The 72,089-nt window shown below is 39.1% G+C and overlaps 1 protein-coding gene and 1 non-coding gene across 2 annotated transcripts; one reads left to right on the plus strand and one right to left on the minus strand.

Moving 5' to 3' along the window:
* Positions 1-898: 898 nt before the first annotated feature.
* On the minus strand, positions 899-60,413 carry LOC116869109 (cytochrome P450 20A1). The gene is made up of 13 exons (XM_032860041.1): positions 60,259-60,413; positions 52,598-52,647; positions 51,704-51,870; positions 48,173-48,315; positions 30,126-30,293; positions 23,713-23,791; positions 19,096-19,211; positions 18,299-18,353; positions 15,164-15,284; positions 10,816-10,927; positions 8,678-8,742; positions 1,458-1,547; positions 899-1,302 (listed from the first exon to the last, which is right to left on the minus strand). The coding sequence occupies exons 1-13, from the start codon at positions 60,328-60,330 to the stop codon at positions 1,152-1,154; spliced, it is 1,389 nt and encodes a 462-aa protein (XP_032715932.1). The 5' UTR covers positions 60,331-60,413; the 3' UTR covers positions 899-1,151.
* A 4,540-nt stretch (positions 60,414-64,953) lies between these two features.
* LOC116869254 lies at positions 64,954-65,060 on the plus strand. The gene has a single exon (XR_004382998.1). It is a non-coding gene; the product is annotated as a U6 spliceosomal RNA (small nuclear RNA).
* The last annotated feature ends 7,029 nt before the right edge of the window (positions 65,061-72,089 follow it).

Below are 72,089 nucleotides of genomic sequence, written 5' to 3' on the forward strand. Positions count from 1 at the left end.
GTAACAAAAAAAAGTGGACTCAACTATAGTGCTATCAATATAAAAGTATTAAACATAAAACTTATCAGTACTTAGTATAAATTTCCAAGATACTTAAAAATATTTTTTTAAATAGTTCTAATATTTCTTTGCTTACTAGTGAGGCTGACCCTTTTTTCTGAAAGTTGAATAGCTATTTCCTCCTCTAAAAGATGTTTATTCATGTCCTTGACCATTTATCTATTATGTTTTCTTACCAATTTATATAAGCTATTTATATATCATATGGATATTATCCCTATCATATGTTTTGCAATGTTTGTTTTCTTTTTTTTTTTTTTTTATTTGGGTTTTGGTTTTTGGTAAGTGCTTTCTTGTTTCTTAATCATTCAGTTCATTATGTGACATAATATGATATGATAGTAACATATCAGGAATTCAGTTTTTCCCACAAATGAGAATTGGTGAAGTAATACAGTGCTACTAAAGTTTCCAGCAAAACAGAAGGAAAGACAAGCCTCAGAAGGAGCACTTCAAAATACATTCAGTCATTTCCAAATGACTCAGAAGCATTCAAAATGAGGAGCCTTGTATAGGTAAAGAAATGAACAGTATTACCTGGGAGGCATAAAAGTAAGCAAATACTAGGTAGGTTATTCAACCTAATAACAATGATTAAATATAAGCTAATTTATATTTAGAAAATAAAAATATTAATCCAAGAAACAAAATTATGGGAAGTCTTTGTTTTCTCCCTTTAAAGTGATTTAAAGTACGAAGAGAAGTTAGGATTATGTTTCCCTTTTAAGAATATTCAGAAAACATGATTCCCCAAAGTGTGCAAAATAACGTCTCTTTTCAAGAATACTACAGATCAAACTAAGAAAAATAATATAGAGATATCATAGAAAGTGATAGAACAAAACAAAACAAAAAAGTGACAAAACAAAAATTAAAACAGAGAGCTTCCCATTAAAATTACCATTATATTGAGGCAATAAAGTATAAATGTCTATCATGCATTAAGAAAATCTGATATGCAAAAGTCCAAATTTACATAATGAAGTACCAGTAGGTATTTATATTCCATAGTATAACTTGATTTATAAAAGGATTCAATACAGATTTTTGAAACCATCATTCTCCTCAAGAAAAGTTAAATGTATAAAATTTTAATATCTCTTTGAGACAGTGATCCAAGCTTCTTCCTTGGATGATGTTACCAGTTCATACTTAGTTTCAATAAGTTGACCCTCCACGGAAAGCAGGTGCAGCCTCCTCACCAGTACACTCAAGAGTACTGTGGTCACCATGTATGCAAACCTAGTCAATAGTCAAGGAGAGAGTCGACTGGTTACTAACGATTAACAATTACACTTTAATTATATAGACTGCTCATTCTCATCAGCAGTCATCACCAAAACTCTGAGTATGAAGTCTGGCATCTTTCCTTTCACTTCCCTTTCTCTATCACTTACCTCAATTCTGGGCATTCCTGCGTGCCTGAGAATCCAAGCAAGGAGAAAGTTTTCATCATCAATTCATCATCAAACCGGTCTGGATCAAATCTAAAAAGAAGGTTTGGGACAAATGACAACAGAGCTCCAATGGCACTTTACATGTTTGTACTAGAAAAATACAGGTATCTAATAAAGTCTGAAAAGTACTGAAAGTAAGAACTGCTGTCACAATTGTATTTAAATTTCACCTGTTAGGGGCAGCTCAGTTGGTTCTGAGTGCCTGACTCTTGATTTTGACTCAGACTGCGATCTCAGGATCACCGGATTAAGCCCTGCCCCAGGCTCTGTGCTGAGCAGTTCTCCGCGTGAGATTCTCTCCCTCCCTTCCCTCTGTCCCTCCTCCCCTTGCCCCATGCACCTGCACACTCACCCTCAATCTCTCTCGAAAATAAATAAATAAAAATCTTTAGTAAGTTTTACCTATTATATTCTCAAACTAGTAAACATATATATTTTTTCTATTACTTTTTTTAAAAAAGACTTTATTTATTTGACAGAGAGAGAGACAGCGAGAGAGGGAACACAAGCAGGGATAGTGGGAGAGGGAGAACAGGCTTCCTACGGAGCAGGGAGCCCGATGCGGGGCTAGATCCCAGGATCCTGGGATCATAACCTGAGCCAAAGGGAGACGCTTAATGACTGAGCCACCCAGGCGCCCCTAATTTATTACTTCTAAACAACAGATACAGAATACATTTCTCTGGAACCAGCAAGGAGTGAAACTGTAACATAGGTGTGCATCATATTATGAGATATAAGGATAAATCATACAAAAGCACATAATGAATATTTAAATTTAAGATGTTCAAAACAGGGCACCTGGTTGGCTCAATCATTAAGCATCTGCCTTCTGCTCAGGTCATGATCCCAGGGTCCTGGTATCGAGCCCCACATCGGGCTCCCTGATCCTTGGGAAGCCTGTTCTCCCTCTCCCACTCCCCCTGCTTGTGTTCCCTCTCTCGCTGTGCCTCTCTCCATCAAATAAATAAAAATTTTTAAGAAAAAAAAAGTGTTCAAATTATCTATTACATGAGACCCATCTCATCAATATGCAAAGCATTTACACTGCCTCTTCAATTAAAATGTATTTCCTGAAACTGGATACACCAGACTTAAAATTATATTCATCAATTATATTACATCCAGACTTATTAGTAAGTGACGGAAATGAAAAGGCTAAGAAGGGCTTTTTTATTGTACAGAATTTCATTTTGTAAAAAGTCACTGGTGAAATGGCATACACAGAAACAACCAAAAACTCATCCAGTACGGAACATAAAAAGTCCTCTCAAAAACAAATGTTAGGGATACCTGGGTAGCTCAGTCAGTTAAGCATCTCCCTCTGGCCCAGGTCATGATCCCAAGGTCCTAGGATTGGGTCCCGCATTGGGCTCCTTGCTCAATGGGGAGTCTGCTTCTCCCTCCCTTTTCCCTCCTGCTCAGCCCCTCTCCCCCTCTCTCTCTGACAATTAAATAAAATCTTTAAAAAAAAAAAAAAGACAAATGTTAAAAGACTTAAACTGTGCTATGAGAAAAAAAAGAATTCTACTTTATTTTCTTTTTTAAAAAGTGTAAATTACCTTCCACTAATGGAATATACTAGACTCACATTATAGTTGACATAAAAATTATATAAAATAATTTTCCTTTTAACTATTTATTTATTTATTTTTAAAATATTTTATTTATTTATTTGACAGATAGAGATCACAAGCAGGCAGAGAGGCAGGCAGAGAAAGAGGAGGAAGCAGTCTCCCCGGTAAGCAGAGAGGCCGATGCGGGGCTCAATCCCAGGACCCCGGGATCATGACCTGAGCTAAAGGCAGAGGCTTCAACCTACTGAGCCACCCAGACGCCCCTTTATTTAATTATTTAAGTAATCTCTGGGGCACCTGGCTGGCTCAGCTGGTGAAGCATAAGACTCCTGATCTCCTGATCTCAAGGTCATGAGTTCAAGCCCTATATTATAAGTAGAGCGTACTTAAAGTAAGATTTTTAAGAATTAAGTAATCTTCGGACTCCTGGATGGCTCAGCTGGTTGAGCATCCAACTCTTGGTTTCGGCTCAGGTCATGGTCTCAAGGTTCCTGGGATCAGGCCCTCAATCAGGATCCACACTCAGTGGGGAGTCTGTTTGGGAGTCTCTCTCTCCCTCTGCCACTCCCCCTGGTCTCTCGCTTTCTCTCTAAAATAAATACATAAATCTTTAAAAAATTAAGTAATTTCTATACCCAAAGTGGGGCTTAAACTCACAAGCCTAAGATCAAGAGTTGCATGCTCTTCCAACTGGGTTTCCCAATCAGCTTTTCCTTTTATCAACTATCTTGAAAACTGAGACCCTAAATTTTACCTGCAGATATCTATGTATTTTTAGATTTAAAAAGAATCAAACTTGGGGGCACATGGGTGGCACAGTCGGATTAAGCATCTGCCTTCAGCTCAGATCCCAGGACCCTGGGATCAAGCCCTGCATCAGCCTCCTTGCTCAGGGGGTAGCCTACATCTCCCTCCCCATCTGCCTGCTGCTCTCCCCGCTTGTGCGCTCTCTCTTTCAAATAAATCAATAAAATCTTTAAAAAAAATCAAACAATTTCCCAATTATTTTATATAACACCTCACAACTGGGGTACCTGGGTGGCTCAGTCAGTTAAGTGTCTGAATCTGGGTTTCAACTCAGGTCATGATCTCCCCATCATAGGACTGAGCTCCATGTTGGGCTCTGTGCTGAGTGCAGGGTCTGCTTCAGATTCTCCCCCACTCCCAGTCAGCCCTTCCCCCACCTCGACTAATAAATAAGGTCTTTTTTAAAAAAGATTTTCCTTATTTGAGAGAGAGAGAGCGAGCACACATGAGTAGGGGGAGGAGCAGAGGGAGAAGCAGACTCCCTACCAAGCAGGGAGCCCCACATTGGGCTGGATCCCAGGACCCTGGGATTAAGACCTAAGCCAAAGTTCATCAGATAATCATTTGATGATTTTGTGTATGTGTATGTGCATAAGAGATAATATATGTATGTGTATATAGATATACACAGACATATAGTGGAATATCCACTTCTTTATCCATTTAACATGTGTTGGGACGTCTATTACCAAAAAAGATAAGAGATGACAAATGCTGGCAAGGATACGGATAAAAGGGAACTCTTGTACACTGTTGGTGTGAATGTAAATTGGTATAGCCATAAGGGTAAAGAGTATGGAGAGTCCTCAAGAAATTTAAAACAAAACTACCATATGATCCAACAATGCCACTTCTGCATATATATTCAAAGGAAACAGTGTCATTATCTCGAAGAGGTGTCTGTACTCACATGTTTATTGCAGTATTATTGGGCCACAAGAAAGAAGGAAATCTTGATATTTGCACAACATGGATGAACCTAAGCCAAAACCAAGAGTCTACCACTTAACCAACTGAGCAACCCAGGCTCCCTGGTTTACCCTTCTATTTACGGGTATTACCTTCAATTTCTTTCATCAATGTCTTACGGTTTTCAGAGTACGGGTCCTTCACTTGGTTAAATTTATTCCTAGGTATTGCGGGTCTCTTGTGTAATTTTAAATGGGATTGTTGTCTTAATTTCTCTTTCCTCTAGTTTGTTATTAGTATGTAGAAATGCTACAGATTTCTGCATATTAATTTTGTGTCCTGAAACTTTACCAAATTTGTTTATTAGTTCCAATAGTTCTTTGATGGAGTGTTTAGGGTTTTCTACGTATAATATGATGTCATGTGTAAATAGTGACAATTTTACTTCTTCCTTACCAATTTAGATGCCTTTTATTTATTTTTCTTGTCTGATTGCTGGGGCTAGGACTTTTATTACTATATTGAAAAAAAGTGATGAACTGAACATCCGTCTTGTTCTTGATCTTAGAGGGAAAGCTTCCAGCTCTTCACCACTCAGGAAGATGTTGGTTGTGGGTTTGTCATATATGGCCTTTACTATGTTGAGCTATATTCTTTGGCCTTTCGAGGTTTTTAATCATTTCATACAAACCTTAGGATTATTTGTTCTAGTTCTGTGTGAAATACTATTGGCATTTTGATAGGGACTGCACTTTGTTAATGTGGAAGGAGTCAAATCCCTTCCTGAGAAAAGACTGGAAGATGGGCATTTGCCTGCCCCCTTTAGATTGAACCTTGGGGGCTAGCCACAGTAAACACCTGCATGCCTATTAACAAGTACTTTTGTTTGCTATTTTCCTTTGGTACTTATGGATATAAGACCCCCTGGCTATCAGAGTTAGGTAATTTGGGGCATGTCCCTCAGACAGCAGCTATAAAGTTGGGGCACTAGATGTGTACAGGATGACTTGGTTTTATTGTGGAGTGAACTCGGTTGGGGTTGTGCCCACTGGCTCCCCCAGGCTTCAAGGAGGATCACGGCCATTACACAGAGATGTGCGCTAACCAGAAGCTGGACCCGCAGGCAGCAGCTTCTAAAATACGCAGTTAACCTCCTTCTAGGAAAAGAGTTTTTGCCTTGCCTGCCCCCTCTTTGCTGAACCCCGGAGGAAAAGCCACAGGAAATGTCTGTGTTCCTATCATGCATTAAGAACTGCTTCTTCATTTTTTACAAGCCTGTGGGACTCATGAACACAAGCCCTGGTGGCTTTCAGAACTAAGTGTTTTAGAAACCCGTATCTCAGGTAGGAGTCTTCAATTTAGGGCAGTAGCCGTGCAGTCCAAACCCTTCGATTCTCAGGGAGAAGCTGGCAGTTGAGGGTTCCCTTCAGATTATATGGCACTGTGCTGGGTGTGGGTTTATGGTAAGAGTGTGTCTTAGCCTTTTACACATTTCAGTATGGGTATTTTCTCGTTTTCCCAATGTGTGTAAGTCACTCAGCTGGTTTCTGGATTTCTCGCAGAGGGAGCTGCTCCATGAATGGCAACACTGAGTGTGCCCGTGAGAGGAGGGAAATTCAGGAGCCTGCTCTATCACTATCTTGGTCCCAGTCCATATGGAGATATTTGGTACTTGCCTTCATTCTTTTCAGCTGAGAATTTTGTATTAGTCTTGTTTTTTTTAAGTTGATAATATTTCATAGTTTAGAGTAATATTTACATTATTATATACTGAAATCATAGAATTTGACCCAGGTTTTCTTGCTCTGAAACATGCCAATATGGTAATAGTAATAATGTATTTCTATCATTTCTTTTTTTTAAAGATTTATTTATCTCAGAGAGAGAGAGAGTGTGTGGGCAGGTGGAGGGGCAACAGGAGAGGGAGAGAATATCACGCAGACAACCCACTGAGTGTGCAGCCTGAAGCAGGGCTCGAACTCATGACCCTGAGATCCTAACTTGAACCAGTATCAAGAGCCGGCTCGACGGAGCCACCCAGGCGCCCCTCTGTCATTTCTGTATATAAATAAATCATACCCAGACATTTTTTTTCTATAGGAGAATACGTTAATGTCAGTTACTCAAAAGGACAACTTTTAAATGCATAATGAAACACCACCTCACATCTAAAATAGAAGCAGCGACAGCGGCCAGCGCCGCCGCAGCTGCAGAGGCGAATCTCTCAAACGCTGCTGCTGAGAATCTCTGAAAAACAGCCTGGCAGTTTCCTGCAAAACTAAACACGCACTAACCATATGACCCCAGCAACTGCACCGTTGGGCATTTACCCCAAAGAAATAAATCCTATGTTCACACAAAACCCCTTACATAACTGTTCTTTGCAGCTTCATTGTTACCAAAACAATCCAAATGTTCTCCGGTGGGTGAAAGGCTGTGCAGCCAAAAAATGGTATGAAACATACTACGTTGACCTCAAGAGCATTAAGTTTATGAAAAAAGTTAATCTCTTTATCCCTGTCTGTGTGACAATTACATTAAACAGTAATCAACGGTCTCGACAAGGTCTATCTCAGTCTATGTACATTTTTGTTAGTGCGAGTTGTCTCTCAAGAGGGAGGTGCCCAATTTCAGAAAGCTTTTCATTAGTATGCAACATTATTACTAACATTTCCTAAATCTGATTCTATTTGATACATCAAAATGAGTTCCACATTTTAGCATACATATTTTTTAATATTTTCAATTTGTAACCTAGATCATCTGTTTTGAGGGAAGAAGTAGTGTCAAAAGTTACAGCAAATTTCTTATATTTTTCATATTACATTTCAAATTTATTTATCAAAAACTTGGCAAAAAAAGCCCCACAAAACAACAACAACAATTTGGCATTTTCCAAATTTTTTTAACAATTTAAAAACTGGAAATATTAGTTTTCTAAATCATAAGCATAAATATTCTACTATATAGATCTTCGATTTTGTTGTAAGTCATTTAGAATATAAAATATATTTTTTACTCATAGCAAATTTTGGAGGACTGCTATTTCATTTGTTAATAGATTTCTTTTAATATCATTATAATATTAAAAACTGAAATAGTAAGAACACTTAATAAACCCATCATTATCCTCCAGAGATAGGTATGAGTACTTCAACCATGCCACCAACTCTGTCCTACTACACTTCACACAGCTGTATTTTTTTTTTTTTTTAAGATTTTATTTTTACGTCAACTCAGTTTCCGATGTGGGGCTCAAACCTACAACCCTAAGATCAAAAGTTGGATGTTCCAATGACTAAGCCAGCCAGGCGCCCCCACACATCTGTCGAACCCCAATCAACTCAATCTATAACCTTTTACCAGGGCAATAAATCTTAACCCATTTCTTTAAGGTGGATTTTACTTGATGCCTATCCAGAAGGCAAACAGTAGCAGCTTTGCTCTTTGCTTTTTCCTTCCCCTGCCATTCTCACATACAACACACATAGAGACAACATCTACTTTTTGAATTTGACTAAAGAGATTAATAATTGAGACCAAGAGCAGGAAAACAAAGAAGCTACGTAAGAACACCCGTACTTATCAACAAAAGAATTCCGAATTTCCATTGAAATTAAAAGACAGTTGTAGAGATTAAATAGATCTTAGGCTAGAAGTGATAATAGGAGAGACAAAGAGTAGCAAGCAGACAGCAGATTCATGAAAGGAATAGTGAACAGAAGATACCAAAGAGAAGGCAGTGGCTTGCTTATGTTATATCATTGTCACATACTGAATTTTCTCCTCAAAACTTAGAAAAGAAATGAAAAACACACAAACACATAAAAATCAATAATCACAAAGATAAACACAGATATTTCATACTTGTGTGGGGACGGCCAAGTACTGGGATCCTGCAGTACCACTCCAAGAGCATAAAGAACAAGGGTCTGCAAAAAAATTATTCTAGTTAGTCAAGGCCTTACAGAGACAAAATGACTGTCAGAGAGCCAATTCCTCCTGAATGCTCTTTTAATATAGATAATAAGTACAAAATAAAAACAGAAAATGATCAAAGAAAATACAGGCCATTATTTTGATGACTTAACAGTGGAGAAGGCCTCCCTAAGCATGTCAAAATCTGACAGTCATAAAGGAATAAAAGACTTTACTACGAATATTTAAAACCTGCATCCAGTAAAAACAAAACACACTAAAATCACCAGTGAAAGATAAATAATAGGAAAAATATATTTTCCATATAATTAACAGTTAGCATGTGCAATATAAAAAAATATATATAAGCTCACTAGAAAGAAATGAGTTATAAGCACATAATTCACAAAAGAAGAAATACAAACTGATAAATATGTATGAAAAGCTGCTCAATCTCTCCAATAATCAGGGAAAAGCAAATTAAAATAATGAGACAGTATTTCATATAAGAAATATGTTGGTGGGAATGCAAGTTGGTGCAGCCACTTTGGAAAAGTTTGGAGATTCCTTAAGAAATTAAAAACAGAGGGGCGCCTGGGTGGCTCAGTGGGTTAAAGCCTCTGCCTTCAGCTCAGGTCATGATCCCAGGTCCTGGGATCGAGCCCTGCATTAGGCTCTCTGCTCAGCAGAGAGTCTGTTTCCTCCTATCTCTCTCTGCCTGCTTCTCTGCCTAGAGAGTCTGTTTCCTCCTATCTCTCTCTGCCTGCTTCTCTGCCTACTTGTGATCTCTGTCTGTCAAATAAATAAATAAAATCTTAAAAAAAAAAAAAAAAGAAAAAGAAATTAACAACAGAGCTTCCCTATGACCCTGCAATTGCACTACTGGGTATTTACCCCAAAGATACAGATGTAGTGAAAAGAAGGGCCATCTGTACCCCAATATTCATAACAGCAATGGCCACAGTTGCCAAACTGTGGAAAGAACCAAGATGCCCTTCAACGGATGAATGGATAAAGAAGATATGGTCCATATATACAATGGACTATTACGCCTCCATCAGAAAGGATGAATACCCAACTTTTGTATCAACATGGATGGGACTAGAAGAGATTATACTGAGTGAAATAAGTCAAGCAGAGAGAGTCAATTATCATATGGTTTCACTTATTTGTGGAGCATAAGGAATAACATGGAGGACATGGGGAGATGGGAGAGAAGTGAGATGGGGAAAACCGGAGGGGGAGACGAACCATGAGGGACTGTGGACTCTGAGAAACAAACTGAGGGTTTTGGAGGGGAGAAGGGTGGGGGGTTGGGTGAGTCTGGTGGGTATTATGGAGGGCACATATTGCATGGAGCACTGGGAGTGGCGCATAAACAATGAATTCTGAAACACTGAAAAGAAATTTTAAAAATGTAGAAAATCAATAAATCTAGAAGTAGTAAGGATATGGAGAGAAATAGCATTCTCATACATTGTTGCTAAAAATAGAAATTGCATCTTACAGGGCAATTTAAATTTAACATAAATAACACTCTGACCCCAAAACTCAATTTCTAGGGCTCTACTCAATATCTATACAAGTATATAATTTGTAATAACAAAAAAATTGATGTAATCTAAATTTCCATCAATGGGGACTGCTTAAATAAACTGTTAACACACTCATGCGATGGGATACTATGCATCCATTAAAAATAAGCTGGATCTGTATCAAGTCCCAGTTGTACTCATAACCACACTACACCTAAAGAAGCAAATTAATGAATGATGCATGAAAAGCAACTTTTCACATATAAGTTCAGTTTTTAAAATACATATATGTGTATATACACATACAGAGTAACATATATACACAAAGACCTACAAAAATACACGCCAAAGTATTAACAACAGTACATGTGAGGAAAGGAGCCTTTTATATTGTTTATACCCTAAAACAACATATATTATTGTCATTTAAAGTAACTATGTCTTTGATTTAATAATAGGTATTTATTAGACGTATTAAGACAATATAATTCAAAAACACACACTAAAAGAGTTGAAAAGAGTAAGTGAATAAGTATACCAAATGTTTCTTACCTCTCTAGGAATAATAAATTTGTCAACCTTTCCTTCAATATCTTGAAGCCGGGCAGAAACTGGGGTCAGTTTGGCAGCCCGAACAGTTTCACAAAGTACTTGCCGACAATACCTGTTTTAAAAAAGTTTTTTTTACAGTTCTTACCTCTGGGAAAGGCAGTTTGAAATGCAGGTGCATTTTGTAACAACTTTAAAAATCTTCCTAATTGGAAATAGGCACATCATAATTCTAATTTGCTTGAAAATTAAGTTATATATTAGAGGTATATAAAGTCCAGGTAGGTTAAATTTAAACAAATAAAAACAACTTCAAAAGTACCAGAAGAAAACTCGAAACATTATTTATATAATTCTTAAATAGAAAAGTCCCTTTTTTTTTTTTTAAAGATTTTATTTACTTATTTGACAGACAGAGATCACAAGTAGGCAGAGAAGCAGGCAGAGAGAGAGGAGGAAGCAAGCTCCCTGCTGAGCAGAGAGCCCGATGCGGGGCTCGATCCCAGGACCCTGGGATCATGACCTGAGCCGAAGGCAGAGGCTTTAACCCAATGAGCCACCCAGGCACCCCGAAAAGTCCCTTATTTTTATTTTTATTTTTTTTAAGATTTTATTTATTTATTCATGAGAGACAGAGAGAGAGGCGGGGGGCAGGGGGGAGAAGCAGGCTCCCCGATGAGCAGGGAGCCTGATGCGGGGCTCAATCCCAGGACCCTGGGATCATGACCTGAGCTGAAGGCAGTCACTTAACCAAGTGAGCCACCCAGGCGCCCTTCTATTAAATAGTTTCTTTGTAGTATCTTATTTAATCCTTACAAGAACCTCAGGGGTGCTATTATTATTCTAATTTTATAGATTTTTAAAATTAGGCAATTGCTTAAGATCACGTAGCGGGGAGATGGTGTCAGCAGGATTCAAACCCAGGTCTGCCTTACTCCATAGCCCCTAATCATAAATACCAAACTACTGTATGTATCCTTCAATAACAATCCCACTTCAAGGACTTTATTAATAGCAACAACTGGAAATATAAAAAAAAAAAATAACAAGCATAGGAATGCTGATTGTTTATAATACTTAAAAGCAACAAAAAACAAAAAAGGAAAACATCCTTCCTTTTCTCTTTGAACAACTATTTACTGGGACTATTTATTGAACAACTACTTATTGTTTCATTAGAAACACCATGTTAGACACTGAACTACAACAGTAAGACAGAAACCCACAAAGGGATCCAAGGTTTAGTTGGCAGAGAAAGTGAGAGAGGTAGGGACAGCAAGGATAACAATTTAAAAAGCACAGTAACTATTATGATAAAGGCAGTTCAGGATTTTGGAGAACACATGGCAGGAGCACATAACTAAAGAAAGGACTTGCAGAGAAATAAGCACTTGAGGCGGAGACCTGCAGAAAAAACTGCAGTTTGCTAGTAGAGAAAGGAAGAGAGAATCTAGACAAAAGAGTAGTCTGCAAAAGCCAGGAGATGAGAAAGAATACTACAGCTGTGAAGAAACAAAAGAATTTCAGTATTGCTAAATCCAAGGTAGGAAGAGGCACAAATAATGAGAGATAAGGTGGGAAGGGAATAAGCAGCCCAGCTCTTGAAATGCCTCCTAGGCCATGCTGGTGAGTTTAAATTCTATCTTAAGGGCAACCAGAGGTCACTGAAAGATTTTAAATTGGGGATTCATCTGCCCAGATGTTGACTCCTCAGGTACAGAAATATAACTAGCACAGTGATGCTCAACATTAGAATTAGAACAAATCGGAATCATCTAAGAAGCTTTTGAAAACTTCTGATGCCCAGAGACTGCTGATTTGGCATTGGTCCTAGGTTATCTGTATGGTTAAAGCACCCACAGTGTTTACTGTGTACAGTCATGGGCTCCAGTAGCAATTTGGAGACTGGATTAGTGGGGAGCAAGATCCAACGCTGTTGAAATATCCCAGGCAAGTTGATGGTGATCTGAATAGTGAGGACAATGAAAAGAACCAAAATTCAACTTCCAGGCACACCTGGGTGGCTCAGTCAGTTAAGCGTCTGCCTTCACTCGCCTCAGGTCATGATTCCAGAGTCCTGGGATTGAGTCCCTCCCTCTGCCTGCCACTCTTCCTGCTTGTGTGCTCGCTCTCTTTTTCTCTATCTCTCTCTGATGAATAAATAAATAAAATAAAATAAAAAAACAAACTTCCAACTAAAAGTTGTTTGAAAGTCAAATCAACAGAACTTAATCTCTGACTGGGCATAGTAGAGTTATATATATAAGAATATTGTCCACAAAATATTTAGAGAAAAGATGGAATTTACAGAAGAATTATATTTTTACATTTTAAAACATCTTGAAGTTTATTTTGAATATATATGCATATATATGCATACATATGCATATATGTATATACGCATAGAAAAATTTATATAAATATAATTTATGTATATATAATAATAAAAATTTATATATATATGTATATATGCATAGAAAAACCTGGAAAAAGAGTAAAGATAGTTAACAATTGTTATCTCCTAGGGATATAGTTACAAAAAACCTTTACCTTCTACTTCATACACTTCTGTATTATAAAAACTTCGAAGGACAAGTATTACTTTTAAAATGAAAAATAGTTATATTCAAGGTAATTAATATAACTTCCAAATTTTGAAGAATTTGTAACATAAGTCTCCTTATCTTCTTTTCTATAGTTAAAAGAGGCTCCAAGGTAGGGTTGGTTGCCTGACTTCCAACACCCTAAGCATTCATAATTGCTATTTTTAAAAAAATCTTTTTAGAATGCCTGGGTGGCTCAGTCTAAGCATTTGCCTCAAGTCACAATCCCAGGGTCCTGGGATCAAGTCCTGCATCATCAAATAAATCAGTAAAATCTTTAAAAAATATAAAGAGAAAAAAATCTTTTTTTTTTTTTGGTAAAGATTTTATTTATTTGACAGACAGAGACCACAAGTAGGCAGAGAGGCAGGCAGAGAGAGAGGAGGAAGCAGGCTCCCACTGAGCAGAGAGCCCGATGTGGGGCTCGATCCCAGGACTCTGAGATCATGACCTGAGCCGAAGGCAGAGGCTTTAACCCACTGAGCCACCCAGGCGCCCTGAGAAAAAAATCTTTTTAACTAAGGTATTATCTACATATAAAAATTCATCTATTTTACCTATACAATGTGATGAAACTTAGTAATTGTGTATAATTGTGTTACCACAACCACCGTCAAGATATAGAACAGTTCCCCCTAAAAACTCTTATTCTCCCTGCTAGTTGATCCCCCCCCCCATTCATGGCCCCAGACAACCACTGATCTCCTTTCCATTACAATAGTTTTGCCTCTTCTCAAATTTCACCTTAAGGAAATTATATTGTATGCAGTCTTTGAATTTGACTTCTTTCACTTAACATAATGACATTTAACCACACTGTTGTATATATTGATATTATATTACTTTTAACCACTTGGTAATATTCCAAGGTACAGATATAACACAATTTGTTTATTTACTCACCAGCCAACGAACATCTGGACTATTTCCAGCTTTTTGCTATCATGAATAATACTGCTATGAACATGTGCATAAAGGTCTTTGTGTATATATTTTTTTCATTTCTCTTGGATAAATGCACTGGACAATTTCTGGGTTGTATGGTAAGTGTATGTTTAGCTGCCACACTGTTTTCTGACAGGTCTATACCATTTTGCATTTCCATCAACAAGATGTGAATGCTCCACTTACCTGAACATCACTGATACTATTTTACATAAATCTAATGTAAAGGTTTCCCAAAACTATCTTGTGATTTTATTTATTTGACAGAGAGAGCACAAGCAGGGGAAGAGGCAGAGAAAGAGGGAGAAGCAGGTTCCCAACTGAGCAAGGAGCCTGATGAGGGGCTCAATCCCAACACCCTGGGATCATGACCTGAGCTGAAGACAGTCACTTAACCAACTGAGACACCCAGGCACCCCCAAAACTACCTTATGATTTTAAAGAGCAAATTAAGTTATCTAATAAAATCTGTATTTACTTTTTTTAAAAGATTTTATTTATTTATTTGAGAGTGAGAGAGAGAGAGCATGAGAAGGGGGAGGGTCAGAAGGAGAAGCAGACTCCCCGTGGAGCAGAGAGCCTGATGCGGGGACTCCATCCCGGGACTCCAAGATCATGACCTGAGCTGAAGGCAGTTACTTAACCAACTGAGCCACCCAGACACCCCTAAAATCTGTATTTAAACATTTTAAGTCCTGTAAAGATATATACCTTTCCTAGATATTATCATTAGCTTTAAATAAGACAGTTAAACCAACTCAAATTTACCTGCTAATGATCTCCTCTTTTTATTATATTCTTACCTGAGCTGCTCAATTTTCTCTGGAGTAATAGGATCCTTCCCAAAAACTTGGTCTATCTCTTCATAAAGTTTTCTCTGAACCTCTTCAGAGGTGGTTAAAAAACAGATTGCCCAGGTACACACTAAATAAAAATTTATATTAATAACAATGAAAATAGCTAATTCATAGTTTGGATGCAGAGTAAGATAGAACATACTATTACTTTTTTCTTGTATTTTCCCTTTTTCCTGATATGGAAGACAAAGAAATGCTACCAAAAAATACGACGACTGTTCACAGGAATTTTTTTTCCAAAGATTTTATTTATTTATTTGACAGAGATCACAAGTAGGCAGAGAGGCAGGCAGAGAGAGAGAGAGGAAGGGAAGCAGGCTCTCCGCTGAGCAGAGAGCCCGATGCGGGGCTCGATCCCAGGACCCTGGGATCATGACCTGAGCTGAAGGCAGAGGCTTTAACCCAGTGAGCCACCCAGGCACCCCTGTTCACAGGATTTGTACTTCATTGAACAGAACATGACAACTCCTAAGGAGATCTGCAATTGCTTTCTTAAAACTGGCAAGTAATTGAAGCCAAAAATGCATTTTTACCTTCAGTAAAATAGTAATGATAATAAATAAACCTCATTATCTGGAGGAGTGTTAAATGTTGGTTAACTGTAATGGATTGTCTGGTTGACCCAACCTTGTTTAATAAAATACAGATTTATTAGTTCTTTCAGGAGACCTAATGAAATGATTCATACAAATCAAAGTAGCAGGAGATTTACTTATAAATCAGTGTTCTAAATTTTTACTTGTAATGGTAGATAAACTGGTTCAAGAATTGGTATTGGTTATTGCTTAGGACAACGGTTCTCTAAAATCACCCAGGAATTGACTGATGGCACAATTCCACATTCACAGATTCTGACTCAAACGATTTAAGTGAAGTCCAGGTATCTGTACTTCCAACAAATACCGTATTTATTTTGATGAACAACAAGACTAGAAGATGACTAAGTTTACAGGCTTACTTTTGCTTAAAATGGCCTATGTATTATATGCACCGAGGAAATGAAAAGGTAAGAAAATCACATGATGAACATGAAACAGAAAATACGAAAAGTTCTATTTCCTTTAGAAATCCACTGGGGGGAGCCTGGGTGGCTCAGTGGGTTAAGCCTCTGCCTTCCACTCAGGTCGTGATCCCGGGGTCCTGGGATCGAGCCCCGCATCGGGCTCTCTGCTCAGCGGGGAGTTTGTTTCCCTTCCTCTCTCTCTCTGTCTGCCTCTCTGCCTACTTGTGATCTCTGTCAAATAGATAAATGAAAATCTTAAAAAAAAAAAAAAAAAGAAAAGAAAAGAAATCCACTGGGATTACAATTACTCAAAGAATGGAACTATCCAGATACCATCCAGATACCAGCACCTCTTACCCTAGATGTTGCTTGAGAAGACTCTATCTTACTTTTTGAGTCAAACACTTTTAAAAATGTATTTAAGTAATTTCTACTTCTACATATTAATTATCGCCTTCTTGAGCTAAGCGTGAACTTAAATTTGTCTCAAAGTTACTTTTTATTTTAATATTTGCCTAATTCACATATCCAAATCTTATGCCTGGAAAGGACACAACTCACTTTCTGTACTAAATGTTGTTATGAATAAAATTAATAGCTGCTTGGTACTCAACTCTTTTTATAATTTACTCACATTCAGAGTTTATAAAAAGGCACATGAGTAACTGCCTGTATTTAACTTTTTCCTACATGTACTTCTTTATTAGGGCTTTTGAAGGAACTATAGAATTTCTGCTTCACAAGTGATAATGGAAACTTGTGCAGTGTACAATATGTACATGTTTGTAATTTTACAGCATACAGTCATATACAATATTGAAAGATTTAGTACAAGGATGTGTACACAGTGAGGACTCTTATACCCTGCTTTACCATATTATCACTTAAAGTTACCATAACTGTATGGTTTAATAATCTCAAAAATTGGTTCTTTGGTAGAACTCTAAAGTATGACTGGGCATAGCTTAAAAATAAGATTTTAAGTCATGAACGTTCTTTAAACATGATACTGAACCAAAGACACAATTACAGACTTGAGAATACCTTGGAGGTCAACTAGAGCTAAACTGTTATTTGAGAGAAAAAAAAAATGCAGAGCCAAATATCTTGCTCAAGGCCAATAAGTAGCAGAAGATTAAAGTTTCCTGCCTATTTTGACTCTCAAAAAATTCAGAGGTATCTTAAAAAAATAACCAACCCACATGCAAAGAAACAGTGATAATCTGAAATCCCCCCTAAAAACTGTGATAAGATTAAAATATTAACCCAACTTTGGAAATGGTCACTTTTTTTGCTCTGTTGTTGTACTCCAGATTTTTTGAAGGTCTTTAGCAAAGATATAATTTAATGTAGTAAATTTTTTAAAAAACAAGTTAAGCACTTTTTAAAGAAGTTCCATATATTATTTTTGACACATGCACAAATTCCATTTAATCTATAATATCTGGACATCTCTAGATGTCAAAAATTTTATAAAGAAGAAATTATGGGCAGTTTACATCTTTAATTATTATTTTTCAACAGAAAGAGTTGTAAATGAAATCCTTCAATGAGTATCGATTTTTTCTATTTCAAACTGAAGTTCTGATACTTCCTTTACCATTTTAGCATATTTTTATAAGCGTACACAAATTTCACACATTTTAGAACTTTAAATAAAAATCACCTTCAATTCCACCAAGAGAGGAGTTCTTTTAAACTGTGATTTCTGTGGCCTATATCCTCTGTTGGTAGACCTTAATAATAGCAAACTGGACTTGAGTCAAAGTGAAAACCACAGCAGGAAATTGAAAAGCTCACTGCTCTGCTTGGAAAGGTGTCAATAGCAGTTCATTTTAAAGGCACTAACTAGAATTCACAATCCATAAACTGTGTCAAGAAATTTATGGCAATGTTCAGAGGTGGCATAGAGCACCTGGGGGTTTCAAAAAAAAAAAAAGGTAGCTGTGTGAATCAAGCCTTTCAAACAAAAATAAAAGAGAAGGGAAATTATAAAGAGGTCTTGCAAACAATGTTTCCTTTATTTTACCCATGTGTATTTTATAATCTATCTCAAGAAGAAATCAATTTATACTCACATTTTGCAGTTATGACACAACTGGCCAGAGAAAATATCATACTGTCTTCAAGGATCTAGGAGAGAAAAACTAAGTTTAGAAAGTGTAAAATGTAAGGTGGCCTGTATTAGACCCTACCAAAATAACCTATAGTATAGAATTAAGGTCAAGGAAAGGAAAACATGTATATTATTTCTTTACAATGTTTTCACCTAAAAAAACTAATGTAAAAATCAACCTAAATAGGGCATTGCCTTTTTGATGCAATAAACATTTACTGGTAGTTATCACCGGCTGGTGCTATGTTTTTGCAAACAAACTGCCTCAGGGCTGTCTTTCTGGCTTAGGCTGGTGCAGCAACAAAGCCTCAGAACAGTGAAGAGGCTGCCACTACCCTTGAAGCCTTATTCGATCCTGCACCTGTACAGACCCAGAAAACCATTCTGTCTCTGAAGACTCACACGTGTAGACTGGGCATTCATTATTCCTACAGGGAACAGGCATGGCAATAATGGCTCCACTTTTGTCCTTTGCCTGACAACCCCGCAAACACAGCGGCGTGCTGGGGTAACAGAGGCATTCTGAGAACAAGTCAAGCTGCCAACCTAGTCATTAAGTCTCCTCTTTTATGATCGGAGAATTTTATTCAACATTTGCTTACCCAATATTAAATAATATAGAGCGGCTTCAAAGAGCTAAATAAGAAGACACTAAATACTTGTACTATTTGTGGACAATGTGCTAGAAAAGTAAAGTGAGAACAAAGCACTATACATGGGTGATTATTATTTACTTAATAAACTTAACAATTATACCACCTGTTGGTCATTAAGGTTGCCTTGTACTAAGGAGTCAATGAAAATATGTTGACTGAAGTTCCCTCCTTTTCGTTCTTTTATGATTTTCTTTAAAATAGATTCCAGTTGCCTAAGAGCTTAGAGAAGAAATACAAAAAAAAGATTTTACAATATAAGCATTTGTAAAGATTGAATATCTTTTAATATTTCTGTACAATGTTGCTATGTGCAGAATAAAACTTTTAAGAAAAAGAGCTGTAACCAAAAATTTTTACAAAGCTAATTTATGTTAAAATTCATCAATTTTCTTTTCCTTCTTTTTGCTAAATTTTACATACAAAAAGCTGCAAATGCCATGTATGTACAATTTAAGGAATAATTATAAAGCAAACACCCATAATATCAACAACCAGGTCAAGAGCTAGAACTAACACCAGCTTCTTGGAGGCCTCCACACACATAAACCTCTCCCTTGATACTTCCCTTCTAAATTTTTTTTTTTTAAGATTTTATTATTTGAGAGAGAGAGAGAGAGAGAGAGAATGCGAGAGAGCACAAGCAGTGGAGAGGGAGAAGCAGGCTTCCCAATGAGCAGGGAGCCTAATGTGGGCCTTGATCCCAGGACCCTGATCAAATACTCTCTAGGGTTAAGATTCTCATTTGGATCTTGGGATTCCATGCTCTACTGGACCCTATACTTCCCCCTACTTTGCTGCCTGCTCATTCTCAGTCTCCTTTCAATGATTCCTTCTCATCTCTTGAATTTCTTAATGATGGAATGTTCAAGGTCAGGATTCAGTTTTCGAACCTCTTTTCTTTTTCTACTTACATTCATTACCTTGATGGTCACTAGTCTCAAGGCCTTAAATACAATCTATGGACTAAACATTCCCAAATTTATATTTCCAGGCCGGACCTCTTTCCCCTGAATTCCAGATTTCTATGTCTAACAACCAATTTAGCATCTCCACTTAGATGTCTGAAGCCTATTAAACATACCATATCCACAAATGAACTCTACATCTTTCCCCACCAAAACTGGATCTTCCCAAATCTGCCCCATCTCCCCAAAAACTTCATTTTCCAAACACTCAGGCCTAAAACCTCAGTGTCTCCTTCCATCTTATACCGTACAACTTAAGCTGTCAGCTAATGTTGGTGTTCTAATTTCAAAGTACAGAATTATTCTTCCTTACTTTTTTTTTTTTAAAGATTTTATTTATTTATTTGACAGAGAGAGATCACAAGTAGATGGAGAGGCAGGCAGAGAGAGAGAGGGAGGGAAGCAGGCTCCCTGCTGAGCAGAGAGCCCGATGCGGGATTCGATCCCAGGACTCTGAGATCATGACCTGAGCCGAAGGCAGCGGCTTAACCCACTGAGCCACCCAGGCACCCCTATTCTTCCTTACTTCTTTTTTTTTCATTCTTTATTTTCTGCTGCCTACCACCTAGTCCAAGTCACATTATTTTTCTTGCCTGGTTCATTGCAACAGCCCCTGAATTAGTCTCCCTGCTTCTGCTCCATGTGCCTATAATCTGTAACAGCAGCCAGACTGACCTGTTGAAAACATAACTGAGACTGGGGCGCCTGGCTGGCTTGGTCAATAGAGCATGCAACTCTTGATCTCAGGGTTGTAAGTTCGAGCCCCATGTTAGATGTAGCGATACTTAAAAATAAAATCTAAAAAAACCCAAAACAGGGGCACGTGGGTGGCTCAGTGGGTTAAAGCCTCTGCCTTCGGCTCAGGTCAGGCTCAGGTCTCTATCTCTGCTTGCCTCTCTGCCTATTTGTGATCTCTGTCAAATAAATAAATAAAATAAATAAAATCTTTAAAAAAAAACACCAAAAAAATAATAACTCAGATTATAACTGCTAAAACCTTCCAGTGGCTTCCTATCTCATAGTAACAACCTAGTCTTACAATGAGCTATAAGCCAGACAATATCTGTCCCTCCCCTCAGTTTTTCTGGCCTCATCTCTTCTATTCCTCTTCTGACTCCAGCCAAAAAGTTCCCTGTACACCAGAATCCCACCCCCAGGACTTTGCAATTACTCTCCCTCTATAGAGAATCCTCTTCCTTTGGACATGTGGAGAGCCTCAATGATCTGCACTGAATGATTTCCTTATCTCTTGCAAGTGTAGCTCATAAGTCACCTAATCTTAGTTAAGGCCCTTCCTAGTAACCCTATTCAAAATTGCAACCTCCCCATCCCTAGCACACCCCATCCTCCTTCCTGATTTAATTTCCTCCGCAGCACTTTTCATCTTTTAATACACTATTCGGTTTACTCATTTAGATTATTGTCCGCTACTTCCCACTAGAATGTGGTGCCATGAAGACAGGAATTTTTGTTTCTTTTGTTCATGGACATCTCCCCAGCACCAAAAACATACCAGAATACTATAGATATTCACTAAATAGTTACAGATTTGCATGAATGTAACACATTAGTGATTAAAATTAAAAATTATTAACACTGTGATGCAGTGGTTCTCAACTCTGCTACAAATTAGAAGCACCTAGGAAGATTTTTTTTTATAAAAAATCGTAAAGTAGGGCGCCTGGGTGGCTCAGTGGGTTAAAGCCTCTGCCTTCAGCTCAGGTCATGATCTCAGGGTCCTGGGATCGAGTCCCGCATCGGGCTCTCTGCTCAGTAGGGAGCCTGCTTCCCTCTCTCTCTCTGCCTGCCTCTCTGTCTACTTGTGATCTCTGTCAAATAAATAAATAAAATCTTTAAAAAAAAAAAAATCGTAAAGTAGGGGTGCCTGGATGGCTCAGCCAGTTAAGCGCATGACTCTTGATTTCGGCTTCGGTCATGACCCAAGGGTCACGAGATCTAGCCCCGCACTGGGCTCTGCATTGGGCATGGAGTCTGCTTAAGATTCTCTCTCTCTCCCTACCCACCCACCACTTTCACTCTCACTCCTAAAAAAAAAAAAAAAAAATCATAAAGTGTAAGTCACACCTCACACCAAATAAATCCAAATGTTTAGGAATGGAAGCCTGATGTCACTATTTATTTTGTTTTATAGTTTATTATTATTTTTTTTTTTAGTAATCTCTACACCCAGCATGAGACTGGAACTCAGGACCCCAAGATAAAGACTCCTATGCAGGGCACCTGGGTGGCTCAGTTGGTTAAGAGTCATAAGCTCTCCTAACTGCACCAGCCAGGCACCCCCATATTTCTCAAAAGATTCAATGTTTAGCAAAGTTTGGGAACTACTGCTGTATATTCTCAGCTCTACAAGTACATCAGCATAACCTGCATGGCTTTCATAGAAATACCTGACACCCAGGGTGCCTCTCTCTCAGACTCTGAATAAACTAGTTTAGAGTGGGGCCTGATCTTCAGGTTTTTTTTGTCTTAAGTTCTCAAGGTGATTTTAATGTACAGATCAGTTTAAGAATGACTCACCTAAACACATGACCCACTGACCCAGCCATGGCTTCCTACTCACATAAATTCCAAAAAAGAATCTTTTTTTTTTAAAATTAACATATAATGTATTATTTGTTTCAGGGGTACAGGTCTGTGATTCATCAATCTTAAACAATTCACAGCACCACCATAGCACATAAAGAATAATTTCCAATAAAAGCACAAATTTGAGTTATGCCAATGTTACAACCCAAGGAACATATGTTAGATAATCTAGTTTTACTTAAAATCAAAGAATATAAATTACTAATTTTCATTTTGTATTAATTGAACAAATACTTGTGAAATACATTTTTTATTAAGGGAAATTAGTCCTGTTGCATCCATGAAGATACTCACAATGGCAAGAAAAGCCAGAGTGTAGAAAATGTGTCTGTTAAATTGGCTCTTTTGAACTTATGTTGGACATCAAGGGAATCACTAGAATTCTAAGCCCCATGAGGTCCAGGATTTTTTACTCCTACGCACAAACTAGTGCCTAGCACATATAGTCCTCAATAAATACTTACTGAAAGAATGAAGGATGAGAATAGTAGAAAGGAACACAATTATATATGGAAAATAATCCACCATTCCAACATAGCCCATGTATTTTAATTTACCCTACTTCCAAAAAAAGAATTGAAATAGCTCAAAATACAGGTATTAAAGAATTACAGTCATTAAATTACTGACAGAAGATATATAACCAAAAAAAGGGAGAATAATTTTTTTTAAAGATTTTATTTATTTATTTGACAGAGAACACAAATACGCAGAGAGGCAGACAGAGAGCAGGCAGAGAGGGAGAGGGGGAAGCTCTCTGCTGAGCAGAGAGCCCGATGTGGGGCTCAATCCCAGGACACTAAGATCATGACCCGAGCTGAAGCAGCCACTCAACTGACCGAGCCACCCAGGGGCCCCCATTATTTATTACTCTTAATGTGTATTATAAAACTGCTTTCCCAGGATTGTACCCTTATATTTTCCTGTAGGCCATACAAGCCTCATACTATAGTGAATACCAGAGTTTCATTTACTGATTCACTGCTTTTTCCTCTTTTTTAAGAAAAACCTTTAATATAGGAAATGTAGGAGAAAAACATAAAGATAGAAAATATACATGACCCATAATCTCATGATTCAGAGATGACCTTATTAAAATTGGGGCACATATCCTGTCCCTACTATAATTTAAGAGTAGCAAAACTTACCATCTTCATATTGTTTTTTCCGAGTTGTACTTTTATCAAGTGATCCATCTAAAAAGCCTTTGCCAATCTCAGACCAAACCTGAAAACAGGAAAACATACCTATTATCTAGTAAAGTAGATTTTCTAAGTAACACGAAGCAATCTAAGCCAATAATTAAGAAATTCCTATCTTACTAACAGATCTAATAATTAAACTCTCCCTTTTAAGTGGGCTGCATAATCATTTACTCTGTAGTCTCAGAGGATAGAATGCAAATATGTTTTAATAATTTCATTCAGGGCACTTTAAAACTAATTTTAACTAGGAAGTCAAAAGTTTCTTTTCTTTAAAAGGTGTAGGAATGGGGAAGAAAAGAACATGGCAGTAGAGTCAATTTTCAATTTTTTATTATAATAGCACCAGTGGATGAATAAAATTCATAGGGAATTCTAAATTTTTACTTCACTTGTGATACTAATAATCACTGGCTGAAATTCAGAAAAAAAGGTTAAAAGTTAGTATAAGGTTTGCAGATAGTAAATAATAAAACTGGCTTCCAATTATTTCAAAACTGGGTAGCCCCTGGAAAAAACCTTAGCTTATTTAATTTAAAAGTTGTGAAAGAATGTAGGAAAAGAATACAACACTCACTAATCAGTGCTAAATAACTGAAAAATTATTAATATTTAGGAGTCCTTAACTCTTACCTTACAAAGATATAACTTAAAGATTTTTTAAATGTGAAAAATTAAACCATTTAAAGTCCTCTGAAGGGGTGCCTGGGTGGCTCAGTGGGTTAAAGCCTCTGCCTTCGGCTCAGGTCATGATCCCAGGGTCCTGGGATCGAATCCCACATAGGGCTCTCTGCTCAGCGGGGAACCTGCTCCCCTCCCCGCCACTTGGATCTTTGTCAAATAAACAAAATCTTTAAAAAAAAAAGTACCGTGAAAATGTATAATAAATATTTATATTAGGAATAGCCTTAAAGCAAGAAAGGAGGTTTGTTTTTTTTTTTTTAAGATTTCATTTATTTATTTGAGAGAGTGAGTGAGCATGAGCATGGGGGAGGGGCAAAAGGAGAGGGAGAAGCAGACTCCCAATAAGCAGGAAGTCCCACGAAGTGGGGCTCACTCAGACCTCAAAATCATGACCTGTGCAGACACTTAACCAAATGAGTGACCCAAGAACCCCAGGAAAGGAGTTTCTAAGCATTACTGAGCAGAGGGCAAAAATTCATGAGAAAGCTGAATTAATTTAGCAACTCCATCTCAATGACAAAAAGCTGAACAGATTGAAAAATCAACAACTCTTCTTGGACCCTAAGACAGGAGAGGACCCAGGGATTAAAGAAACTAGGGAAAACAGGAAGACAGGAAAGGGCCCAAGATTAAAGAGACAGGTCAAATCGGGGAGTGACCGCTTACCGAAGCAGAGAGCCACAAGCGGAAACCACCTCAGGAACCAGTCCCGGGGGGGAGGAAAACCTTAACTGTAATTAACAAACAGCTGGAGGTTCAGTAATGCACAACTCTGAGAATTAAAAACTCCAGGGAAACCCAATCATAGACCCAACGTTCCCCCGCCAAAATACTGTGAGATTTACCTCCAAAAGCTCAACCAGCTTCCCATGGTAAATAATGAAGAAACTCCCTCTAGGGCTTCTAGCAGGGAAACTTGAAAAAAATTTCCTTTGAAAAGGAACTGATCTGAAATAAACCAGAGCACTCTGTTCTTGTTAACAAGGCCTGCCTTGACAGCCTAACCTGCTGGGGTTTTGTCAGAGCCCAACCGCCTAGAAGAAGGGAACTATCCAACTCCAGCCAGCGCTAGCGTTTAGTGTGGAAGAAGGAAAGCATCAAATTCCAGTCCACTTAGCATCCTGTCCCACCCAAATGGGGGGAAAAATACTGACAAACACTTATGAAGTTCACGATCCAGAGGCACAGGCTCACTGGAAGACTGACACCTACTCATAGAACTATGGGATGCTCCCCCTTTCCCCACAGCTCACCGTCACAATTCTTTTTTTTTTTTTTAACTTTTTTTTTTCAGATTTTATTTATTTATTTGACAGACAGAGATCACAAGTAAGCAGAGAGGCAAACAGAGAGAGAGGGGGAAGCAGGCTCCTTGCTGAGCAGAGAGCCCGATGTGGGGCACAATCCCAGAACCCTAAGATCATGACCTGAGCCGAAGGCATAGGCTTTAACCCACTGAGCCACCCAGGCACCCTGCACCATCACAATTCTAAAGGCCTATTTACACCAGTTTCTTTTACCCAGTATATCATGTCCTTTATATATTATAATGATAGATATATGTCATCATACATTCGTCCAAACCCACTGAACATACAATACCAACCATGAATCCTTGGGGTAATTATATGTCAATATAGGTTCATCCTTGGAAAAAAACGTACAATTTTGGTAAGTGATGTCAGTAATGGTGAAGGCTATGCATGTGTGGAAGCAATGGGTATACAGGAAATCTCTGTATCTTCCTCTCAATTTTTTTTCTCTTTTTGAGAGGGAAAAGGAGAGAGAGAATCCTAAGCAGGTTCCACACCCAGCACGGAGCCCAATGTACAGCTCAATCTCACAACCCTGAGATCATGACCTGAGCTGAAATCAAGAGTTGGACGCTTAACCAACTGAGCCACCCAGCAGCCTTTCCTCTCAATTTTACTGTAAACCCAAAACTGCTTTAAAAAATAAAGACTTTTGGGCGCCTAGGTGCTCAGTGGGTTAAGCCGCTGCCTTGGGCTCAGGTCATTATCTCAGGGTCCTGGGATCGAGTCCCGCATCGGGTTATCTGCTCAGCAGGGAGCCTGCTTCCTTCTCTCTCTCTATGCCTGCCTCTCTGCCTCCTCGTGATCTCGGCCTGTCAAATAAATAAATAAATAAAATCTCTTAAAAAAATAATAAAGACTTTTTTTTAAGCCCTATAAATGAAAAGTGAGATAAAAATAAAGAACTTTTAGGGCATCTGGCTGGCTTAGTCAGTAGAGAATACAACTCTTGATCTTAGGGTCATGAGTTCAAGCCCCACACTGGGTGTACAGGTTACTTTAAAAAATAAAGATAAAATTAAAAAAAAAATAAAGAGCTCTTTTTTTTAAAGAAGATTTTATTTATTTATTTGACAGATCACAAGTAGGCAGGGAGACAGGCAGAGAGAGAGAGGAGGAAGCAGGCTCCCCGCTGAGCAGAGAGCCCGATGCAGGGCTCGATCTCAGCAACCTAGGATCATGACCTGAGCCGAAGGTAGAGGCTAACCCACCGAGCCACCCAGGCGCCCCAAGAGCTCTTTTTGATTAGTAAAAAACACATCAATAGAAATATGGGCAAAGGACATAAGAAAGTATCCCACAAAAGAAACACAAGTATTCAATAAAATTTTAAAAAATGATGTTTAACCTCATAAATGATAAAAAAAATTAAAATGATTATCATGAAATGCCATTTTGACTTATGACATAGGCAAGTATTTATTTGTTTATTTATTTATTGGTAAGGATTTTATTTATGTGTGAGAGAGAAACAGCAAGAGAGGGAACACAAGCAGGGGGAGTGGGAGAGGGGAGAAGTAGGCTTCCCACTGAACAAAGAGCCTGACATGGAACTCAATCCCAGGACCCCAGGACTATGACCTCTGCAGAAGGCAGACCCTTAAGGACTGAGTCCCCCAGGAGCCCCTATACAGGCAAATATTTAAAGGACCAATAACTCTGAATGTCAGGGAAAGAGCACACTAATTTTTGGTGGGAAAAATAATTGGGACAGTATTTTTGGAGGGCACTTCAAAAACATGGTATGCAACTAATGTGAGGAATAGAGTTTCCAGTTTGACACCTATGAAATCACTATACATCCTACACGTGATGGCATCTCTCTGTTGAGAACCAAGCAGTAGCATGCATAAATTGGTTATTATTCCTGGTGGCATGACAGGACAACAGCAACACTGTGGTGGTTCAGATATTAAAACATCATTTGAAGAAGGAATTTAAGTCATGTTTATTGTCTGAAGACTTTCCTTTGACAACTTCTAATATTGTTAAGAGAATACCAGATTCCCAAAGTATATAATTTGAATCTACTCAAACCCCAAATTGAGAGACACTGCACAAAATAACTGGCCTGTATTTTTAAAAAATATATCAAGGCCAAAAAACAAAGAAAAACCAAGGAACTGATTCACATTAAAGAGGTCTAACCATTGAACATAAAGAAATTTGAATATGGGCTGTGGGTAACAATATTGTATGAATGTTCAATTTCCCAAATTTGAAAACTGTGTTGTCACTATATAAGAGAATACCCTTGTTTTTAGGAAATACAAACCGAAGTATTTAGGTGGGAAAAGGCAAAATGTCTACTTTTCTCTCAAATGGTTCAGGTAAGGGTGGGAGCAATGAAAAGATAGATAAACAAAGAGGTAGATAATGAATGACAAAGCAAATGGAGCAAAATGTAAACAACAGATAAACCTGGGTTAAAAGATATATGGGAACTCCTTATCCTAGTTGCAAATTTCTCTAAGTTTGAAATTATTTCTATTTTGAAGTTCTAAGGAAAGAATGAAAGATGAAGAGAAAGAAAATACCAGCATAAAAACATCCTGGAAATAACAGTGGATGTCACTTTTAAAAAATGCTATCTTGTCAACATGAAAAAAAAAATCAGTAATAATGGAGTCAAAAATTGATTCTTCATTTAAATATGAAGACATTTCAGGAAATCCTTAACCAATTTATTTGCCTAAGTACACAGACTAGTTTACTCTAGAAAATGGAATTTAGAGTGATTTTTTTCCACCTTTATTTTTATACTTCTGAATATGTTGATAAGAAACATGTATTTTTTCATCATCAGATATATGTAATTAAATAATTTTATTTTATCTTTTGAAAAATATTTTATTTATTTATTTATTTTTTATTTAAGAGAGCACGAGCAGTAAGGAAGGCAGAGGCAGAGGGACAAGCAAACTCCCTCCCCATTGAGCAGGGAGCCCAAGGCAGGGCTCAGTCCCAGGACCCCAACTCGGGGCTCAGTGCCAGGACTCTGAGATCAGGAGCTGAGTGGAAGGAAGACACTTAACCGACTGAGCCACCCAGGTGCTCCTAATTAAATTTTTTTTTTTTTTTAAAGATTTTGTTTATTTACTTGACAGAGAGAGAAACAGCGAGAGAAGGAACACAAGCAGAGGGTGTGGGAGAGGGAGAAGCAGGCTTCCCGCTGGGCAGGGAGCCCCATCCTGGGATCATGACCTGAGCCAAAGGCATATTTAACAACTGAGCCACCCAGGCGCCCCTAATTAAACCATTTTAATGGGGAAAAAGTATATTATACAATAACAAGGTGGTAAGCCACAGTTTCTAGTGATTTTTGTTCTAAACACATTATCCTGATTATTTAACCAAAATGTTTTTATACATCTGAATAAAATAAGGAATAATTTCTCAGAGACGCAAAATGACCTAAGTACGATTTGAACCAAATAAACTCATTTAATATTGGGATTAAGTAAATTAATACCAAGACTGGTAAAAACATAGACTAATAAAATAAATTCCACATACGAATCTAGAAAAAAAAAGTAGATCAATTTTAGACTGAATTAGCCTTTCTTCAAATCATATTCATTTCATTAACATTTTAATGTTCCATTGGCATTAATTTCTTTCTATATGGGACACAGTCTAGTTCTATTAAAGTTTTTCTCTTTATTCTAGAATCTAGTGTTATTTTATAACATATTTGGTAAGTATTAAAAGGAAATTTCTTTGGGGGCGCCTGGGTGGGTCAGGTGCCTCTGCCTTCGGCTCAGGTCATGATCCCAGGGTTCTGGGATCGAGCCCCACATTAGGCTCTCTGCTCAGCAGGAAGCCTGCTTCCTCCTCTCTCTCTCTGCCTACTTGTGATCTCTGTCAAATAAATTTTAAATAATAAATATATTAAAAAATAAAAATAAAAGGAAATTTCTTTGGCCATCCACTTTTTAAATTTCAAAAACTGGTTAAAGAAAAGTAATTCTGGGGCGCCTGGGTGGCTCAGTGGGTTAAGCCTCTGCCTTTGGCTCAGGTCATGATCCCAGGGTGCTGGGATCGAGCCCCGCATCGGGCTCTCTGCTCAGCGGGGAGCCTGCTTCCTCCTCTCTCCCTGCCTGCCTCTTCTCTGCCTCTTCTCTGCCTACTCGTGATCTCTCTCTCTGTCCAATAAATAAAAATAAAATCTTTAAAAAAAAAAAAAGTAATTCTTACATTTTTTTAGAAATACAATTATCTTTGCTTGCATTGCTATTTTAGCCCAAAACAAGGAAATTCTACACTACAGGATCTTAAACCTTCTTCTTGAGAGGCAAAGTCTACATTATTAAACTATCCAATTTGATTAAAGAATAATTTTAAATTTGTCCCAACACTTACTGTGCCATGATTCTTCTGGAAGTGAATGACTTCCTGGTCATCTTCAAATGTACTACCCAATACCATCTGTGTAACAGACTTCATAGCAAAACCAAGCATATGTTGGCAGAGGGGTACATGCTGGGCCTCTGGGTATGAGAGCCATTTATCTAACAATTCTTCTGAAAGCTGAAAGAGAACCGAAAAGCACAATGATTTATTATTTCCTCTTTTTAAATCTTAGAAAAACTCAGCAAGTAGGTTAATTTCACAGATAAACTCTAATCAAAGTAAACATTCAGGTGTTTACTTGATTTGCCAAGCTAACACTGGTTTCACCTACAATTATACCCTCAATGGTTCAGGTTCAGATTCTGTCAAAGGGTTGATTTGCTAAACAAAACAGAACCACCACAATAGTAAAAACAGAAAATATAAATTAAAAGTTCAAGAGCTGGAAAAACGTTAAACCCAAAAGAAATTAAGACACTAAAATCTTAGTCTCTATTTAAAAATAATAAAGGTTCGGGCGCCTGGGTGGCTCAGTGGGTTAAGCCTCTGCCTTCGGCTCAGGTCATGATCCCAGGCTCCTGGGATGGAGCCCCGCATCTGGGCTCTCTGCTCAGCAGGAAGCCTGCTGCCTCCCCTCTCTCTGCCTGTTTCTCCGCCTACTTGTGATCTCTCTCTCTGTCAAATAAATAAAATCTTAAATAAATAAATAAATAAATAAATAAAGGTTCTAAAATTTTAAAAAATAAGAAATTAAAAAAATAGTTTCATCACAGTGCCTCTGATGTAAGTAAGCAATAAACATATGAAGATGTAAAACCTTACACATGCTTCAGTGACAGAAACTTCTCAGTCTCTTTGTCATCCCTTCATTCAACAAATATTTTTAAATCCCTTACGGAATAAAACCGGTGAGTAGTAAAGAGATCAAAAGCTATGGAGTCAGAAAAACTTTGCTTTTCCTTCTAGCTCTGTCACTCAGAAGCAATGTGACTTTGAGCCATTTGCTTGACTCTTCCAAGGTTCAGGTGTCTCAACAGGTAAAAGCAGATGACATCTGCTTTGTGTGGCTGCTGTGATAGATAATTATACCCATGACACACAAGGGAGGAAAGGTTTTTTGAGATAATATACTTATTTAAGTTCCTTTTCATATCAAAACCATGAAAGTTTTGTCACAGTATAAAGGATTAAAATTAAGTGTTGTGAGAAAGAGAATAAGATGAAAAGAATCTCACCACGTAGGTTTATACCAACTTAAAGTATGTATCTAGAATATAATACCTTCTTTTTGGAGAAAGGGAAGCTTTAATGATTCCATAGTATCAAGATTAAGGAGTTGAACCAGTTAATACACTTTTTTTTTTAAGATTTTATTTATTCATTTGACACAGAGGGAGAGCGAGCACAAGCAGGGGAACAGCAGGCAGAAGGGGACGCAGGCTCCCTGCTGAGCAATGAGCCCAATGAGGGGCTCGATCCCAGGACCCTGGGATCATGACCTGAGCCAAAGGCAGTCGCTTAACCAACTGAGCCATGCAAGCACCCCGTACCAGTTAATATACTTTAAAAGAACTCTTTGAGATGGGTGAAAGATGAAGAAAACAGGAAGATAATGATCAAAACAGAATTTACTTATATAATTTAAAAATTACTTTCATGTTATGAACAATATAATCCCAGACACTTTAAAAACTTAGAATTCTATAGTTATGGGGCACCTGGGTGGCTCAGTCATTAAGTGTCTGCCTTCAACTTGGGTCATGATCCCAGGGCCCTGGGATCCAGACCCACTTCAGGCTCCCTGCTCCATAAGAAGCCTGTTCTCCCTCTCTCATTTCCACTTGTGTTCTCTCCCTGTCAAATAATTAATTAAAATCTTAAAAGAAAGAAATAAATTTTAGGAATTCTATAGTTATTACTGAAGTTCACATAACTTCATACTAAAAGGTGAAAAGGGATTTGGAAATAAACCATTAAAGTGAGGCTATTTCTTGGCAATCAGAACAGCCAATTTAAGTTTGACTACAGATAATCACAGAAGTTCCAAATGTGGAAGGTAAATACTGAGGGTTAAAAAGCATTCTTGTAGAAAAAATAAAACATATTAATGGATATAAAATAAATCCTTAAGATTTACTTTATCTAAACATCAAAGTTCTTTTGCCTCAAAAAACATTATTTTCCTTAATATGGGATTTTACCTAATGGGATTTTACCTCAAAGCTCTAGGAGAAGTATGTAACTTGCAACCATCTCAGATGCCAGCATAAAGCTGGGAAACCCAACAGAGTGTTCAGTGTTCGTGCACTCAGACACTGAAGGGCCAGATCTTACCCTCTTCAACACTCGGTCTACTCCTGAATATCTAATCCGTTTTAAGTAAGTTGTCAGGCCAAACACCGTGTGTCAAAGCTACATCCTCATAATTTATGCTCTTAGTGTTGAACCATATGTTTGAATTTATTCCAGGTAGCACATGTCAATGCCGGGCCTTTACCTAGATCCTTACATTTAAAGGATAATTTGGGGTGCCTGGGTGGCTCAGTTAGTTAAGCGGCTGCCTTCGGCTTGGGTCATGATCCCAGGGTCCTGGGATCGAGCCCCGCACTGGGCTCCCTGCTCGGCGGAGAGCCCGCTTCTCCCTTCCCTCTGCCTGTCTACTTACTTGTGCTCTCCCTGTCAAACAAATAAATAAGAAATCTTTAATAAATAAATAAATAAAGGAGAATTTACTTTGGTATAAAGTGTGCATTCTATTGATTTATTTGTTCACTTAATTTTCAAAATGCTAACATTGTTGTCTCACTATTAAGTACATGTCTTTTTCCACTGATTTGAAATGCCATTCATTATACAGATTCCCATATGACCTTGGAATTTTTTCTGAACATTTTGTTGACTACACATATGCCACTATCACAACTTTGAAAATTTATTGTTATGTTTATGCTTTCTATTACTATTCTCTTTTTCTTCTGAAACTCTATTTAAATTCTAGTTAGTTAACATTAGTGTAATTTTGGTTTCAGGAGCAGAATTTAATGATTTCACTTACATGTAATACCCAGTGCTTATCACAAGTACCAGCCTTAGCAGCAATCACCTATTTAGCCCATCCCCCACCCACCTCCCTCCATCAACCCTCAGTTTGTTCTTTATTGTTAAGTCTCTTAGGGTGCCTGAGTGGCTCCATTGGTTAAGCGTCTGACTCTTGATTTCGGCTCCAGTCATAACTTCAGGGTTGTGAGATCCATCCAAGGTAGGTTCCACTCTCAGTGGAGGGTCTGCTTCTCTCCCTCCCCTTCTCCTGCTGCCCCTCTCCCCCCACTCATACTCTCTCTCAAATAAATAAATGAATCTTAAAAAAAAAAAAAAAAAAGTCTCTTCAGATGCTGGCGAGGATGCGGAGAAAGGGGAACCCTCTTACACCATTGGTGGGAATGCAAGCTGGTTCTGTATTGCAATATACTTCTCTCTTAGGACTGCCTTTACAGTATCCCAAAGGTTTCAGACTGTTCTGTTTTCATTTTCATTTGCTTCCATGTATTTTTCTATTTCTTCTTCAATTTCTAATTAACCCATTCATTCTTTACTAGGACGTTCTTTAATCTCCGTGTATGTGTGGTCTTTCTCAATTTTTTCTTGTGGTTGACTTCAAGCTTCATAGCACTGTGGTCTGAAAATATGCATGGTATGATCTCAATCTTTCTGTATTTCTTCAGGGCTGATTTGTGACCCAGTATGTGTTCTATTCTGGAGAACGTTCCATGTGCATATGAAAAGAATGCATACTCCACTACTTTAAGATGAAATGTTCTGAATATATGTCAAGTCCATCTGGTCCCATGCATCATTCAAAGGCATTTTCCCTTGTTGGTTTTCCAGTCAGATGATCTGTCCATTGCTGTAAGTGGGGTGTTAAAGTCTCCTTCTATTATTGTATTATCAGTAAGTTTCTTTTTTTTTTTTTTTAAGATTTTATTTATTTGACAGAGAGAGAGATCACAAGCAGGGGGGAGCAGACAGAAGAAGAGGGAGAAACAGGCTCCTCACTGAGCAGGGAGTCTGATGTGGGGTTTGATCCCAGGACCCTGGGATCATAACCTAAGCCAAAGGCAGACGCTTAACTGACTGAGTCATCCAGGCCCCCCATCAATGAATTTGTCTGTAATTAATTTATATATATGGGTGCTCCCAAGTTGGGGACTTAAGTATTTGCAATTGTTAGATCTTCCTCATTGCAAGGCCCCTTAATTATGATAGAATGCCCTTCTTCATCTCTTGTTACAGTCTTTGGTCTAAAATCTAGTTTGTCGGGGCGCCTGGGTGGCTCAGTGGGTTAAGCCTCTGCCTTCAGCTCAGGTCATCATCTCACGGTCCTGGGATCGAGCCCTACATCGGGCTCTCTGCTCAGCAGGGAGCCTGCTTCCCCCTCTCTCTCTGCCTGCCTGTGATCTCTGTCAGGTAAATAAATAAAATCTAAAAAAAATAAATAAAAATAAATAAGTAAAATCTACTTTTTCTGCATAAATATGACCACTCTGGCTTTCTTTCAGCATCCACTAGCATGATAGATGGTTCTCTATCTCCTTACTTTGAATCTGCAGATGTCTTAGGTCTAAAATGAGTCTCTTAGAGGCAGCATATATAGATGGGTCTTTCTTTTTTTAATCAATTCTGATACCTTAAGTCTTTTGATTGGAGCATTATTCTTTTTACCTTCAGAGTGATTACTGAAAGATGAATTTAGTCCCACTGTGTTACCTATAAAATTGGTGTTTGTGGTGATATTCTCTCTTACTTTCTAGTCTTTGTTGCTTTTGGTCTCCACCCCCCCCCAAAGAGTCCCCTTTAATATTTCTTGCAGAACTGGTTTAGTGGTCACAATCTCATTTAGTTTTTGTTTCTCTGGGAAACTTGTTCTCTCTCCTTCTCTTCTGAATGACAGCCTTGCTGGATAAAGTAGTCTTGGCTGCATATTTTTCCCATCCAGCATGTTAAATATATCATGCCACTTTCATCTGGCCTGCCAAGTTGCTGTGGAGAGATCTGCTGTGATCTGATCTGTCCTTCCTTGGAGGTTAATCACTCTTTTCCCCTTGCTGCTTTCAGGATTCTTTCCTTTGTCTGTGTATTTTATGAATTTCACTATGATATGTCTTGGTGATGGCTGGCTTTTGTTGAACTTAGTGGGAGTTTTCTATGCTTCTTAGATTTCAATGTCTGTTTCGTTCCCTAGATTAGGAAAGCTTTCAGCTATACTTTGCTCAAATAAACCTTCTGCTTCTTTTTCTTTCTCCTGGGACTCCTATGATACAAATGTTATTACACTTTAAGGAGTTCGTGAGTTCCCTAAGTCTACAGTCGTGATCCAAAACCTTTCTTACCGTCTTTTTTTCAGCTTTGTTGTCTTCCATAATTTTATCTTCTATATCCCTGACTCATTCCTCTGTCTCATTCATCCTTGTTGTCACTGCATTCAGTCGGTTTTGTATCTCCATTACAGCATTTTTTATTTCAGCCTGACTAGTTTTTAGCTCTTTTATCTCTGCAGTAAGGGATTTTCTAGTATATTATGTGCTTTTCTCAAGCCCAGCTTATCTTTATGATTATCATTTTAAATTCTGGTTCAAACATCTTACTTGTATGTATTTGTGATAAACACTTGGCCATAAATTCTTCCCGTTCTTTCTTTTGAGGTCAATTCCTTGTCTTATCATTTTGTACCTGCTTTTGTGTGTGTGTGATAGTTATGAAAGCCTACTGCATTTCTGCTCCTGAGAATAATGGCTATATTAAGAATAGGTCTAAGGTGCACTTGGGTGGCTCAGTAGGTTAAGCATCCAACTCTTGATTTCGGCTCAGGTCATGATCTCAGGGTCATGAGGCTGAACCTTGTGTTGGGCTCCGCACTCAGCGGGGAATCTGCTTGAGACTCTCCCTCTCCTTTTTCCCCTCCCTCTGCTCTCTCTCAAAAATAAATAAACCTTTAAAAAAAAAAAAAGAGGTTGGGACGCCTGGGTGGCTCAGTTGGTTGGACGACTGCCTTCGGCTCAGGTCATGATCCTGGAGTCCCGGGATCGAGTCCCGCATCGGGCTCCCGGCTCCGCGGGGAGTCTGCTTCTCTCTCTGACCTTCTCCTCACTCATGCTCTCTCTCACTGTCTCTCTCTCAAATAAATAAATAAAAATCTTAAAAAAAAATAAAAAATAAAAAATTTTAAAAAAAGGTAAAAAAAAAAGCTAGATCCTATTTTCTCAAGAACTGAAGTTTTGTGGCACTCTATGATCAATAGATTTGGTGCATGCAAGGGGTTTGTGATGGTCTTCTGGGAGTGGGGCCTGCTGTGCTTCCTTCTCAGGTGCACTCGCCCTCGTGGAGACGCAGGGCACAGGGGCTCAGGGCTTGTTGTAGCAACTCTGGTCTCCACTGGGTGGCGCTATTTTGCTCCCTGAAGTTGGTCAGTGCTGAGGGCGGGACAGAAAAGAGCGTTGCCAGGATCTTTCCTCCCCATGTTGCAGCATGTTGGCAGTTAACAAAAACCCAGTGCCCACTGAGAAGTATCTATTCAACAGAAACTGCACCTCGGTAAAACAGTGGAGTCTGATGTTTTAACTCAAGGTTATTTCTAGCTTTCTTCTCTCCCCAGCTCAGTAGTAGCACGGTGGCCAAAAGCCAACAGCATTGTAGATACCACAGAGACCTGACATCTTTGGAGTGTTGTTAAAAGTGTAATCACCCCTAGTCACCAAAATGGTCACTGAAAATGGAGTAGGGAATCCCAAGATTCTCTCTTCCCCAAAAGCAAGTAATGAGCTGGCTAAAACTATCACAATCAGCTTCCAAAAAAACTCTATAATGCAGTAAAAAACTTACAACAGCCAGGGTAGAGCTTAGGGAAGAAAGAAGCTGTGACTTTGTGGTATCTGGTAAGTAAGCTCTGTGGCATTTTAAACAACTTGCCTACAGCCCCAAACCCCAGATAGGCAGCAGCTGTGAGAACAGCAGTCCGTATCCCTGGTGCAGAGCGCTAGGTAGAAATAAAGACATTATTCTCCAAGAACTGTAGTTATGAGTCTCAACCTGCCTGGCAGCTCCCGTCAAGTACTGGTACAAAGACCTCCCTTTGTTTTGGACAACCCAGTATTCCTGGAGTGTTCCCAAGGACACGTTCTTGGGTGGCTTCTGCCGAAAACATTTAAAGGCACAGGTACTGGGCACAGCAGCTGGGGCAAGAAACAACACTTAGAACGAGCAATAAACAGACCAAGAAGCCTGCAAAGGAAGCAGTTAGGACAAAAGATAAATGTGGGAATCTTTTGAAAGTTTCTGTCTATACCAGGGGATTAAGAAAGCCAGACACATACCAGCAGGACACATGCTTGAAGAAGGCCTGAGAAGACTAAACTTTCACCTATGACGGGTCCTCCGGCTCCAGACAAGTAGGAAGTAAAAAGCAGATTTATAAAAGGCCCAGATAAGTGTTAAAGGAAGGCCCAAAGGCAAAGCCAATCTACAAATACTAGAAGAGGATTTTTTCTTTATACTTTTCTTTTGTCAAGTGTTTAAGGTTAAATCTGTCAAAACGCCAGCTGACCATGAGGCTAACCAAACAGACACTTCAGTGGCCACACATGAGAAGAATACAGACCTTACAAAAACAGTTCAGGAAAGACACTCAATAAGCAAGCAGCAACATCCCACAACAAACACCAAGAGCAAACTCTGAGGATGATAAAGAATCTGATTTCAAGAGTTGCCATCCACCGTTGTGCCCTCTCCAACAGTCTGGAGCTCAGTCCTGGGCACATGGGATCTCTCGTGGGCCCTCTCAGCCCTAGAATCAATGACTGCTCCTGCTACCTGCTATTCCCATTTCCTTTAGAGTTCTCATCACTTCTGACCAGCCAACCTCTCACTACTCCAATCCCTTGTTGTATTTAATAATTCTTTATATTGAACGTTCCCTATTTAAGTAATTGTGTGCTTTCTTTCTTCTGATTAGACCCACTATGATAAAGACCTCTAGAAACACTAACCAAGCTTTTCTTGGGGAAGGTACTCCAGAGCCTAAAGACATCAAAAATGTCACAGAATGTCTGGCAATAAAACAAGAAAAGAAAGAAAAGGCATTAGAATTGGAAAAGAAATAAAACTGTTCATTAATCTCAGACACTAGGCTAAACCATTAGAGTTAATAAAAAAATTTAGCAAGGTAAATGACTAACAGGTCAATATGCAAAAATCAATTATATACATCAGCAAAAACAAAAAATGAAATTTAAAAACATTACCATTCATGATGGCATCAAAACCCCACTAAATATCTAGAAGTAAATTTCATAAAGAGGTACAAGACCTATACACTGAAAAGAAAAAAAAAATTATTAAGAAAAACGAAAGACCAAAGTAAGTGGAAGGGTACTCTTCCACATTCATGGATTGGAAGTTTCCATTACACACGAAGATAACTTCACATAAATCAAGTGACGTACACAATCACCTAGTTTATGATAAAGGTAACATTACAGTACAATAGAAGAAAGATGATTCTCAGAACACATCTCAGAGCAAGTCTCAAAATAAAACTTCAATGACTATCTTCATGACAATTAGGATAAAAAAACATATCTTACACAGGACACAAAAAGCAGTAACCATAAAGGCCATTTACATGTTTTCTTGAATGAACTGCATGTTCACTTCTTTAACCGTTTTTCTTTTGGAGCTTATATTTCTTTTTCTTTTTCTTTTAAAGATTTTTTTTATCTATTTGACAGACAGAGATCACAAGTAGGCAGACAGGCAGGCAGAGAGAGAAGGGAAAGCAGGCTTCCTGCCGAGCAGAGAGCCCTATGCGGGGCTCGATCCCAGAACCCTGAGACCATGACCTGAGCCGAAGGCAGAGGCTTAACCCACTGAGCCACCCAGGCACCCCTATATTTCTTAATAGTGTGTAAAAGCTTCTGTACGTAGCTGGTTTTTAAATGAAATCCAGGGTGTATCTTTCCTCAGTTTTGAGTGATAGGTAGTCAAACAGTTTTCTGGTGAGCCTTCTTATATGAGACATTACACATTATAGGAAAAAAAGCTGTAGATGGTATTTCTGAACACCAAATTTGGGACCCAAATGGTATCCTCTAGCCTATTAAGACAATGGGTTACTTACCAGAGATTTGAACTGTGACTATTTCCCCACAGATCACTGCTGATTATGTAACTAACAGATTAAGTGCTGGTAAAGTCTTTTTTTCTTTTTCCCTTTTTTTTTTTGGCCATAAAAATTTTGTTACCAGTACCATCACTTGCGTCACATAACTGCATAGTGATTTGCCCATGGCTACATCTACTTGTTTTGCACAGTCCTCTACAAAACAATGAAAATATGAAAGTCTCAGGCAGGATTTTTCTCTAGGCACATATACCTACTACATCTGCTAGAGGATTGCGAGAATCTTTTTTAGTTTGTGAATCCTGACCAGTTTACGGTAGATGAAAATTCTAACTACTTGCTGATGAGCTTCATTTGAGAGTTCAGTATTCCATCCTGACTTATCATTGGTAGTAATGCCTAATTCTATGATAAATCCTTTCATTCCTAACAGACTGCTTTTTTTAGACAATCCCTTCCAATTTTTTCACGTGTGGCAGATGTGCATTTACATGAAAGACAAAACTACCCAGTGGCTGGATGAGAGGAATGTGTCTACGCTAGATGGTTCCTTCACCAACTATATTTATATGATATATAAGCTGTAAAGACTATCTGTGATATACAAAGTATAAAGAACTGGAAAGTGTATGCTATTAATCTTATCACATGTCATAGGATACAATATAATTTAGACATCTTCAGGATGTTCATATTAAAATACCAAGCCAATTTCAACTAACATAAAATTAATTATATTACAGAGAAATAAGCCTTGAGATAAAAGTGTACCTGAGGCAGACTTACAATTCAACAGATAAGATTTTAGGGTATATGTCAGTTGTTCAGAAAGAATACAAACTTGCTTTTCACAAAAAAATCTTTAGGTAATTATCGTAAACTTATTAGAATTTCTGAGAAGCAAATGATTTTCAACTCCAACTTACGCTAGGGTATTACTGTGACCACAAGCTTAAAAAAGATTTTGAAAAAAGAAAGGAAAAAAACTAGCCAAGCAAAGTTACATCCCGGGGTCGCAGAACCAAGCTAGAGAACAATGTGCCAGACTGGGATGATATCCTGATCCTCCTCTTTACTAGTTATATGACCCTGGACTAAATAATTTAACCACTTTTTAAAGTGGCAAATAACAATACCTACTTCTAAGTTGTGAGGCTTAAATGAGTTCATACAAGCAATTAAACCAACAAACTCAGTAATTTTCACTATTAACTATTACAAGCTGTCAATTAAGAGGATTCTGGACAACAGTCCTAAATACTAAAATCCAAAAATACTTGTTAAATCAGAATTTCCCCCCAAAAGTAACAGGAGAATATGGGGTTTTAGCACAGGGAAGAGAGAAGTCACACTCACAGAATAAAAGTGGAGCACAGCCTTGGAGCAGAGATGGTCAGGACAGGAAGGAGCCAGAAGTCAGAGGATGCGGTTTGAGAGGATCAGAGAAGAATCAGAATACAGAACTCAGATCTGAACAAAACAAACAAGCAAACAAAGGCAAAAGGTTTATTATGTCAACATGAAGTATACAACTTATTCTGGGGTGGTGACTCTGGTAGCACAGTCTCTGGTAGGGAGGAGGACGGTGCTCTGACAGCTGCACTGTTCAATCACTTTCTTCCCAATTAAGCATTTAGCGGCACTTCTCACTAATGCCTAAGCTGAGTAACTGGCTTGTACCGTGGGGGTCGACAATATGAACCCGAAACACGTTTCTTACATTTGGACCCAATCGATGGACCAAAATCTAAAAATGTGATGGAAGAAACATGAAAATTGGGAAATAATTTTCTATCTTGATTCGCCTTTAATTAGACAAGAGGAGAAAAATCTGGAGTACAGAGCAACAACACAAAAGAGGGAAAGCCTGGGAAATGGAGCCTATGACAGAAGATTAAAAAGTTAGAAAAACTGGGGCGCCTGGGTGGTTCAGTGGGTTAAAGCCTCTGCCTTCGGCTTGGGTCATGATCCCAGGGTTCGGGGCCTGCTTCCTCCTCTCTCTCTGCCTGCCTCTCTGCCTACTTGTGATCTCTATCTGTCAAATAAATAAAAATAAAATCTTAAAAAAAAAAAAGTTAGAAAAACTTAGTTTGAGGCAGAGAAGAAAGAGCAATTAAGGCTTTTAACAATAAATATTACTAAAAAGAAAAAGGTAGCCTATCAATGAAAACAAGGCAAAGAGAAATGAGCAAAACTCCTTGGAGATAGTAAATACAATTAAATACAAAAAGATGTTGTTTACTGACAAATGTTAGGTGTTTAAACAGAACAGAAAGGAAGATTCTGACTGGCAAATGCTTAGAGAAAGGCAATGTAACTACTTCCAGGGAGGACAATGAGGGATGACAGAAGAGTCATGACAACCCAAGAAGTCAGCCCGAGAGGTTTAGAGAGCATGACGTGAACACAGTCAATACAGAACCTTGAGACACCAAATGGGAATGATAATAATGAGGTGGGGATTTGGTATACAAGTCTCCTGATGGCCCTGTAGACATAAGAGCTGGAAGGAAAGAGACTAATCAATATCCAGCCATGGTGAAAGGCCTTGTTTTTAGGAGGAAAACTGTAGAGAGGAGCCAATGTATTAATTAATGCTTCCAGTAAACTCAGCAAGCCAGTCTCAAGCCTTGAATAGGAAGTACGAGTTTCAAATCGAACTCTGATAAGGAAAAAACGGCATTAAGCATTTATCAAATGCTATTTTTAAAAAGTGGCTAAGAGTCAATAACACATCCTCTTAACAACTATCAGGCATTCTATAACTCAAAAAAGTTACACTGCTAGACCATTTAAAGAGCATGTCCTCATTACTATGATGTCTGGAATTTGCTTTAAAATACTCTAGAGAGAAGATAAGGGAGATAAGTAGGGGCAGAGATAAAGTAAGACTGACTCTAACTTGGTAACTGTTAAAATCTGATGAGAAGAATATGGATGGTCATTATACTATTCTATAACTGTTCCTTTAAATTTCCCATGATTTTAAAAATTATTTATTTTATGTAATGCAAGAATAAGCAGGGGAAAAAAAGAAGCAGGGTGTGTTTATGCTCTTGGGAGTGAATGTGGATTTAACTCTACATAACAGAAAAGTCAGAAAAGTCTTCTATGTAACCCTCTAAATGAGACAGCTATAGGCCCATCAACTATAAAAACCCTGCATGAGGGGCACCTGGCTGTTGGCAGAGCATGTGACTTGATCTTGGGGTTCTGAGTTCAAGCCCCACATTGGGCATAGAGCTTACTAAACAAAAACAAAAACAAACAAACAAAAACAACTCACACATGAAAGAGGGAATGTGTTATGCAAGTAGGAAACATTAAAAAGGAAGTATTTCAGAGAAGCAGGAAAAGCAAGGAGAAATGTTACGAGAACAGAAGAATTGGGGGAGGAGGATGATCAGGAAACAAATGGCAGGAAAATCCACTTCTCAGAGGGGGTGTGGGGAAGGAGAGGCATTTCTTGAGAAGTTATTGTGTCCTAAATCCTGTTGTTAGGTATTTTACATCATTGTCTCACATAATCCTCACAGCAAATTTGTAATGTAGTAAATGTTGTTAAGATGAGGAAATGGGGGTGCGTGGGTGGCTCAGTGGGTTAAAACCTCTGCCTTCGGCTCAGGTCATGATCCCAGGGTCCTGGGATCGAGCCCCAAATCGGGCTCTCTGCTCAGCAGGGAGCCTGCTCTGCCTGCCTCTCTGCCTACTTGTGATCTCTCTCTGTCAAATAGATAAAATCTTAAAAAAAAAAAAAAAGGACGAGGAAATGAAAGCTCACAAAAAAGCTACGTAACACACAATCATGCAGACACTAAATGGCAGAAGCAAGATTCAAAGCTTCGTGGCCAAGCTTCACCTTCACACTATAAAATAATGCTCTTTCCAGGGAGCTTCATTAAACATAGGACAAAATAAATAACTTCCTGTGAAGCACACATTAGAAAAAAGTAGACGGAAAACACAATCGAAGAAGGGAGAGAGATAAGAAAATCAGTTTTTGTCATGTAAGTATATACAGATTGTCACTGTAATTTAGAGAAGGTGCACAGAGAAGGGTACATCACTATACTGGGGAATAAAGGAGGAGTTAGCCAGGCGAGATGAGAAAAATGTTTCTTGAAAAAAAAAAAAGAGCTAGACTCATTTTTACTGAAGGTCTATTCTACACCAAGAGCCAGATATACAGACATAATTGAAACAGACCCTCCCTCCATGGAGCATACAATTTAGGACACAGACATTCAAAGAATTACCCAAAATGTAATTAAAAATTGGAAAGTGTTGTGAAGAGTAAGTACAGACTGTCATGACAGCAGCTAAAAGAAGACCTACCTAGGGACAGTGGAATGATCAGAAACAGCTTCCCTGGGGAAGTGACATTCAAACTAAGAGCTGAAAGATGAACATGCATTTACTGGGTGTGGGTGCTTAGAACTGACAATCCAAGCAATGGGAACAGGATATACATGAGATGGGAGAGAAGAAGGAACAGAACTAAAAGAAAACCAGTGTGGCTAGAGTATAAGCAAGCACAAAGGAGAATGGGAAGTGAGACTGGAAAAGTAGGCAAGCTAAATCATAAATGGTCTTTAAAACTGCATTAAATAGGGGCACCCGAGTGGCTCAGATGGTTGAGCGTCTGCCTTTGGCTCAGGTCATGATCTCCAGATCCTGGGATTGAGTCCGTGTTGGGCTCCTGGCTCAGCAGGTAGTCTGCTTCTGCCCCTGCTTGTGCTCTCTATGTCTCTGTCTCTCTCAAATGAATGAATAAAATCTTTTTTAAAAAAATAAATAAATAAAATAAAACTATTTTAAATATTCAAGAGTTTATTCCAAGAGCAAAGGGAGGCCAGTGGAGGTTTTTGATCAAGGGAGAAATAAAATAAGAAATGCATTCTAAGGGGTGCCTGAGTGGCTCAGTGGGTTAAAGCCTCTGCCTTCAGCTCAGGTCATAATCCCAGGGTCCTGGGACCAAGCCCTGTGTCAGGCTCTTTGCTCGGCGGGGAGCCTGCTTCCTCCTCTCTCTCTCTGCCTGCCTCTCTGCCTACTTGTGATCTCTGTCTGTCAAATAAATAAATAAAATCTTTTAAAAAAATTTTAAAAAAATGCATTTTGAAAATATCTATTTTCAAGGGTTTTGAACCTCAAGTCCACAGATACCAAAGGGTCTATGCCTAGAATGCAGGAGTTCATGAACTTGAATGAGGGAGAAAAATCTTTTTTACTAACCTCTAATTGAAATTTAGCGTTTCTTTTAATTGTATATAGGCCCTTGGCTGTCAGCAATATAAATTTCAAATATGTTTACATCATCTTACACTTATTTTAAAACTGTCAAAATAATGATTTTGTCCCTCATAATATCATTACTTTAAAGTTATAGAAGTTTTGTACCCAACAATCCAGCAATCACACTACAGGTATTTACCCAAAGAATACAAAAGTACTAATTCACAGGAATACATGCATTCCTGATGTTTATAGGAACATTATTTATAAGAGCCAAATTATGGAAACAGTCCACGCGTCCACTGGTTGATGAATGGATAAGATGGTGTGTGTGTGTGTGTGTGTACATATAGACATACACATACACACATATATATACACAATGAAGTATTACTTAGCCACAAAAAAAAGAATAAAATCTTGCCATTTGCAACAACATGGATGGATCTATTATGGTAAGCAAAATAAATGAGTATTATGGTAAGCAAAATAAATCAGAGAAAAACAAATAGTACATGATTTAACTCATATATGGAACAAACGGAAAAAGAGGGGGAAGAAAAAAGAGAGGTAAACCAAGAAACAGACTTATTTATTTATTTATTTATTTATTTATTTATTTGACAGAGAGAGCACAAGCAGGGGGAGTGGCAGAGGGAGAGGGAGAAGCAGGCTCCCGGTTGAGCAGGGAGCCCAACATGGGGTTCGTCCTAGGACCCCAGGACTACAACCTGAGCTGAAGGCAGACATTCAACTGACTGAGCCACTAGGCACCAAAGAAACAGATTCTTGGGGCGCCTGGGTGGCTCAGTGGGTTAAAGCCTCTGCCTTCGGCTCAGGTCATGATCTCAGGGTCCTCAGAAGGAGCCCCGCATTGGGCTATCTGCTTGGCAGGGAGCCTGCTTCCCCCTCTCTCTCTGCCGGCCTCTCTGCCTACTTGTGATCTCTGTCAAATAAATAATAAATAAAATCTTAAAAAGAAAAAAAAGAAGCAGACTCTTAACTATAGGAACAAACTGATGGTTACCAGAAAGGAGGTGGGTGGGGGGATCAAGGAGCACACTTGCTGTGATGAGCACCGGGCGATGTACAGAACTGCTGAGTCACTATACTGTACACCTGAACCTAGTATTACACTGTCTGTTAACTAACTAGAATTTAAAAAAAAAAATTAAACAAAATTAACAGAATCCATTAAATGTAAAAAAAAATAAATTAGTTAAAATTATGGAAATTTTGGAAGCACTGCTGGATCTTGTTATTTATTTATTTGCTTGAAAGAGAGAGAGAGAGCAAAAGAGATCCCAGAGGGGGAGAAGCAGACTCACTGCAGGGCAAGGAGCCTGATGCAGCGCTTGATCCCAGGAAGGACCCTGAGATCAGGACCTGAGCCGATAGCCGCTTAACTGACTGAGCCAGCCAGGCACCCCGGATCTCGTTATTTAACGCATTAATAATGATACACATATATTAAAATACTCCAAGTTTTTAAAAAATAATATTTTTGTAATTATATTGTTTTCCTTTATAGTCACACATTTTAAAATGTTGTTCTCAGAAGGAATCTACAGGTTTTGCCAAAACTACAAGGGGTACATGTCCTAAAAAGAAACTGAGAATCCCTGTAGAGGACAGAAAACCGAGTAGGGGAGAAGGGCAGAGAGAAGGTAGCAAGATACACTATTAAGGTAAGCTTATGGAAGCTTAAACGAGGATGTGGCCGCGCTGAGAGACAGAAGTAGACCATCTGAAAGATAGACCAGTTTGAAAGATATTTGGAAGGTAAAACTGACATCAGAGACCCTTTCCAAATGTATTTATCAAAGAATACTTAGTGCTATAAAAATGCTTATAATAAAATGGCAAATAAAAATGCAGGATCTAGGGGCGCCTGGCTGGCTAAGTCAGTGGAGCATGTAACTCTTGATGTCAAGGTTTTAAGTTCAAGCCCCATGTTGGTTGTAGAGATTACTTAAAAATAAAATCTTAAAAAAAAAGTGCAGAGTCTGTAACTATCCATATAGTATGATGCTGACTAAAATTCTACTGTGGAGAGAAAAGACTAAAATGATAGGAAGGATTTTAAGACATTAAACATGGTTATAGCTGAATAATGGATAACATTAAAATTGTCCATTTTTTTCCTTAGGACTTTCCTAAATGTTTCCATATTTTGTAAAATGAGTATCAGAAAAAAGTAAGCATAATTTTAGTTATTTCTGGAAAAAATTTTAATGACATGAGAAAATGTTTATGATTTTTTTTTTTAAAGATTTACTTATTTTTAGAGAAAGAGAGAATGAGAGGATGAGCAGCAGGAGGCGCAGAGGGAGAGGGAGGGGGACAATCCTCAAGCAGACTCCACACTCAGTGTGGAGCCCAATGCAGGGCTCGATCCCAGGACTCTGAGATCATGACCTGAGCAGAAATCAGGAGTCAGATGCTTAAGCAAATGAGCCACCCAGGTGCCCCATGAGATGTTTTAAAGTGAAAAAGTATGTAAAATTGTACGTACAGTATGATCTCTTCCACACATACATCTATAGTGAAATTAGGGATGATTTCTTGCAAGTTCGACTTTCCATGTTTTCTACAGCAACCATTTATTAATAATTCCACAAATGGATGGAGTTTTGAACAGAAGAAAGGATTCTTTAAGATTTAAAATGAGAAGTAAGAACAAAAGATTGAGATGGATAGAGTTTGTTGGTGGGGAAATAGGATACTGGGGAAGCTTACAGGTAAGGGACTCTGGTCTCAGTGAAGCAGGAGGCAAGGCCACCTGTGACAAGCAAAGAGGTCGTCAGGACTGGCAATACTAGAGTAAGGGCGGAACAGTCCTATTGGGACATAGAGAACTGTCAGCACACAGGGCTCAGTTAAGGATCTTCAGGGTCAAAAGGAAAATAGTATGGATTAGTATTGTTCTCAAACTTTGTATATCATTTGTGGAACTTCTTACTTATTTATTTAACAGAGAGAGAGAGAGAGCACAAGAGAGCGCACAAGTAGGCAGAGAGGCAGGCAGAGAGAGAGGGGAAGCAGGCTCCCTGCTGAGCAGAGAGCCCGATTTGGGACTTGATCCCAGGACCCTGAGATCATGACCTGAGCTGAAGGCAGAGGCTTAACCCACTGAGCCACCCAGGTGCACCATTTATGGAACTTCTTAAAAAAGTCAGGTCCCTTTCCCAGTATGACTCAGTTTGTCTATGCAAACACCCAGTAATCACATCATTCCAACTTACACAGGGAATACAGGTGTTTAGATGTCTGGTTTTGTTTTTGTTTGTTTCAGAATTTCAGAAGAATAAAAATCACCTTGGAGAGACAAGTAAGAGGGGGGCCTGGCTGGCTCAGTCAGTTGAGCATCTGAGTCTTGACTTAGGCTCAGGTCATGAGCTCAGGGTTGTCAGATCAAGCCTGGCAGGGGGACCCACGCTCAGCAGGGAGTCTGCTTGTGATTCTCCCTCTCCCTCTGCCTCTCCCCCTTGCCATGCATGCTCATTCTCTCTCTCTCCCACTCAAATAAACAAATAAATCTTAAAAAAAAAAAGAGACAAGAAAAAAAGTACCAAAGGGAGACACATTAATAGTCAAAAATATACTATTATCTGTATTACAGAATTCTGAGCCAAACTTCTTATCACCTTACCTTCAGCAGGAGAGCAAAATTACTCCGCAGACAGTTAGTCACCCCACTTTCATATAATTTTTTCCTTGTGTGGTTTTCACTTACATTTGCAACACCAGAGTGATACCTTAATAATGACTTAAGCATGGTTTCAAAAGGGTCCGCTGAAACAGACAAATTAAACATTTGTGCGTCAAAGTAGTGACTCAGAAAACAAAACTGTAACAATAAAAACTCCAGCAGTAAAACAAACACATCAGGGAGGCAGGGCCTCACCTGACCGCACAGCAACTTTTTCCCAACTCCTCTCATTATCTTTCCTAGATATGAACAGTTCAAGAGGCAATAAAAACTGGCAAGAATACCATATCCTGACTGGCAATTCCACTATAAATCATTAATACTTAACATAAGTTTTCTACCTACATGAAAACAGTATCTTTGACTTTATTAAAAGCTCACTCCACTGACGTTAAAGGAAAATTGTTGTAATGGTCAAGTATTATGGTTAAAATTATTTAGCTGAGCTCAGAAACGTTTTTCTTCTTCATTTAATTTTTAAGTATTTCTTTAATGACTATATTGTTTTCATACAAAAAATACATTGTCATTATAAACAATTAAAACAGTAAAATAGCAAGATGGGATTGGGAGGGAGATAAACCATAAGTGACTGTCAATCTCACAAAACAAACTGAGGGTTGCTGGGGGGAGGGGGGTTGGGAGGGGGGGTAGGCTTATGGACATTGGGGAGGGCATGTGCTATGGTAAGTGCTGTGAAGTGTGTAAACCTGGCGATTCACAGACCTGTACCCCTGGGGAAAAAAATATATGTTTATAAAAAATAAAATTAAAAACAAAACAAAAACAAAAAACAAAAAAAACAGTAAAATAAAAAGAATACAAAATTTATCTAAATTTCACCACAGAGATTCCACCGAACATTTTCAAGATTGTTTTTTATAGCTGTTAACATTACTTAACAGAGAGAGACAGACAAAACACATGTCAGATTTTGTAAAGAATACAATCCCTTCTTTCAGAGCACTTTACCCAGTTCATTAGTGTGGTCATTTAAATAATGTTTACATGCTTCCCCTACTCCCCAAATTACACTATAAACTCCACAGAAGCAGAGACCATGTCTGGTTTCACTCATCTTTGCACTTTCTGACAGAGCCATCCTTCCATGTTGTGGAAAACTTGGTGATTAAGAGCACAAACTCAGACCAGACTGCCTACCTTCAAGTCCTAGCTCCACTACTAATTAGCTGGGCAACCTTGGGTCAATGACTTATCCTCTTTGTATCTCAGTTTTCACTAATATCTATTTCATAGGGTTGTTCTAAGGATTAAATGAGATAATATGTATAAATGGCTTATAACTAGTGTTGGCATACAGTGGGCTATAACAGATACTGGTGAACAAAATAAATCTACGTCATCATATTAAAGCCTGAATATGTTTTTTTATTCAGCCACTGAAAAATGTTTAGGAGTGCCTGGGTGGCTCAGTTGGTTAAGCATCTACCTTCACCTCGGGTCATGATCCCAGAGTCCTGGGATCCAGTCCCACATCAGGCTCCCTGCTTGGTGGGGAGCCTGCTTCTCCCTCTCCTGCTCTCCCTGCTTGTTCTCTCTCTGTCAAAGTAAAATCTTGAAAAAAAAAAAAAAAAAAAAAAAGAAAGAAAAAGAAAACCATCTAAGTTTGCTTCAAATTTTTTTTAATTAACATATAATGTCTTGTTTGTCCCAGGGGTACAGGTCTGTGAATCACCAGGCTTACACATTTCACAGCACTCACCACAGCACATGCCCTCCCCAATGTCCATAACCCAGCCACCCTATCCCTCCCCCCATCCCCCAGCAACCCTCAGTTTATTTCGTGAGATTAAGAATCTCTTATGGGTTGTCTCCCTCCTGATCCCACCTTGTTTCATTTTTTTCCTCCCTACCACCCACGACACCCCTGCTCTGCCTCTCAAATTCCTCGTATCAGTGAGATCATATGATAATTGTCTTTCTCTGATTGACTTACTTCACTTAGCATGATACCCTCTAGTTCCATCCACATCATTGCAAATGGCAAAATTTCATTTCTTTTGATGGCTGCATAGTATTCCATTGTATATATATACCACATCTTCTTTATCCATTAATCTGCTGATGAACATCTAGGTTCTTTCACAAATTTTTATTGTAAATAATACTAATACATCTTTTCTCATTTACATGAATATCAATTTATATTATTTACATGAATATTTATATTTATATAATTTATATTATTTACATGAATATCAATTTATAACTTCCTTATGGTATCACTGCTAAGCCAAAGATCCTGTCAACGCCCTCTCCCAAGTTTATAAAATATTTATATTCCATGTTTCTCCATCCCCTCATCAACAATGAGTTTTGCCAATATTTTTCATCTATTCCATTCAGGTAGGTAAAACTCTCATTTTTATTTGCATCCCACTAATTATTAGTGAATCTGAAATCTTCATTTGCTTACTGGCCATTTTTATTTCTTCTTTCTTAATTACCTTGTTTTTGCCCATTTTTCTACAACTACATTTTATTTTTATTTTCTCACTAGTTTTTATTTACTTTATATATAATGGGTGGTAAATAGTTTCCCCATATCTCTTTTAAACTTCTTCATGGCACCTTTTATTTTAGAGAAATACAGTAATCAACTATTACACAGCATGTGTAGTAATATGTGGCCAACACTTTCCCACCTCTCTCTTTTTCATCCTTTTTTAAGGTGTTCTTTTACTGAAATTTCTCATTTTTATGCAGACAATTTTACCTGTCTTGTGCTTGATGCCCTAGATCTCATGTTATGGTAAGAAAAGTTTTATCAACACCCAACCCCAATTTAATACTTAACCATGTTTTCTCCTAATACTTTCAGGACTTCAAATTTTAATCACCTGGAATTCATTTTGATGTAAAGAGTAAGGCAGGGATGCAGATTTATTTTTCCCCAATAGCTAACCAGTTTTCCCAAACCATGTATTACCTTTATCCTTTATCATAAAATGCTCTCTTTATCATATATACTTGGTTTGTCTACTGGACTACCTACTCTATTTCATCAATCTGTCTAGTCTTACAAGATTCTTTAAATTAATCTAGGTTTATAGCACATTGCTCTGCCTGATAGTAGAAGTATTCCCCTCATTAATATTCTTTTCTAGATGTTTCCTACAGAAGTACCCTGGAACTATTTAAAAAAAAAAAAAAATCCTGTTGGAATTTACATTGGGATTCTATTGCGTATACCTATAAATTGAAGGAAAAATAATTATTTTACAGTACTTTGCCTTAAATGAGATAAGGACCTTAGCATAATGCCTAGCACATAATATAAAGCAGATAATATAAAGCAGATAAAGACCTTAGCATAATGCCTAGCACATAATATAAAGCAGTCAATAAATGTTATCTCTTCTTACCCATGAACAATGTATGGCTCTTCATTTATAGATGTTTATTCTTAAGAGATAAGGATCAACCAATTAGAAAAATAATTAAACTTACATGTCTTATTGGGGTTGATATGCTGCTTCAGTACATCAACGGTGCCCAAACTAACCACAAGGCGCCTGCCAAACCAGAAAGAGACCACAGGCCCGTATCGCTCATGCAAATTAACCAGGAACTCGTGCAAACTTCCACTATTCACAATATCTGGAAGATTACCATCCCTGAGAAAAGAGCAACATTTGACAAAACAACTTGGAAAAATAAGTTTAACATGGAAGAGCCAGAAAAACAATAGTTGACTCTGAATTAACTGTGTCAATAGATGAGAGTGGAGGTGCATGAAATGCAAATTACCACACTGCTTGGATATATTTAGATATGGATTTCTCTGATATTTTGAGAATTTATAACAGTTGAAGCCAAGTAAGAAAGATACACAAGGAACATCTGACTTAGACAATAGAAAAATGACCCAATTTCTGCAACATCTCATTCTGAGAAAGCAATGAACATCATCATAGGCTATTTTAAATCATCAACCAGCTACGGCATTCTTTTCTTCTTACCTTCTATCTTATCTTTCTATTTTTAATACTCTCTGGCTAGAGAAAGTGAAAAAATATTTTTTAAGGTTTGTGTGTTTTAACCTTTATTTATTTATTTATTTATAAGTAACCTCTACATTCAACATGGGGCTCGAACTCATGACCTTGAGATCAAGAGCTGGATGCTCTACTGACTGAACCAGCCAGAAACCCCAAAAGCAATTAAAGTTTTTGATTTATACAGCCCTCCTTTCTGTTAATAAAGTTCAGGTTGTATGCCTAGAGATAAATTTAGAGTACACAAAGGAATTAAATAACCTGTGTAAACGAAAAATAGGTTTTAGTTTTGATACCAAAAATTAAGAGTTAACTCTACTGATTTCCCAGAAAAGTAACTACTCACTTTTCTTCAGTTGGAGTAATCCCCGGAATTCCTGCAGCTTGTCTAGAAGCCTTAAGGAGAAATTTAAAAATAGTTTAGTATAATGATTTGGTATTTAATACATAATTTAGTATATGATATATAACCATATATCCCGTAAGTCAGATGTTTCGCCAAGATATCCGCAGGACCTTAAGTGATGGCTTTCCAACTTGGTTGAATCTCAAGAATTCTTTCTATATTAAAATAGAAAAAATGGGTGCGTATTTAAAAGAATAATCTTTTTTTTTAAAGATTTTTTTTAAATTTATTTATTTGACAGAGATCACAAGTAGGCATAGAGGCAGGAAGAGAGAGAAAGAAAGAGAGAGAGAGAGAGAGGAGTAAGCAGGCTCCCCACGGAGCAGAGAGCCCAATGTGGGGCTTGATCCCAGAACCCTAGGACCATGACCTGATCCAAAGGCAGAGGCTTTAACACACTGAGCGACCCAGGTGCTCCTAAAAGAATAATCTTAATACCCCTCCTGTGTCAATTAAATTAATAAGTTTGAAAAATTTAATATCCATTCTAATCAACAAATACATAATTAAGCACTTTTAAAAATTGTTTTTCTGAGTCTATATACGATCCCATCTGTCTTAGTTTTAAAAAAAAGTCAGGCTTACAACAGACTCCTTCCTAAAATAGTTCTTTTTCTAGTCAAAGAATTTACCAAAATACAATACGATATTCATCTTTTACTTTAATGTAGTCATTACTGTGAGGGTCAGATAGTCAGTGAGGTGTGTGGCATACAAACAAGTTAACAAAATAATTCACAGCAAATTGTTCAAGTAACAACCTCTAAGAAATGAACTGGGGAAAAGTTTGGGGAATTTTAGTATTTTACAATTTTGTACTGGGTTTACAGTTGCTGTGTTTTGGGATCAGTGTTATTTTTTATTTATTTTTATGACAGTCATATTATTCTTTATTTTCTAAAATTTTTTTTTAATATTTTATTTATTTATCTGAGAGAAAGAGACACAGTGAGAGAGGGAATACAAGCAGGGGGAGTGAGAGAAGGAGAAGCAGGTTCCCCACTGAGCAGGGAGCCCGATGTGGGGCGATGCGGGGCTCGATCTCAGAACGCTGGGATCATGACCTGAGCCGAAGGCAGATGCTTAATGACTGAGCCACCCAGGCACCCCGAAAATCATATTACTCTTATAATTGTAAGATTTTTTACAAAATAATTTTTAAATAAGTATTTACAGAAACAATAACCTAAAATATTTACTCCAGAATCAATTCTGAATTTTGTCAGTGATTTTGACTAATGCTAATCAGAGTTTACCTATCTGGCATTCTGCCCTTTTTTACCTAATTAACATTATAAAAGTAAAGGAATAGTGTTTCTTTATTTGAACACTTTTTACAAATATTTTAATTGAACACTTTTTACAAATATTTTAATGAAAGGAAAATATTTCTTTTTTAAAATTTTAATTCCAGTATCGTTAACATACAGTGTTATATTAGTTTCAGGTGTACAACATAGTGATTCAACATATTTTTTTTTAAAGATTTATTTGAGAGAGGGGGGGGGCACCCGCACACATGCACACAAAGGAGAAGAGGGGAGGGAGAGAGTCTCAAGCAGACTCCACACTGATCACGCAGCCTGATCTGGGGCCCCATCTCACAACCCTGAGATCATGACCTGAGCCAAAACGAAGAGTCAGACACTTAACCAACGGCTACACCCAGGCGATTCAAGATACTCGAACATTTAAAGGCTAAACTATGTACCATCATGTAGCTGAAATTGCTTAATCATTTTCCTACAACACTGCTACTAAACATCTGACGGTTTATTTTCTTTCTTTTGTTTTTTCATTAATATAAGTAGTACTAGAAAAATCTTTGTACGACTTTACTTTTTTTCTCCTTTGGGGTAGGTATGCCAAAAGAGAAATACTAGATTGAATGATACTAATTGAAGAGTTTTACTCTTTCCACTAAATACTACAAGAACGCTATCTAGATACCAGTATGTGTAACTTGTATTTAACTGATAACAGTTAAATCCACACTGTATTTTGTCCCACAGTCTCATCAATGACAGAACCTTGTCAAGTCTAATATAAATAGAAGGGAAAAGGATGGAAAGAACTCCATAATTAGAAAGAAATAAAGTCAGTAGTAGAAAAAAAAAAAAACCCTACCTTTTTTTTCCAGGCTAAAATTACTAATGACAAAACAAGTTTCTTGATTTGTATTCAAACATGACAGATTGATAACGTTCATCAACTATCTCTTCCTCCTGAGATCCCACTAAATGAAAGTGAAAAAATAAAAAAGGAGAAAACAAGGATAAAGAGAATGGGAGTGGAACAATTCAACACATTTTCTGAAAGTGTTAAGCTGTTGGAGAAGTGATTAACTGACATTGTAGAGGTCTCTTCTGGGAGTCTGCAGAGGAGAAAGGAGAATTCCTACAAAAAGCAATCAGATTTGTTTTCAGTAACTAAAAGACAGGATAGGAAACAAGGCAAGACACAGACTCTAACAACTCTTGAAAAGCTGGTGTACAGATCCCTTAGACACCTTAGATGTCTTTCTCCATTCCTGTGATCACCATCCTTCTAGAAGGAGACTTGGAGACTTCAGACTCAGGAGATACAGGCCGGGGGTGGGAGGGGGGAAGCAGCCCCTATAATTCTAAGGGCAAATTATTTCCAACCTAGAATTTTATACAAAGCCAAACTAGTATTGAAGAGGATAACTTGAACAGAAAGATTTTCAAACAAGCTAGGTCTCATAAGATGTATTTTCCATGCACACGTCTTTAGGAAGCTTCTGGAAAATTATGAGCTGCAGCACATATAGGAAGTGAAATAAGAAAGAAATGTGGGGCATACAGGAAATAGGGTATACAACACAGGTGAAGAGAATATCCACCATGACAGTAAAAGGACAACAGCTGAACTGAAAGAGACTGTAACCAGTAACAACGGGGAAAGGAAGATGGAAAGCTCCAGAACGGGTATCTTCATGGGAAAGAAAACGCAACTGATGTCTTTGAATATCTGAACAACTTCACAAAGTGGTGTTATGACAGAAATGTTTCAATATGTGGAAATGTTGAAATATTTGGAAAAAAAAAATACTGATAGGCAAGAGTGAATAAACTCTAACGATGTGGAAACACTAGCACAATCCCTCCCCAACAAGTCTAATACTGGCTTCTAGAACTCCAGCCAACCAGAAGAAGGAGCCTTAGAAGTCTGTATATACTGTGGATAAAATGGCTCCTGTAGCAACCTCCACACTTCATCAGCAAAAAAGAAGCATGAGGGGCGCCTGGGTGGCTCAGTGGGCTAAAGCCTCTGCCTTTGGCTCGGGTCATGATCCCAGGGTCCTGGGATCGAGCCCCGCGTCGGGCTCTCTGCTCAGTGGGGAACCTGCTTCCCCCTCTCTCTCTGCCTGCCTCTCTGCCTGCTTGTGATCTCTATCAAATAAATAAATTTAAAAAAAATTTTTTAATGAAGCATGAACCCCAGAATTCCAGGTAAAATGCTCTCCCACCCTTTACGACATCCCCATCTCCCAGATGGCTAAACTGATGAGAGGGATCCCCAAACTGGCATGTACCCAGACAAGACCCAGCAAAACTTCCATCTCCCTAATTCATAACCTCACCACTACCATGTGTCTTGAGACTACCCAGAATGCTATTACGACCTTTTCCTTATAGATATTAGACACCAATGAAGGCCAAGACCACCATCCCCAGGTCCTCCCTCATCCCACAGACTCCTGTTCCTATAGAATTTTATCCTCTTCCCGGATCCATCTCTCTTCTACTCAAGTACCTACCTCAACAACATTCCCGTGGTCATACATTAGAACTGGGGGGGAAGGGGCAGCCAAAGTTTATTCTTCAATAAGACAGGCAGCGTCAGCAGGTAAAGCTACAGGGGTTTCTCCACAGAGCATGCATTCACAAGGGCATTATTTGCTTAACAGTGAGAAAGCCTCTGGTGTATTCTCTGTAACAATATCCATTTCACAGTTTAAACAGGTTCTAGCATTGTGTTCACTTACAGTTCCAGGAGGAAAGGCACAACGTGGCAAAAAAACCTTTTTTTTTAGATCTTAAAGTTAGGTGCAATAACACAGGCAAACTTTTGATAATAGTTTTTTTTTTTTAAAGATTTTATTTATTTATTTGACAGAGATCACAAGTAGGCAGAGAAGCAGGCAGAGAGAGAGGAAGGGAAGCAGGCTCCCCGCTGAGCAGAGAGCCCGATGAGGGGCTCAATCCCAGGATCCTGGGATCATGACCTGAGCCGAAGGCAGAGGCTTTAACCCACTGAGCCACCCAGGTGCCCCTTGATAATAGTTTTGATCTACTTTTCCACAGAGGAAGATTTCTCCACTCAGAAATTAAGGTACTGAGGCGCATGGGTGGCTCAGCCGTTAAGCGGCTGCCTTTGGCTCTGGACATGATCCCAGGTTCTGGAATCAAGCCCCACATTGGGCTCCCTGCTCAGTGGGAAGCCTGCTTCTCTCTCTCCCACTCCCCTTGCTTGTGTCCCTCTCTCGCTGTGTCTGTCAAATAAATAAATAAAATCTTAAAAAAAAAAAAAAAAAGGAAGAAATTAAGGTCCTTCTCTCGCCTTCCTTGTTAAACCATTAGAGGATGTTTCATCATTACATATACAAAAAGGGTGGGGGGGGAGTTTAAAAAAAAAAAAAGAATCATGAAAATATCTTAAATAATCAGCTGCTCCCACTACACATCAACTCAGGTTTAAGACAGGGCATCAGGGGCGCCTGGGTGGCTCAGTGGGTTAAGACTCTGCCTTCAGCTCAGGTCATGATCTCAGGGTCCTGGGATAGAGCCTCGCTTCGGGCTCTCTGCTCAGCGGGGAGCCTGCTTCCCTTTCTCTCTCTCTCTCTGCCTGCCTCTCTGCCTACTTGTGATCTCTGTCTGTCAAATAAATAAATAAAATCTTTGGGGGAAAAAAAAAAAAAGAATGAAATCCAGTTCTTCAACTGAGTAGACACTGATGAACCAAATTAAGTCACCGCTCAGGTGCCCACCCCTCCTGGCAGCTGAGGAAGAAGGCGTCTGGAAAGCAGAGTACACCAGCACTTTTGGGGCTCCAACTGTACTGTATTTAAATAAGCAGCAACAACACTGACTCCCTAAGGACTAAAATCAGTCCATTTGCCCCAGGCCTCTAAGTCCCTTCTTAACATAGCAGTCAAAATGATTCTTTTAAAATTTAACTAGTAAAACGAAATTTCAATTCCCTTACATTTAAAATGTCACTCTTCTGTTGAAACCCTCCAGCGCTTATCTCAGAATAAAAGCCAAGTCCATAAACTAGCCTGTAACAAAAATCTGCCCTTCCTCCCCATCATTCTAACAGACTAGTCTCTCCCTCACTCCACTCCAGCCACACTAGTATTCTTATTTTCCTGTAAAATACTAGTTTGGCTCCCCCTGAAGATGTGCATTTGCTATTCTCTTCGTCTGGAATGCATTCCCAGATAGCCGAAAGCCTTGTTCCCTCATTCCCTTCAGGTCTCCGCTCAAAGTTCTCCTTATCTCTTGACCATCCTACTTTTTCTTTTAATTCCACTATAATTAACATACAGTGTAGTATTCGTTTCCGGTGTACCATAGTGACTCAACACTTCTATGTAACACCTGGTGCTCATCACCACAACTGTAATCCTTCATCCCCATCACCTATCTGACCCCTCCCCGCCCACCTCCCTTTCTGGTATCCAACAGTTCTCCATAGTTAAAAGTCTCTTTCTTGGTTTGTCTTTTTCCCCCACTTTGTTCATTTATTTTGTTTCCTAAATGCCACCTGTGAGAGAAACCATATGGTATTTGTCTTCTTCTGACTTACTTCACTTAGCATTATACTCTCTAGCTCCAGCCATGTCATTGCAAATGGCAATAGTTCGTTCTTTTTTTATGGCTGAATAATATTCCGTTGTGTGTATATACACAGCTTTATCTACTCATCTACCAATGGACACCTGTGATGCGTCCATAAATCGGCTATTATAAATAATGCTGTTACAGAATAGAGGTGCGTGTATCCTCTTAACTAGTGTTTTTGCTTTGGGGGGGTAAATATCCAGTAGTGCAATAACTAAATCACAGCGTAGTTCTACACAAGAAAGAAGTGTTGGCAAGGATGTGGAGAAAAAGGCACCCTCTGGCACTGTTGGTGGGAATGAAAGCTAGTGTGGCCACTCTGGAAAACACTACGAAGTTTCCTTAAAAAAAAAAACAAAAACAAAAACAAAAAAAAAACAAAAAAAAACAAACTGACCGTCGTACTTGAAAGGAACAACCCTACCTGTTACCAACTTTATTTTGCTCCATAATACTTAACACTAAAATACTATCTGTGTGGGGAAGGTATGGGCTATGGTGATTGCTGTGAAGCGTGTAAACCTGGCGATTCGCAGACCTGTACCCCTGGGGCTAATAATACATTATGTGCTAATTTTAAAAAAATACTATCTGTGTTTCTCGTTTATTTTATCTATTTCCTCTCACCAGAATACACATTCCGTGAGTCAAGAATTTCCTGACTGGCTGTTTACTGCTGTAGCCCCAGCACACGGAACCCTACTTGGCACATGTATTTGGTTGAAATAAACAGTGTTTTTTCTATTAACTAATCAAAGGACAGTCTCATCCACAGATTATCAAAAACTCAACATCTGGAGCCATGAAATGTTTAGTTTCTCAGGAAGCGGGTGGGGGAGGCCCTGGATGTTCCGGATTGTGCAGTTGCAATATTTCAGCCTGATCCATTTGCCAGCTCTGGAAGGAACATTGAAGGTGTTCGGTCATTATCAGCGATGCGTGCTCGGCAACTTTACAACTTTTTCCACAAAAACACCCCCTTGTTTTGTAGACAGGTTAAGCGATGACGGCTCCCCTACTCGCTCCTTTCGTTCTCAAAATCACTCTCTGAGGGCGACAAAGTCAAGCAGAGAAAGAGACTAGAACGAGGCTCGGAGCTGAAGCGCGGCCGCTACGTCAGACTCACGCACTAACCCACGGTAACGCTCACTGCACGGCTCCGCGGGCCGCCGCGGCCCTGCAAGAGCAAGCCCGGCCCGGACCTTAAGGACTTCGGGTTTCAGTCGTTACAGCGGGAAAGATGGATGGCAAGGCAGCCGCTGCAAAAAATGCTGGGAGAATCCTCGCGGAAGGACCAAGGAGCGGAGCATCCTCAGGTTTCCTCCCGGACGCACTGGAAAATGTGATTTGGGTTTGGCAGTTACTGCCGAAAAGCCACCCAAAAGTACTTCTCGCGCTGACGGTAACAGAGGCGGGGCGACTCCGGGAGCAGGGAGGCCGGACCCGGGGGACGGCCCTGAGAACCCGAGCGGCCACGCGCTCTGGACCTCTCGGCGCCTGAGGGGTCGTGGGGCCGCCCACGCCGCTCGCCTCTGCCTCTCCGCGCTGCCCGCGCGCCCGCGGAGCGTCCCTCGCTCGGGAGCTGCCCCCGCGCGGAGCCGGAGCCGGAGCGGGAGCGGGAACCCTCCCCTCGGGCCCGCCCCCTGCGGCCCGCCGTGTGCAGAGCGACGTGGACGCGGGAAACACAGAGGCTGGGGCGGCGGCCAGAGTCCCCGAGACCCCGACGGCGGTTACCGGGTAGAGGTAGAGCACCGCGGCCACCAACGCCAGCAGGAAGGTAACGGCGAAGATCGCGAAGTCCAACATGGTTCTTCCGCCCGGGAGCCACGTCTCGGATCCCGCGCTCGGGCAGCAGCGCCTCGGCCTGGCCCGCTGCGCCGAATGGGCGTGTGGGCGGAGGCGCCCGGCGAGACCTGCGAGCCAATGGGTCGCCGGGGGCGGGGCCGGGGCCGGGCGGGGCCGACGGGGAGAGCAATGGAGCGCCGAGGGCGGGCGGCGGGGCTGGGGCCGCACCCCGGGGCGGAGGTGACGGCCGACGCGGCTTCGCGGCACGCCCAGAACTTGGGGTCGGAACCGCCCGGGAAAGCGGAGTCCGGGCTCCTAACGCACGTTTGCAGTTACCCTCGCTCTGCCCCAACCATCACTTGTCCCCGTGGTTTAAATGAAAAGCCGTAAACCAGAGATTCTCACGCTGTGGCCCCCGGAGCAACAGCACCCACAGCAGCCCCGGGGAATTTGCTAGAAACGCTGATTTCTCTACCTTATCCCAGACCCACAGGATCGGACTCCGGGAGCGAGAGGGTGTGTTTTCTGGAACAAAGCTGTTGTCATCCGTGAGAACCACCGACCCAAGCGAACCTGGCCTGGCAAGTGTCAGAGTCAAGCTCTGGTAGATGCTCCTTGTTTCGCAAAGGAATTTCTGTGAAGCGCTAATAGTGTGACTCCCAGAAGCTTCCTCGGGAGTGGAGCCGCGAACTGCTCAGGGACGGGTTCCTCACGCTAGACTTGCAGTAAATTGGAATTTCTAAGGTTCCATCTCCTTCATGTAAAACAGTGGAAATAATACGACACAGAGTGGCCCGCAGGAATAAATCGGATATTTTATGAGAAGTACTTAGCACAGCTCCTGGCAAAATGCTTGTTAGTATTTAGCATAAAAATACCCTAAGATCCCTCTTCTTTTTTTTTAAGATTTTATTTAGTTATTTGACAGAGACTGAGATCACAAGTAAATGGGGGGGGGGGTGGAGGGGGGTGGCGAGTAAAGCAAGCTCCTCACTGAGCAGAAAGCCCAATGGGGGGCTCGATCCCAAGACCCGGAGATCATGACCTGAGCGGAAGGTGGAGGCTTAACCCACTGAGCCACCCAGGCGCCTCTATGATCCCTCTTCTTTCTCACAAATTTGAATTATAGACAATGTAAGGCAAGGCCCGTTACTTACTGGTGCTCCATTTTGTGAACGCGTCCTAAAAGTATAGATTTTATAGTTTTAACGGCATAAAGTCTGTCTCTCTCTCATTCTCTCTCTCTCTCTCTCTCTCACACACACACACGCGCGCGCGCGCGCGCCGAGATTCGGTAAGAAATCATCCGAGATTGCATTTTAGAACGTCTGTGATAAATGACTTACTGCTTAAGCATGAAACCGATCTCGTTGAAGACGCCAATCGGCGTCTATAGCAAATGTAACAAAATGTTGCTATGTGATAGTAAATTTGGCAGAAATTGTACTTTTAATTCTAGTTCTCTGTGTATCGATGTGTTTCGAACGTTCATTTTTAAATATCTTCTTTGGAATTTTAAAAACATTTCCCGTGTCAATCATACTCCAAATAGGTTTTCAAAACAGTAAACACCAGATTTTTAAATGCCTAGTATAGTTAAGTAACAGTCACCCTAGGCACTAATATTCAAGGATATCTGGACTCTCCTTTAGGCTCTAAATAAACCTACGTATGTTACAGAACCTCTGAACTTTGAGGGTCTGTGAAAAGAGACAGAGGTTGAGTGGGACACACAATATTTTACAGAGTGAGTCTCCAAAACTATGCAGCTACCTCCTCTTGCGTTCAGACTTTTGCCCAGATACTATCTAAAAATATTTTGTAAAACTATGTGTATGTTTTCACACATTTTTGCGTTGACATCTAAAATTTTTATCTTGACTTTAAAGCATTAAATTTCCAGCATATTATATTCACATTTTGAAATTATTATATCTCTCTTTTTAAATATATAAAAAGGAATTTAAATACTATAGTGATGTGAGGACTATCATCAAACATTTTTTAAATACACGGTTTCTTTGTGAAGAGCTGGAAATTTTTCATGGTTCCTTTTTCTTTCTCCCCACCCCATGGTTCCTTTTTCTGAACTTATTTCCATTTCACTTATCCTACAGAGTTTTATCCTAAAGTATGTTTATTCTTTAAAGTAATTTTTAAATCACCTATCATAGTTCTCAACATGTACACATTTTGTGCTTTAAAATACATTTCCATTCTGTGACTCTAAAACTGTTTTAAAACTCTTATGAAATATTTTTTGAAGATTTTAACTTTTAGGGGCGCCTGTGTGGCTCAGTGGGGTAAAGCCTCTGCCTTCGGCTCAGGTCATGATCCAAGGGTCCTGAAATCAAGCCCCACATCTGGCCCCACACCAGACTCTCTGCTCAGCAGGGAGCCTGCTTCCTCCTCTCTCTGCCTGTCTCTCTGCCTACTTGTGATCTCTGTCAAATAAATAAAAAACTTTAAAAAAAAAGATTTTAACTTTTAAATAAAATATTTCAAAATTTAAAGTATTTAAATTTTTAAAACTTTTTTTTTTCTTTTTAAGGTTTCATTTATTTATTTGACAAAAATAAAACAAAAGCCAGGAGGGAAAGCGAGAAGCAGACTCCCTGCTGAGCCTACACTCCTGTTGGCTGGGGCCTAAGGCCGACTCTTAATTGACTGAGCCAGCCAGGTGCCCCTTAAACTCTTAAATATTTCTTCAGGATCAAGTTGTCATTACAATTTTGTTACATAATTAGTTAAAAAAAACCCAAAACACACACACACACACACACACACACACACACAAAACCCCCACAAAAAAAAAAAAATTTTTGATAAAGCAGTAGACATAAGCAAAATTCTACTGGAAATGCATCTCTCCAGATGGACGGGCACTTTTTCAATTAGTTCATGTATTTATGAGTGAATACTGTTTGTTGTAGTATTAGCCATGATTCAATATCAACTCTATTCCTGTTTTTTGTTTTAATACATATAAACCCTAAAAAACCTTTTTCACAAAAATAATAAGATGGGACACTGTTATAGCAACATTATTTAATTTTTGGCAGTGCTTTTGAGAGACAGACCAAAAATCATATGAAAATATGATTAACTAGGCTTATATATATATACATACATATATATATATATATATGATTATGTTTATTTTATATTTTTGGTCTGTTACTTCACCTTCACATCTCAATTAGGTCCTCTTTACATTTTACTGAAAAGAAAGAATTAGAAACATCTTTTTGCCGATTGTTCCCCATTCTCCACCTTCCCCACATATCCTCAGATCATTCTCTGCATTCTTTGTCCTGTATTGTGACTATTGGAGCGAATTCCCACAGACTACACCCCCTGGGCTCCCTTGTAAACTTGCCTCCAGTTGGGTTCCACCAACAGGGAGCATCAATATGCTGAGCCTGAGAAGAAAGAGGTTTAGAAGCTTCCTTTTTGCTCCTCATCCAGCTCCGAGCCATGTTATCCCACAGACGCCGTATCCCTGTCTGCCCACAGCTGAGGTAGTCTCCTCCTCTGGTCCTCCAGCCCTCTCTGAGCCACAGTACTATCATTTTCTCTCCTTGACCTCTCAGATCTAGGGCTGATGATAGTTTCCCCTGCTGCTAGTCTCTGCATAGTTCAGCATCCCTTGTTGGTGTCATAACCTTGCTCACACCCCTGTGCATCATTCCTTCATTAAAATCTTTTGAACCATCTGACTTACTGTTTTTGAAACAGGAATGGGCCCTTGAAACAAGATGGAATTCTGGGCCAGGTTAAACACATATTTGACAACCTCATGAATGACAGACACCTGCCCTTGATAGTCTGTGGAATGCAATGGCAACAAGATTATTCAGATTGTCGCTGATGGTGGCATGGGATGGAATGCAGGTAGGGGACAAAACTATGGGTGGTCACATACCTCTTGATGACAACAGTAGGGATTATGAAAGATTGTGAAGTGGATGGCTATTTCCAACTGCATTATAGATCTTAGCGAAAGGGGAAAATAAGTTCTCAAAACAAGGTAGAGATGAAGAACGAGAAACCCTCCATGGTGGTCTCAAAAGGATTTCCTATCTTGTGCAGCTGCAGGACTGATACGGCCGAGTATCAGTCCTGTCCTAGAATCTAATTGTGCAGGTTGTAGGGTTTCAGTGCCTAGTTAAAAGCACAACCTTGCTGAGTCTCTTATTCTAAAGTTAGAGCACTGTTGGAAAAGCGCTAGGACTCTGCGATCAGGACATTTGGTCAGTGCAAGACACAGCCCAAACCCCAAGTTCCTCTGAACCTCGCTCTCTGTCCCCTTATTAATGAAGCTGCCTTTTCGCACATAAAAATCTTTCAGAAATTTCTCTTGGGTCGGTTATATCACAAGGGGCTGCCTGTCATCCTGAAGAAGAACTCCCATTTCCCCTCGTTATCTCCAGGCCCATAAAGAAAGTTAAACTCCTCGTGACCCAGGAAGAGAAATGCCTGTTCAGTTCCTAGAGGGAATAACCCAACATTCTGCTGATGAGGCACCCCCAGCAGAATGGAGGAGTTTATTACCGACATTTTTACAATTGCCACCACATCGTGATCATAAAAAGCAGAAGACATTTAGTTGGTTTATTATTGCTTTAAAATTCTCTACACACAGTGCTTGCTTTGGCAGCACATATACTAAAATTGGAATGATACAGAGAAAATTAACGTGGCCCTTGGGCAAGGATGACACTCAAATTTGTGAAGTGTTCCATAATTTAAAAAAATAATAAAATAAATTTCTTTACACACAGTGCACCCCCTTTTGCCTGAACCTGGGGCAGAACACTGGCTTATACAGCAAACAAACAGTAAGATCTCGTTGTGTCAGAGAAAAACTAGGAAGCATGCACTGGGGTGGATTCTAGGCATATCTGTTTAAAAAGGATAAAACAGTGGCATCTGATTAGCTCAGTCAAAAGAGCATGCAACTCTTGATCTCAGGGTTGTGAGTTCGAGCCCCACATTGGGTGTAGAGATTACTGAGGTAAAAACTTAAAAAAAAAAAAATATATATATATATATATAGAGAGAGAGAGAGAGAGAGAGAGAAAATAGTAAGGGCCAAGTATATTTATATGGTTTCATTCATTCGGGATTTGAGATTTTAGTGTTAGCCTGAGTACCCCCCGATACTGGATCTGAATATGTGCTTGTTTGGTTAACTGAAGCCTGGATTCACCACTGGTCGAGACATTCTAGTTGAGATGCTAGATATATCCTGGCATACTGTTTTATGGGGTCAGCAAACTGAGGATTGTGGGGCCCCATCTATTTTTGTAGATGGAGTTTTATGGGAAGACATTTATGCTCATTTATTTATGTATTGTCTATGGCTGCTTTCATGCTACAATGGCAAAATTAAGTCGTTACAACAGAGACCTGATGGCTCTCAAAGCCCGAAATATTTATTATCTGGTCCTTTCCAAGAAAAGGCCTGTGGGCTCCTGCTATGGAGGAAAGAAGTCCACAGTTTTAGGGAGATGGAGATGTTGGTATGGGTTTTGTTGACGTGTCAAAATACAACTCACAAAGGAAGTTAACAAACTGTTACATAAATGATATTCTATCTTTCTGCCCTAAAAATATACCTTCATAATGACAAATTTAAAACATGTGTAAAGCTATGGTTTTTACAAAAAAAAAAAAAAAGCTATGGTTTTTATGACTGAAGGTCAATAAACTAACAAAACTAGCTTTACTTAACTATTGCACATGTCCAGGTGTTCTATAATGGTCTAGTGTGTTTGGGCAAAAGATAAAATAGACACGTAATTTATTCATTCCATAAAGTTAATTTTCTTCATCTCAGCAATATTCCTATTTTTGTAATCAAGATCTTCATATCTTTTGTGTTCTGTTGGCACTTATGCCAAATTAGCCTGCTTTGGGTCATAGTATTTCTTGGATAGATTTTTTTAAAATAATCTTTTCAGGTTTATTGAGGCATAATTCATATAAAGGATAGTTTTAAAATTAGTTTATTTATGTATTAATTAATAGGATTTTATTTATTTATTTGACAGAGAGAGAGAGAGCCAGAGAGCATAAATTGGGGGACTGGGGCTGGATCCCAGGCCCCTGGGATCATGACCTGAGCTGAAGGCAGACGCACAACCAACTAAGCCACCCAGGTGCCAATTTTTTTAAATTGAAGAAATTTTGCTCTGTTGAGACAGTAGCAACTGGAATTATCAATAAAATTTTATTTTATTTTAAAAAATATTTTATTTATTCATTTGAGAGAGAGAGAAAGAGACAAAGAGAGCACAAGCAAGGGGAGAGGCAGGGGGAAGGGGAGAAGCTGACTCCCCACTGAACTGGGAACCCAACATAGGTCTCGATCCCAGGACCTGGAGATCATGACCTGAGCTGAAGGCAGATATTAACCAACTGAGCCACCCAGGCACCCCTATCAACACAATTTTCTTTTTTTTCGTTTTTCTTTTTTACGTTTTACTTATTTTTTAAATTTCTTTTCAGTGTTCCAGAATTCATTGTTTATGCACCACATGCAGTGCTCCATGCAATACATGCCCTCCATAATACCCACCACCAGGCTCACCCAAAACCCTCAGTTAGTTCTTCAGAGTCCACAGTCTCTCATGTCAACATAATTTTAAAAGCAATATTTACATTCAGAAATGAACCATAAATTTTACCTATTTTATTTGACTGTAATGGAATTATTACAAATGGTAACATTTTTATTGCAGGAAATATTATAAAATAATTTAAATTCATCATAACAGTTGTATCACTTACATTGTGATTTTTCACCATTTCTCAAAGCATTAACTGTATCTTTGCAATAATATAAAGTAATAAAAAGAATTTTGCTTCTATTATGTCTAGATCTGCATTAAAATGTAAGAGTAGTTTAATATAGAAAATTGATCCTAAGCTGCCTGTTGTAACCATTGTGGCCACCACAATAATTCTTGAGTGCTTCTAGTTCATTAATTGGAACCCAAAGAGAAGAAGAGAATGATTGCTGAGCACTGCTGGGAAATGATATTTCATTATGCAAGAATCTATTGTGTTTATGCTACTGAGAACAAAGACTTGACAAATTAATTTATTTTATCTACTTGCTCAAATCCTCTTTCCACTGATATATTCTTCTCCAACTTTAGCAGAAGCACAGCCTACAAACCTTTATAGCACTTAGATGCAGTCACATTTTATTTCAAAGATAAAAGACATGAGATGTGAAGTATTTCCCCGAAGCCTGAGCAGTATTCACTATGAGCATAATGTTGAAAGTTTAGTTTCACTGTACAAATACAAATACTGACACTAAATCCTGACAGGACACCAAATCCTGATTTACTCATGTGTTCTTTAATATTAAGTTTTTTAATGGATTCATGATATGTGGGCATTTTTCAAGCATGGGACCCATTATATATATAATATTCCCATATATATATAAAACGTGTCTTTGTTCATTAGTTGATGGAATATTGTTTCCATAATTTGGCTATTGTAGATATTGCTGCTATAAACATCGGGGTACAGATATCTCTTTAAATTGGTATTTTGGTATTCTTCGGTAAATACCTAGTAGTGTGATTACTGGATTATAGGTAGTTCTATTTTTAACTTTTTGAAGAATCTCCATCCTGTTTTCCAGAATGGTTGTACTAGTTTGCATTCCCACACTTGGTAGTAGGTCTTAAAGAATGAACTCTTCTGAACTCCCTGAGCCTCTGGTAATCATATACTTCTCAGGCTGTAATTTCTCTGTCCATTTGCAGTCACAATGGAGCCAAGTCACAAAGGAGTCCAAGTTATGCTCAAGTAGATCGTCTGGATTCTACACATATTTCCCCTGTCCCCATTATGGAATACCAGCTTTACTTTTTCCTAATGATCTAGATCAATTACTCCTCACAGGATAGCGACTCCTTGCCTGCTAGTCCTTGCACAAAAGGAAACCAAGTAAAAAAAAAAAAAAAAAGGAAACCAAAACGTCCAGGAAACAGCTATATCTTAAAACTCAGTGGGACTCTTGATGTGTTTTGTAATAGAAGTGTGCCCCTTTGGGGGACTAGGACCCCAAAGAAACTAGATTTGTGTGGCTGGGAAGCACAAAGTCTCCCCATGGATCATTAAAAGCCGGAGGGGTGCCAGGGTGGCTCAGTTGTTAAGTATCTGTCTTTGGCTCAGGTCATGATCTCGGGGTCCTGGGATCCAGCCCTGCATCAGGCTCCCTGCTCAGAGGAAAACCTGCTTCTCCCTCCCCCTCTCCCGCTGCTTGTGTTCCCACTCTTGCTGTCTCTCTCTGTCAAATAAATAAATAAAATCTTAAAAAAAAAAAAAAAAGAGTAAAAGTCAGAGGGCTCGCTTCCGCTCCCACTCCTTGATTCCCAGACCCATGTTTTATTCTATTTGGAGCCATAACACCATGTAAAAATCCTTGACTCAGTGAGTATAGTGAATCCTGAAGGACAGCTCCTCTTCTTTGTACAGTATTGCATCTAAGCTGATGCTTCAGCAAATTGTTCCGATACTTTGCCAAAATGACAGCTTTGTGGGTGATGCATGTGGTAGGACCAGTGGACCCCATAGTCATGGGCTGTCTCCAGCATGAAAATCAAGTGGGCTCTTTGGTCCAAGGTGATGTTATGTGGGATCCCTTGCCAGTGAATCAAATACTCCACGGTCCCTAAAACAACGGTGCTAGCTGAGGTCCTGTAGACACATAAGGTAAAAATACGTAAAATACATGTCTGTTCCTATGAGAATGGATCTCTAGCTCTTCCAGAATTGAAAGGATCTAAAATAACTGACTTGCCAGCAAGTGGCCCATTGAGCTCTTTGAGGAATGGTACTGAGTGCTAAGCATTGATCTTTGTGGCTGGTAAGTTGGACAATAGCTAGACCAGCCTCCGTAAATGGAGGGTTCATGCTGCTGAACCCATGTATAGCCTCCATTTCTGTCATTGTGGCTATTTCTTCCATGTACCATTTTGCCAACTCTGGGGTGGCCAAAGCAGGGGCTACCTGCCGTTAACGGGAATGGTTGTTTTATCCACTTGATCGTTTAATGCCTCTTTAATGGTGGGTGGGCTCTTAGTGTTAATATGTGACTCAAAGATTTTAACCCTTTTTTCCCACTCCCACGTGTCCATCTACATACCTCTTAATGCAGTCTCTTTTGTCCTCAATCTTAAAATCGTTCCCCATTCATGCCTCTCACCAGCTGGCCAGGCCTTTCATCACTGCCCATGATTCCATATATATTCTAACCTAGGGCCTCTTCTCTTTCCACACTAAGTGAATGACCAGGTGCAGCACTGAAGATCTGAGACTGAGATGGTTTCCCCCTTGCCATTGTCTGTCAGGACCATCTGTAAGTAAGGCTTCAATTCACCTGCTACCCATTTTTGGCTTTACCCACATACTGAGTCATTTCATCTATAAATCAGACTTCGGCTTTTTATTCCTCCTACATCTGGTCATACAGGATCACCTATAAAATAAAACGTCTCAACTGAGGAAGGGGCAGTGGTACTAGAGTAGTGAATACTTTGGGGATCAAGGCTACTTGCTCATGCAACTTGCCTCTGCCCTGTGGTCCTTAAGACTTGATGGTCCGACGAGACCTAAATCGAGGATCAGTGGTACTGGTAAACTAAGTCTTTACAAGAAAGGCGTTAACTGTCATTTTGTCCTGGAGATATCTTTTCAATGATGTTTGTACAGCAAAACATTAGAAGGTAAAGATGGTCTTCCTTTGGAAGAGAAGGCAGGTTTGCTTACCTATCAGTAGAAGTCTCCTTCCAGGGCAAAGGTTAGACAGGTTTTCTTGCAGTTTGTTATAAAAGATTCAGTTTCCCTAAACTCAGAGTCTTCAGTTGTGATGCAAGATTGTGAAATGTATTCTTATGATTTCATTTACTTTACAGTTGTTGGTTTGACATTTAGGTCTATCATTCACTTCAAGTTAATTTGTAAGGTAAAGGTAAGAGATTATTTTATTCCGTATGGATAACCAGTTCCAGCACCATTTGTTGAAAAGACTTTTCTTTTCCCCACTGATTTTGATACATTTGTAGACAACTAATTCATCATATTATGTATGGATGTGTCTAAAGGGCTTCTATATTATTCCATTCATCTACTTGTCTTTAAAAAAAAAAAAGAGAGATTTAGGGGCACCTGGGTGGCTCAGTGGGTTAAAGCCTCTGCCTTCAGCCCAGGTCATGATCCCAGGGTCCTGGGATCGAGCCCCGCATCAGGCTCTCTGCTCAGCGGGGAGCCTGCTTCCTCCTCTCTCTCTGCCTGCCTCTCTGCCTATGTGTGATCTCTGTCTGTCAAATAAATAAATAAAATCTTAAAAAAAAAAAGATTTATTGGGGTGCCTAGGTGGCTCAGTGGGTTAAGCCTCTACTTTCAGCTCAGGTCATGGTCTCAGGGTCCTGGGATAGAGCCCCACATCAGGCTCTCTGCTCAGCAGGGAGCCTGCTTCCCCCTCTCTCTCTCTGCCTGCCTCTCTGCCTACTTGTGATCTCTGTCTGTCAAATAAATAAATAAAATCTTTAAAAAAAAGATTTATTTTAGAGAGAGAGAGCAAGTGGTGGGGGGGAGGGATAGAGAGAGAGAGAGAGAATCTTCAAGCAGGCTCCCCACTGAGAGTGGAGCCTGACACAGAGCTCAATCTCAAGACCTTGATATCATAACCTGAGCCAAAACCAAAAGTTGGATGCTTAACCAACTGAGCCAACCAGGCATCCCGAATAGCTCATATCTTTTAAAATATTCGAAATTAAATTCTAACCTTTGGATATTGATGGAACTCAGATTTTCTTTTAGCAAACACCTTTTCATGCTGGTTAACTTGCTGGCTTACTAGCTAAAAACAAAATGTTTCATAAATGATACACATTCCCATTTCAAATCTCCGTGTTCTTTTACTGTGTAAGATTTGTGGACACTAATTACAAAGTGAAACTAATTATATCAGTTTGTAAGGAAATAATCTGGCTCAAGTAGTGAAAGAGAAAAGAATGCAAGCTGGTATCTATCATTGGCTTTTTGTGTTCATTACTGTGTCAGGCTGAATAATGGCACCCAAATACGTCCTCATCCTAATCTCTGGAATTTGTGAATGTTATCTTACAGGGTAAAATAAAGTCACCTTTGTAGATTAGGTGATTATGCTAAGAATCTTGAGATGGGGAAGACCAATTTGGATTATCCATGTGGGCTCAACATGATCACAACAGGCCTAATAGGAGGGATGCAGGAAGAGTCAAAAGCAGAGAAGCTGGCAGTGGGATGATGGAAGCAGAGGCTAAGGTGATGAGCTTTCAAGATGGAGAAAGTGGCCACAGACCATGGAACACAGATGACCATGAGAAGCTGGAAAAGGAAAAAGATTTTCCCTACCGAGCCTCCAGAAAACAGCCCTGCTGACACTCTGACCTTAGCTCAGTGAAACTGATTTTGAATTTCTGACCTCTAGAACTGTAAGAGGGAATTTATGTCATTTTAAACCACTAAACTGTGCTAATTTGTTACAACAGCCATAGGTATGTAGTATAATCATCTTTTAAATGAAATGACATAAAAGAAGAAGAGCCAAGTTATCTAATGTTGTGATCAATAATACCCATCAGTTAAATATTATTTTATAGTAAAGGTAATTAGATTCACGGTGTCAGCTATCCACTTCAAAGCAAACTTACTTTGCCTCTCTTATTAAGATTACTCCTTGCCTAGAATTCAGACTATCACTCTTT

The sequence above is a fragment of the Lontra canadensis genome, unplaced genomic scaffold, assembly GCF_010015895.1.
Source record: "Lontra canadensis isolate GAN:19392208 unplaced genomic scaffold, GSC_riverotter_1.0 scaffold18, whole genome shotgun sequence".
NCBI classification, from domain to species: Eukaryota; Metazoa; Chordata; class Mammalia; order Carnivora; family Mustelidae; genus Lontra; species Lontra canadensis.

Excerpts from the sequence above, each read along its gene's own strand:
- LOC116869109 (XM_032860041.1), bottom strand. The coding sequence starts at position 60,330 with ATGTTGGACTTCGCGATCTTCGCCGTTACCTTCCTGCTGGCGTTGGTG. Across the intron at positions 48,316-51,703 it reads TATCAACCCCAATAAGACAT|CGGACCCTTTTGAAACCATG; the intron begins GTAAGTTTAATT and ends TGTCTGTTTCAG. Across the intron at positions 19,212-23,712 it reads GAAAAAACAATATGAAGATG|CTCTTAGGCAACTGGAATCT; the intron begins GTAAGTTTTGCT and ends TTCTTCTCTAAG.